This window comes from Anas platyrhynchos, chromosome 1 (assembly GCF_047663525.1).
Source record: "Anas platyrhynchos isolate ZD024472 breed Pekin duck chromosome 1, IASCAAS_PekinDuck_T2T, whole genome shotgun sequence".
NCBI lineage: Eukaryota > Metazoa > Chordata > Aves > Anseriformes > Anatidae > Anas > Anas platyrhynchos.
In genome coordinates, this window is record NC_092587.1 from 55,951 (window position 1) to 124,785 (window position 68,835).

Below are 68,835 nucleotides of genomic sequence, written 5' to 3' on the forward strand. Positions count from 1 at the left end.
GAGGGGCGCCCTCGGGCGTCACCAGGCATGAGCTCCCCCCGGCCGCTTGCAGTAACCCTTTTCCACCAGCAGGTGGCGGCAGAGGGGCGCCCTCGGGCGTCAACGGGCATGAGCTCCCCTCGGCCGCCTGCAGTACCCCTTTTCCACCAGCAGGTGGCGGCAGAGGGGCGCCCTCGGGCGTCACTGGGCATGAGCTCCCCTCGGCCGCCTGCAGTACCCCTTTTCCACCAGGAGGTGGCGGCAGAGGGGCGCCTTCGGGCGTCACCGGGCATGAGCTCACCTCGGCCGCCTGCAGTACCCCTTTTCCACCAGCAGGGGGCGGCCTAACCCTAACCCTAACCTAACCCGAACCCCAACTCCAACCCCAACCCTAACCCTAATGGCGTCCCCCCGGCAACCGCACCCCGCACACTTGGTTCCCCCCTCATTTTATTTCCCCCCGGTGCGCCCCACAAAAGTGTTCCCCCCAGAACCCGCACCACGCACACTTGGTTCCCCCTTCCTTTTGGTTCCCCCTGGTGCGCCCCGCAAATGTGTCCCCCCGGACCCCGAACCCCGCACACTTGGTTCCCCCCTCACTTTGGTTCCCCCCCCCGGTGCGCCCCGCAAATGTGTCCCCCTGGAACCCGAACCCCGCACACTTGGTTCCCCCCTCACTTTGGTTCCCCCCCCCCGGTGCGCCTGGCAAGTGTGTCCCCCCGGAACCCGCACCCCGCACACTTGGTTCCCCCCTCATTTTGGTTCCCCCCCCCCTTGGGGTCCCCCCAAGTCCCATGGACCCCCCCCCCTTGGTGCCCGTCCCCCGTCCTACCCATGCCCGCAGCAGCCGCTCGCGCTCCGCCAGCGCCTCCCGCACCCGACGCTGCATCTCGGCTAGGTGGAGGCAGGCGGTGGGGGGGGGGAATAAATTGGGGGGGGGCTGGGGGCGCATTTAGGGGGCGGAGGGGACTGGTTCTCACCTGTAGAACTCGGCGTCGAGCCCCCCCGGGGGCAGCTGCAAGGCCAGGATGCCTGGGGGGGTGCGGGGGGGACATGTCAGCACCGGGCATGAGCTCCCCTCGGCCGCCTGCAGTACCCCTTTTCCACCAGCAGGTGGCGGCAGAGGGGCGCCCTCGGGCGGCACCGGGCATGAGCTCCCCTCGGCCGCCTGCAGTACCCCTTTTCCACCAGCAGGTGGCGGCAGAGGGGCGCCCTCGGGCGGCACCGGGCATGAGCTCCCCTCGGCCGCCTGCAGTACCCCTTTTCCACCAGCAGGTGGCGGCAGAGGGGCGCCCTCGGGCGTCACCGGGCATGAGCTCCCCTCGGCCGCCTGCAGTACTCGTTTTCCACCAGCAGGTGGCGGCAGAGGGGCGCCCACGGGTGTCACCGGGCATGAGCTCCCCCCGGCCGCCTGCAGTACCCCTTTTCCACCAGCAGGGGGCGGCCTAACCCTAACCCTAACCTAACCCGAACCCCAACTCCAACCCCAACCCTAACCCTAATGGCGTCCCCCCGGCAACCGCACCCCGCACACTTGGTTCCCCCCTCATTTTAGTTCCCCCCGGTGCGCCCCACAAAAGTGTCCGAGCTCCCCTCAGCTGCAAGGCCAGGATGCCTGGGGGGGTGCGGGGGGGACATGTCAGCACCGGGCATGAGCTCCCCTCTGCCGCCTGCAGTACCCCTTTTCCACCAGCAGGTGGCGGCAGAGGGGCGCCGTCGGGCGTCACCGGGCATGAGCTCCCCTCGGCCGCCTGCAGTACCCCTTTTCCACCAGCAGGTGGCGGCAGAGGGGCGCCCTCGGGCGTCACCGGGCATGAGCTCCCCTCGGCCGCCTGCAGTACCCCTTTTCCACCAGCAGGGGGCGGCCTAACCCTAACCCTAACCTAACCCGAACCCCAACTCCAACCCCAACCCTAACCCTAATGGCGTCCCCCCGGCAACCGCACCCCGCACACTTGGTTCCCCCCTCATTTTAGTTCCCCCCGGTGCGCCCCACAAAAGTGTCCCCCCAGAACCCGCTCCACGCACACTTGGTTCCCCCTTCCTTTTGGTTCCCCCTGGTGCGCCCCGCAAATGTGTCCCCCCGGACCCCGAACCCCGCACACTTGGTTCCCCCCTCACTTTGGTTCCCCCCCCCCCGGTGCGCCCCGCAAATGTTTCCCCCGGGAACCCGAACCCCGCACACTTGGTTCCCCCCTCACTTTGGTTCCCCCCCCCCGGTGCGCCTGGCAAGTGTGTCCCCCCGGAACCCGCACCCCGCACACTTGGTTCCCCCCTCATTTTGGTTCCCCCCCCCCTTGGGGTCCCCCCAAGTCCCATGGACCCCCCCCCTTGGTGCCCGTCCCCCGTCCTACCCGTGCCCGCAGCAGCCGCTCGCGCTCCGCCAGCGCCTCCCGCACCCGACGCTGCATCTCGGCTAGGTGGAGGCAGGCGGTGGGGGGGGGGAATAAATTGGGGGGGGGCTGGGGGCGCATTTAGGGGGCGGAGGGGACTGGTTCTCACCTGTAGAACTCGGCGTCGAGCCCCCCCGGGGGCAGCTGCAAGGCCAGGATGCCTGGGGGGGTGCGGGGGGGACATGTCAGCACCGGGCATGAGCTCCCCTCGGCCGCCTGCAGTACCCCTTTTCCACCAGCAGGTGGCGGCAGAGGGGCGCCCTCGGGCGTCACCGGGCATGAGCTCCCCTCGGCCGCCTGCAGTACCCCTTTTCCACCAGCAGGTGGCGACAGAGGGGCGCCCTCGGGCGTCACCGGGCATGAGCTCCCCTCGGCCGCCTGCAGTACTCGTTTTCCACCAGCAGGTGGCGGCAGAGGGGCGCCGTCGGGCATCACCGGGCATGAGCTCCCCTCGGCCGCCTGCAGTACCCCTTTTCCACCAGCAGGTGGCGGCAGAGGGGCGCCCCCGGGCGTCACCGGGCATGAGCTCCCCCCGGCCGCCTGCAGTACCCCTTTTCCACCAGCAGGGGGCGGCCTAACCCTAACCCTAACCTAACCCGAACCCCAACTCCAACCCCAACCCTAACCCTAATGGCGTCCCCCCGGCAACCGCACCCCGCACACTTGGTTCCCCCCTCATTTTAGTTCCCCCCGGTGCGCCCCACAAAAGTGTCCGAGATCCCCTCAGCTGCAAGGCCAGGATGCCTCGGGGGGGTGCGGGGGCGACATGTCAGCACCTTCACGAGCTCCCCTCGGCCGCCTGCAGTACCCCTTTTCCACCAGCAGGTGGCGGCAGAGGGGCGCCCTCGGGCGTCACCGGGCATGAGCTCCCCTCGGCCGCCTGCAGTACCCCTTTTCCACCAGCAGGTGGCGGCAGAGGGGCGCCCTCGGGCGTCACCGGGCGTGAGCTCCCCTCGGCCGCCTGCAGTACCCCTTTTCCACCAGCAGGTGGCGGCAGAGGGGCGCCCTCGGGTGTCACCGGGCATGAGCTCCTCTCGGCCGCCTGCAGTACCCCTTTTCCACCAGCAGGTGGCGGCAGAGGGGCGCCCTCGGGCGTCACCGGGCATGAGCTCCCCTCGGCCGCCTGCAGTACCCCTTTTCCACCAGCAGGTGGCGGCAGAGGGGCGCCCTCGGGCGTCACCGGGCATGAGCTCCCCTCGGCCGCCTGCAGTACTCGTTTTCCACCAGCAGGTGGCGGCAGAGGGGCGCCATCGGGCGTCACCGGGCATGAGCTCCCCTCGGCCGCCTGCAGTACCCCTTTTCCACCAGCAGGTGACGGCAGAGGGGCGCCCTCGGGCGTCACCGGGCATGAGCTCCCCTCGGCCGCCTGCAGTACCCCTTTTCCACCAGCAGGTGGCGGCAGAGGGGCGCCCTCGGGCGTCACCGGGCATGAGCTCCCCTCGGCCACCTGCAGTACCCCTTTTCCACCAGCAGGTGGCGGCAGAGGGGCGCCCTCGGGCGTCACCGGGCATGAGCTCCCCTCGGCCGCCTGCAGTACTCGTTTTCCACCAGCAGGTGGCGGCAGAGGGGCGCCATCGGGCGTCACCGGGCATGAGCTCCCCTCGGCCGCCTGCAGTACCCCTTTTCCACCAGCAGGTGACGGCAGAGGGGCGCCCTCGGGCGTCACCGGGCATGAGCTCCCCTCGGCCGCCTGCAGTACCCCTTTTCCACCAGCAGGTGGCGGCAGAGGGGCGCCCTCGGGCGTCACCGGGCATGAGCTCCCCTCGGCCACCTGCAGTACCCCTTTTCCACCAGCAGGTGGCGGCAGAGGGGCGCCCCCGGGCGTCACCGGGCATGAGCTCCCCTCGGCCGCCTGCAGTACCCCTTTTCCACCAGCAGGGGGCGGCCTAACCCTAACCCTAACCTAACCCGAACCCCAACTCCAACCCCAACCCTAACCCTAATGGCGTCCCCCCGGCAACCGCACCCCGCACACTTGGTTCCCCCCTCATTTTATTTCCCCCCGGTGCGCCCCACAAAAGTGTCCCCCCAGAACCCGCACCACGCACACTTGGTTCCCCCTTCCTTTTGGTTCCCCCTGGTGCGCCCCGCAAATGTGTCCCCCCGGACCCCGAACCCCGCACACTTGGTTCCCCCCTCACTTTGGTTCCCCCCCCCCGGTGCGCCTGGCAAGTGTGTCCCCCCGGAACCCGCACCCCGCACACTTGGTTCCCCCCTCATTTTGGTTCCCCCCCCCCTTGGGGTCCCCCCAAGTCCCATGGACCCCCCCCCCTTGGTGCCCGTCCCCCGTCCTACCCGTGCCCGCAGCAGCCGCTCGCGCTCCGCCAGCGCCTCCCGCACCCGACGCTGCATCTCGGCTAGGTGGAGGCAGGCGGTGGGGGGGGGGAATAAATTGGGGGGGGGCTGGGGGCGCATTTAGGGGGCGGAGGGGACTGGTTCTCACATGTAGAACTCGGCGTCGAGCCCCCCCGGGGGCAGCTGCAAGGCCAGGATGCCTGGGGGGGTGCGGGGGGGACATGTCAGCACCGGGCATGAGCTCCCCTCGGCCGCCTGCAGTACCCCTTTTCCACCAGCAGGTGGCGGCAGAGGGGCGCCCTCGGGCGGCACCGGGCATGAGCTCCCCTCGGCCGCCTGCAGTACCCCTTTTCCACCAGCAGGTGGCGGCAGAGGGGCGCCCTCGGGCGTCACCGGGCATGAGCTCCCCTCGGCCGCCTGCAGTACTCGTTTTCCACCAGCAGGTGGCGGCAGAGGGGCGCCGTCGGGCATCACCGGGCATGAGCTCCCCTCGGCCGCCTGCAGTACCCCTTTTCCACCAGCAGGTGGCGGCAGAGGGGCGCCCTCGGGCGTCACCGGGCATGAGCTCCCCCCGGCCGCCTGCAGTACCCCTTTTCCACCAGCAGGGGGCGGCCTAACCCTAACCCTAACCTAACCCGAACCCCAACTCCAACCCCAACCCTAACCCTAATGGCGTCCCCCCGGCAACCGCACCCCGCACACTTGGTTCCCCCCTCATTTTATTTCCCCCCGGTGCGCCCCACAAAAGTGTCCGAGATCCCCTCAGCTGCAAGGCCAGGATGCCTCGGGGGGGTGCGGGGGCGACATGTCAGCACCGGGCATGAGCTCACCTCGGCCGCCTGCAGTACCCCTTTTCCACCAGCAGGTGGCGGCAGAGGGGCGCCCTCGGGCGTCACCGGGCATGAGCTCCCCTCGGCCGCCTGCAGTACCCCTTTTCCACCAGCAGGTGGCGGCAGAGGGGCGCCCTCGGGCGTCACCGGGCGTGAGCTCCCCTCGGCCGCCTGCAGTACCCCTTTTCCACCAGCAGGTGGCGGCAGAGGGGCGCCCTCGGGTGTCACCGGGCATGAGCTCCTCTCGGCCGCCTGCAGTACCCCTTTTCCACCAGCAGGTGGCGGCAGAGGGGCGCCCTCGGGCGGCACCGGGCATGAGCTCCCCTCGGCCGCCTGCAGTACCCCTTTTCCACCAGCAGGTGGCGGCAGAGGGGCGCCCTCGGGCGTCACCGGGCATGAGCTCCCCTCGGCCGCCTGCAGTACTCGTTTTCCACCAGCAGGTGGCGGCAGAGGGGCGCCATCGGGCGTCACCGGGCATGAGCTCCCCTCGGCCGCCTGCAGTACCCCTTTTCCACCAGCAGGTGACGGCAGAGGGGCGCCCTCGGGCGTCACCGGGCATGAGCTCCCCTCGGCCGCCTGCAGTACCCCTTTTCCACCAGCAGGTGGCGGCAGAGGGGCGCCCTCGGGCGTCACCGGGCATGAGCTCCCCTCGGCCACCTGCAGTACCCCTTTTCCACCAGCAGGTGGCGGCAGAGGGGCGCCCTCGGGCGTCACCGGGCATGAGCTCCCCTCGGCCGCCTGCAGTACTCGTTTTCCACCAGCAGGTGGCGGCAGAGGGGCGCCATCGGGCGTCACCGGGCATGAGCTCCCCTCGGCCGCCTGCAGTACCCCTTTTCCACCAGCAGGTGGCGGCAGAGGGGCGCCCTCGGGCGTCACCGGGCATGAGCTCCCCTCGGCCGCCTGCAGTACCCCTTTTCCACCAGCAGGTGGCGGCAGAGGGGCGCCCTCGGGCGTCACCGGGCATGAGCTCCCCTCGGCCACCTGCAGTACCCCTTTTCCACCAGCAGGTGGCGGCAGAGGGGCGCCCCCGGGCGTCACCGGGCATGAGCTCACCTCGGCCGCCTGCAGTACCCCTTTTCCACCAGCAGGGGGCGGCCTAACCCTAACCCTAACCTAACCCGAACCCCAACTCCAACCCCAACCCTAACCCTAATGGCGTCCCCCCGGCAACCGCACCCCGCACACTTGGTTCCCCCCTCATTTTATTTCCCCCCGGTGCGCCCCACAAAAGTGTCCCCCCAGAACCCGCACCACGCACACTTGGTTCCCCCTTCCTTTTGGTTCCCCCTGGTGCGCCCCGCAAATGTGTCCCCCCGGACCCCGAACCCCGCACACTTGGTTCCCCCCTCACTTTGGTTCCCCCCCGGTGCGCCCCGCAAATGTGTCCCCCTGGAACCCGAACCCCGCACACTTGGTTCCCCCCTCACTTTGGTTCCCCCCCCCGGTGCGCCTGGCAAGTGTGTCCCCCCGGAACCCGCACCCCGCACACTTGGTTCCCCCCTCATTTTGGTTCCCCCCCCCCTTGGGGTCCCCCCAAGTCCCATGGACCCCCCCCCCTTGGTGCCCGTCCCCCGTCCTACCCGTGCCCGCAGCAGCCGCTCGCGCTCCGCCAGCGCCTACCGCACCCGACGCTGCATCTCGGCTAGGTGGAGGCAGGCGGTGGGGGGGGGGAATAAATTGCGGGGGGGCTGGGGGCGCATTTAGGGGGCGGAGGGGACTGGTTCTCACCTGTAGAACTCGGCGTCGAGCCCCCCCGGGGGCAGCTGCAAGGCCAGGATGCCTGGGGGGGTGCGGGGGGGACATGTCAGCACCGGGCATGAGCTCCCCTCGGCCGCCTGCAGTACCCCTTTTCCACCAGCAGGTGGCGGCAGAGGGGCGCCGTCGGGCGTCACCGGGCATGAGCTCCCCTCGGCCGCCTGCAGTACCCCTTTTCCACCAGCAGGTGGCGGCAGAGGGGCGCCCTCGGGCGGCACCGGGCATGAGCTCCCCTCGGCCGCCTGCAGTACCCCTTTTCCACCAGCAGGTGGCGGCAGAGGGGCGCCATCGGGCGTCACCGGGCATGAGCTCCCCTCGGCCGCCTGCAGTACCCCTTTTCCACCAGCAGGTGACGGCAGAGGGGCGCCCTCGGGCGTCACCGGGCATGAGCTCCCCTCGGCCGCCTGCAGTACCCCTTTTCCACCAGCAGGTGGCGGCAGAGGGGCGCCCTCGGGCGTCACCGGGCATGAGCTCCCCCCGGCCGCCTGCAGTACCCCTTTTCCACCAGCAGGGGGCGGCCTAACCCTAACCCTAACCTAACCCGAACCCCAACTCCAACCCCAACCCTAACCCTAATGGCGTCCCCCCGGCAACCGCACCCCGCACACTTGGTTCCCCCCTCATTTTAGTTCCCCCCGGTGCGCCCCACAAAAGTGCCCGAGCTCCCCTCAGCTGCAAGGCCAGGATGCCTGGGGGGGTGCGGGGGGGACATGTCAGCACCGGGCATGAGCTCCCCTCGGCCGCCTGCAGTACCCCTTTTCCACCAGCAGGTGGCGGCAGAGGGGCGCCCTCGGGCGTCACCGGGCATGAGCTCCCCTCGGCCGCCTGCAGTACCCCTTTTCCACCAGCAGGTGGCGGCAGAGGGGCGCCCTCGGGCGTCACCGGGCATGAGCTCCCCTCGGCCGCCTGCAGTACTCGTTTTCCACCAGCAGGTGGCCGCAGAGGGGCGCCCTCGGGCGTCACCGGGCATGAGCTCCCCTCGGCCGCCTGCAGTACCCCTTTTCCATCAGCAGGTGGCGGCAGAGGGGCGCCCTCGGGCGTCACCGGGCATGAGCTCCCCTCGGCCGCCTGCAGTACCCCTTTTCCACCAGCAGGTGGCGGCAGAGGGGCGCCCTCGGGCGTCACCGGGCATGAGCTCCACTCGGCCGCCTGCAGTACCCCTTTTCCACCAGCAGGTGGCGGCAGAGGGGCGCCCTCGGGCGTCACCGGGCATGAGCTCCCCTCGGCCGCCTGCAGTAACCCTTTTCCACCAGCAGGTGGCGGCTGAGTGGCGCCCTCGGGCGTCACCGGGCATGAGCTCCCCTCGGCCGCCTGCAGTACCCCTTTTCCACCAGCAGGTGGCGACAGAGGGGCGCCCTCGGGCGTCACCGGGCATGAGCTCCCCTCGGCCGCCTGCAGTACCCCTTTTCCACCAGCAGGTGGCGGCAGAGTGGCGCCCTCGGGCGTCACCGGGCATGAGCTCCCCTCGGCCGCCTGCAGTACCCCTTTTCCACCAGCAGGTGGCGACAGAGGGGCGCCCTCGGGCGTCACCGGGCATGAGCTCCCCTCGGCCGCCTGCAGTACCCCTTTTCCACCAGCAGGTGGCGGCAGAGGGGCGCCCTCGGGCGTCACCGGGCATGAGCTCCCCTCGGCCGCCTGCAGTACTCGTTTTCCACCAGCAGGTGGCGGCAGAGGGGCGCCCACGGGTGTCACCGGGCATGAGCTCCCCTCGGCCGCCTGCAGTACTCGTTTTCCACCAGCAGGTGGCGGCAGAGGGGCGCCCTGGGGCGTCACCGGGCATGAGCTCCCCTCGGCCGCCTGCAGTACCCCTTTTCCACCAGCAGGTGGCGGCAGAGGGGCGCCCTCGGGCGTCACCGGGCATGAGCTCCCCTCGGCCGCCTGCAGTACCCCTTTTCCACCAGGAGGTGGCGGCAGAGGGGCGCCCTCGGGCGTCACCGGGCATGAGCTCACCTCGGCCGCCTGCAGTACTCGTTTTCCACCAGCAGGTGGCGGCAGAGAGGCGCCCTCGGGCGTCACCGGGCATGAGCTCCCCTCGGCCGCCTGCAGTACCCCTTTTCCACCAGCAGGTGGCGGCAGAGGGGCGCCCTCGGGCGTCACCGGGCATGAGCTCCCCTCGGCCGCCTGCAGTACTCGTTTTCCACCAGCAGGTGGCGGCAGAGGGGCGCCGTCGGGCATCACCGGGCATGAGCTCCCCTCGGCCGCCTGCAGTACCCCTTTTCCACCAGCAGGTGGCGGCAGAGGGGCGCCCTCGGGCGTCACCGGGCATGAGCTCCCCTCGGCCGCCTGCAGTACCCCTTTTCCACCAGCAGGTGGCGGCAGAGGGGCGCCCTCGGGCGTCACCGGGCGTGAGCTCCCCTCGGACGCCTGCAGTACCCCTTTTCCACCAGCAGGTGGCGGCAGAGGGGCGCCCTCGGGTGTCACCGGGCATGAGCTCCTCTCGGCCGCCTGCAGTACCCCTTTTCCACCAGCAGGTGGAGGCAGAGGGGCGCCCTCGGGCGTCACCGGGCATGAGCTCCCCTCGGCCGCCTGCAGTACCCCTTTTCCACCAGCAGGTGGCGGCAGAGGGGCGCCCTCGGGCGTCACCGGGCATGAGCTCCCCTCGGCCGCCTGCAGTACCCCTTTTCCACCAGCAGGTGACGGCAGAGGGGCGCCCTCGGGCGTCACCGGGCATGAGCTCCCCTCGGCCGCCTGCAGTACCCCTTTTCCACCAGCAGGTGGCGGCAGAGGGGCGCCCTCGGGCGTCACCGGGCATGAGCTCCCCTCGGCCACCTGCAGTACCCCTTTTCCACCAGCAGGTGGCGGCAGAGGGGCGCCCCCGGGCGTCACCGGGCATGAGCTCACCTCGGCCGCCTGCAGTACCCCTTTTCCACCAGCAGGGGGCGGCCTAACCCTAACCCTAACCTAACCCGAACCCCAACTCCAACCCCAACCCTAACCCTAATGGCGTCCCCCCGGCAACCGCACCCCGCACACTTGGTTCCCCCCTCATTTTATTTCCCCCCGGTGCGCCCCACAAAAGTGTTCCCCCCAGAACCCGCACCACGCACACTTGGTTCCCCCTTCCTTTTGGTTCCCCCTGGTGCGCCCCGCAAATGTGTCCCCCTGGAACCCGAACCCCGCACACTTGGTTCCCCCCTCACTTTGGTTCCCCCCCCCCGGTGCGCCTGGCAAGTGTGTCCCCCCGGAACCCGCACCCCGCACACTTGGTTCCCCCCTCATTTTGGTTCCCCCCCCCCTTGGGGTCCCCCCAAGTCCCATGGACCCCCCCCCCTTGGTGCCCGTCCCCCGTCCTACCCGTGCCCGCAGCAGCCGCTCGCGCTCCGCCAGCGCCTCCCGCACCCGACGCTGCATCTCGGCTAGGTGGAGGCAGGCGGTGGGGGGGGGGAATAAATTGGGGGGGGGCTGGGGGCGCATTTAGGGGGCGGAGGGGACTGGTTCTCACCTGTAGAACTCGGCGTCGAGCCCCCCCGGGGGCAGCTGCAAGGCCAGGATGCCTGGGGGGGTGCGGGGGGGACATGTCAGCACCGGGCATGAGCTCCCCTCGGCCGCCTGCAGTACCCCTTTTCCACCAGCAGGTGGCGGCAGAGGGGCGCCCTCGGGCGGCACCGGGCATGAGCTCCCCTCGGCCGCCTGCAGTACCCCTTTTCCACCAGCAGGTGGCGGCAGAGGGGCGCCCTCGGGCGTCACCGGGCATGAGCTCCCCTCGGCCGCCTGCAGTACTCGTTTTCCACCAGCAGGTGGCGGCAGAGGGGCGCCGTCGGGCATCACCGGGCATGAGCTCCCCCCGGCCGCCTGCAGTACCCCTTTTCCACCAGCAGGGGGCGGCCTAACCCTAACCCTAACCTAACCCGAACCCCAACTCCAACCCCAACCCTAACCCTAATGGCGTCCCCCCGGCAACCGCACCCCGCACACTTGGTTCCCCCCTCATTTTAGTTCCCCCCGGTGCGCCCCACAAAAGTGTCCGAGCTCCCCTCAGCTGCAAGGCCAGGATGCCTGGGGGGGTGCGGGGGGGACATGTCAGCACCGGGCATGAGCTCCCCTCTGCCGCCTGCAGTACCCCTTTTCCACCAGCAGGTGGCGGCAGAGGGGCGCCGTCGGGCGTCACCGGGCATGAGCTCCCCTCGGCCGCCTGCAGTACCCCTTTTCCACCAGCAGGTGGCGGCAGAGGGGCGCCCTCGGGCGTCACCGGGCATGAGCTCCCCTCGGCCGCCTGCAGTACCCCTTTTCCACCAGCAGGGGGCGGCCTAACCCTAACCCTAACCTAACCCGAACCCCAACTCCAACCCCAACCCTAACCCTAATGGCGTCCCCCCGGCAACCGCACCCCGCACACTTGGTTCCCCCCTCATTTTAGTTCCCCCCGGTGCGCCCCACAAAAGTGTCCCCCCAGAACCCGCTCCACGCACACTTGGTTCCCCCTTCCTTTTGGTTCCCCCTGGTGCGCCCCGCAAATGTGTCCCCCCGGACCCCGAACCCCGCACACTTGGTTCCCCCCTCACTTTGGTTCCCCCCCCCCGGTGCGCCCCGCAAATGTTTCCCCCGGGAACCCGAACCCCGCACACTTGGTTCCCCCCTCACTTTGGTTCCCCCCCCCCGGTGCGCCTGGCAAGTGTGTCCCCCCGGAACCCGCACCCCGCACACTTGGTTCCCCCCTCATTTTGGTTCCCCCCCCCCTTGGGGTCCCCCCAAGTCCCATGGACCCCCCCCCCTTGGTGCCCGTCCCCCGTCCTACCCGTGCCCGCAGCAGCCGCTCGCGCTCCGCCAGCGCCTCCCGCACCCGACGCTGCATCTCGGCTAGGTGGAGGCAGGCGGTGGGGGGGGGGAATAAATTGGGGGGGGGCTGGGGGCGCATTTAGGGGGCGGAGGGGACTGGTTCTCACCTGTAGAACTCGGCGTCGAGCCCCCCCGGGGGCAGCTGCAAGGCCAGGATGCCTGGGGGGGTGCGGGGGGGACATGTCAGCACCGGGCATGAGCTCCCCTCGGCCGCCTGCAGTACCCCTTTTCCACCAGCAGGTGGCGGCAGAGGGGCGCCCTCGGGCGTCACCGGGCATGAGCTCCCCTCGGCCGCCTGCAGTACCCCTTTTCCACCAGCAGGTGGCGACAGAGGGGCGCCCTCGGGCGTCACCGGGCATGAGCTCCCCTCGGCCGCCTGCAGTACTCGTTTTCCACCAGCAGGTGGCGGCAGAGGGGCGCCGTCGGGCATCACCGGGCATGAGCTCCCCTCGGCCGCCTGCAGTACCCCTTTTCCACCAGCAGGTGGCGGCAGAGGGGCGCCCTCGGGCGTCACCGGGCATGAGCTCCCCCCGGCCGCCTGCAGTACCCCTTTTCCACCAGCAGGGGGCGGCCTAACCCTAACCCTAACCTAACCCGAACCCCAACTCCAACCCCAACCCTAACCCTAATGGCGTCCCCCCGGCAACCGCACCCCGCACACTTGGTTCCCCCCTCATTTTAGTTCCCCCCGGTGCGCCCCACAAAAGTGTCCGAGATCCCCTCAGCTGCAAGGCCAGGATGCCTCGGGGGGGTGCGGGGGCGACATGTCAGCACCTTCACGAGCTCCCCTCGGCCGCCTGCAGTACCCCTTTTCCACCAGCAGGTGGCGGCAGAGGGGCGCCCTCGGGCGTCACCGGGCATGAGCTCCCCTCGGCCGCCTGCAGTACCCCTTTTCCACCAGCAGGTGGCGGCAGAGGGGCGCCCTCGGGCGTCACCGGGCGTGAGCTCCCCTCGGCCGCCTGCAGTACCCCTTTTCCACCAGCAGGTGGCGGCAGAGGGGCGCCCTCGGGTGTCACCGGGCATGAGCTCCTCTCGGCCGCCTGCAGTACCCCTTTTCCACCAGCAGGTGGCGGCAGAGGGGCGCCCTCGGGCGTCACCGGGCATGAGCTCCCCTCGGCCGCCTGCAGTACCCCTTTTCCACCAGCAGGTGGCGGCAGAGGGGCGCCCTCGGGCGTCACCGGGCATGAGCTCCCCTCGGCCGCCTGCAGTACTCGTTTTCCACCAGCAGGTGGCGGCAGAGGGGCGCCATCGGGCGTCACCGGGCATGAGCTCCCCTCGGCCGCCTGCAGTACCCCTTTTCCACCAGCAGGTGACGGCAGAGGGGCGCCCTCGGGCGTCACCGGGCATGAGCTCCCCTCGGCCGCCTGCAGTACCCCTTTTCCACCAGCAGGTGGCGGCAGAGGGGCGCCCTCGGGCGGCACCGGGCATGAGCTCCCCTCGGCCACCTGCAGTACCCCTTTTCCACCAGCAGGTGGCGGCAGAGGGGCGCCCTCGGGCGTCACCGGGCATGAGCTCCCCCCGGCCGCCTGCAGTACTCGTTTTCCACCAGCAGGTGGCGGCAGAGGGGCGCCATCGGGCGTCACCGGGCATGAGCTCCCCTCGGCCGCCTGCAGTACCCCTTTTCCACCAGCAGGTGACGGCAGAGGTGCGCCCTCGGGCGTCACCGGGCATGAGCTCCCCTCGGCCGCCTGCAGTACCCCTTTTCCACCAGCAGGTGGCGGCAGAGGGGCGCCCTCGGGCGTCACCGGGCATGAGCTCCCCTCGGCCACCTGCAGTACCCCTTTTCCACCAGCAGGTGGCGGCAGAGGGGCGCCCCCGGGCGTCACCGGGCATGAGCTCCCCTCGGCCGCCTGCAGTACCCCTTTTCCACCAGCAGGGGGCGGCCTAACCCTAACCCTAACCTAACCCGAACCCCAACTCCAACCCCAACCCTAACCCTAATGGCGTCCCCCCGGCAACCGCACCCCGCACACTTGGTTCCCCCCTCATTTTATTTCCCCCCGGTGCGCCCCACAAAAGTGTCCCCCCAGAACCCGCACCACGCACACTTGGTTCCCCCTTCCTTTTGGTTCCCCCTGGTGCGCCCCGCAAATGTGTCCCCCCGGACCCCGAACCCCGCACACTTGGTTCCCCCCTCACTTTGGTTCCCCCCCCCCGGTGCGCCTGGCAAGTGTGTCCCCCCGGAACCCGCACCCCGCACACTTGGTTCCCCCCTCATTTTGGTTCCCCCCCCCCTTGGGGTCCCCCCAAGTCCCATGGACCCCCCCCCCTTGGTGCCCGTCCCCCGTCCTACCCGTGCCCGCAGCAGCCGCTCGCGCTCCGCCAGCGCCTCCCGCACCCGACGCTGCATCTCGGCTAGGTGGAGGCAGGCGGTGGGGGGGGGGAATAAATTGGGGGGGGGCTGGGGGCGCATTTAGGGGGCGGAGGGGACTGGTTCTCACATGTAGAACTCGGCGTCGAGCCCCCCCGGGGGCAGCTGCAAGGCCAGGATGCCTGGGGGGGTGCGGGGGGGACATGTCAGCACCGGGCATGAGCTCCCCTCGGCCGCCTGCAGTACCCCTTTTCCACCAGCAGGTGGCGGCAGAGGGGCGCCCTCGGGCGGCACCGGGCATGAGCTCTCCTCGGCCGCCTGCAGTACCCCTTTTCCACCAGCAGGTGGCGGCAGAGGGGCGCCCTCGGGCGTCACCGGGCATGAGCTCCCCTCGGCCGCCTGCAGTACTCGTTTTCCACCAGCAGGTGGCGGCAGAGGGGCGCCGTCGGGCATCACCGGGCATGAGCTCCCCTCGGCCGCCTGCAGTACCCCTTTTCCACCAGCAGGTGGCGGCAGAGGGGCGCCCTCGGGCGTCACCGGGCATGAGCTCCCCCCGGCCGCCTGCAGTACCCCTTTTCCACCAGCAGGGGGCGGCCTAACCCTAACCCTAACCTAACCCGAACCCCAACTCCAACCCCAACCCTAACCCTAATGGCGTCCCCCCGGCAACCGCACCCCGCACACTTGGTTCCCCCCTCATTTTAGTTCCCCCCGGTGCGCCCCACAAAAGTGTCCGAGATCCCCTCAGCTGCAAGGCCAGGATGCCTCGGGGGGGTGCGGGGGCGACATGTCAGCACCGGGCATGAGCTCACCTCGGCCGCCTGCAGTACCCCTTTTCCACCAGCAGGTGGCGGCAGAGGGGCGCCCTCGGGCGTCACCGGGCATGAGCTCCCCTCGGCCACCTGCAGTACCCCTTTTCCACCAGCAGGTGGCGGCAGAGGGGCGCCCTCGGGCGTCACCGGGCGTGAGCTCCCCTCGGCCGCCTGCAGTACCCCTTTTCCACCAGCAGGTGGCGGCAGAGGGGCGCCCTCGGGTGTCACCGGGCATGAGCTCCTCTCGGCCGCCTGCAGTACCCCTTTTCCACCAGCAGGTGGCGGCAGAGGGGCGCCCTCGGGCGGCACCGGGCATGAGCTCCCCTCGGCCGCCTGCAGTACCCCTTTTCCACCAGCAGGTGGCGGCAGAGGGGCGCCCTCGGGCGTCACCGGGCATGAGCTCCCCTCGGCCGCCTGCAGTACTCGTTTTCCACCAGCAGGTGGCGGCAGAGGGGCGCCATCGGGCGTCACCGGGCATGAGCTCCCCTCGGCCGCCTGCAGTACCCCTTTTCCACCAGCAGGTGACGGCAGAGGGGCGCCCTCGGGCGTCACCGGGCATGAGCTCCCCTCGGCCGCCTGCAGTACCCCTTTTCCACCAGCAGGTGGCGGCAGAGGGGCGCCCTCGGGCGTCACCGGGCATGAGCTCCCCTCGGCCACCTGCAGTACCCCTTTTCCACCAGCAGGTGGCGGCAGAGGGGCGCCCTCGGGCGTCACCGGGCATGAGCTCCCCTCGGCCGCCTGCAGTACTCGTTTTCCACCAGCAGGTGGCGGCAGAGGGGCGCCATCGGGCGTCACCGGGCATGAGCTCCCCTCGGCCGCCTGCAGTACCCCTTTTCCACCAGCAGGTGGCGGCAGAGGGGCGCCCTCGGGCGTCACCGGGCATGAGCTCCCCTCGGCCGCCTGCAGTACCCCTTTTCCACCAGCAGGTGGCGGCAGAGGGGCGCCCTCGGGCGTCACCGGGCATGAGCTCCCCTCGGCCACCTGCAGTACCCCTTTTCCACCAGCAGGTGGCGGCAGAGGGGCGCCCCCGGGCGTCACCGGGCATGAGCTCACCTCGGCCGCCTGCAGTACCCCTTTTCCACCAGCAGGGGGCGGCCTAACCCTAACCCTAACCTAACCCGAACCCCAACTCCAACCCCAACCCTAACCCTAATGGCGTCCCCCCGGCAACCGCACCCCGCACACTTGGTTCCCCCCTCATTTTATTTCCCCCCGGTGCGCCCCACAAAAGTGTCCCCCCAGAACCCGCACCACGCACACTTGGTTCCCCCTTCCTTTTGGTTCCCCCTGGTGCGCCCCGCAAATGTGTCCCCCCGGACCCCGAACCCCGCACACTTGGTTCCCCCCTCACTTTGGTTCCCCCCGGTGCGCCCCGCAAATGTGTCCCCCTGGAACCCGAACCCCGCACACTTGGTTCCCCCCTCACTTTGGTTCCCCCCCCCGGTGCGCCTGGCAAGTGTGTCCCCCCGGAACCCGCACCCCGCACACTTGGTTCCCCCCTCATTTTGGTTCCCCCCCCCCTTGGGGTCCCCCCAAGTCCCATGGACCCCCCCCCCTTGGTGCCCGTCCCCCGTCCTACCCGTGCCCGCAGCAGCCGCTCGCGCTCCGCCAGCGCCTACCGCACCCGACGCTGCATCTCGGCTAGGTGGAGGCAGGCGGTGGGGGGGGGGAATAAATTGCGGGGGGGCTGGGGGCGCATTTAGGGGGCGGAGGGGACTGGTTCTCACCTGTAGAACTCGGCGTCGAGCCCCCCCGGGGGCAGCTGCAAGGCCAGGATGCCTGGGGGGGTGCGGGGGGGACATGTCAGCACCGGGCATGAGCTCCCCTCGGCCGCCTGCAGTACCCCTTTTCCACCAGCAGGTGGCGGCAGAGGGGCGCCGTCGGGCGTCACCGGGCATGAGCTCCCCTCGGCCGCCTGCAGTACCCCTTTTCCACCAGCAGGTGGCGGCAGAGGGGCGCCCTCGGGCGGCACCGGGCATGAGCTCCCCTCGGCCGCCTGCAGTACCCCTTTTCCACCAGCAGGTGGCGGCAGAGGGGCGCCATCGGGCGTCACCGGGCATGAGCTCCCCTCGGCCGCCTGCAGTACCCCTTTTCCACCAGCAGGTGACGGCAGAGGGGCGCCCTCGGGCGTCACCGGGCATGAGCTCCCCTCGGCCGCCTGCAGTACCCCTTTTCCACCAGCAGGTGGCGGCAGAGGGGCGCCCTCGGGCGTCACCGGGCATGAGCTCCCCCCGGCCGCCTGCAGTACCCCTTTTCCACCAGCAGGGGGCGGCCTAACCCTAACCCTAACCTAACCCGAACCCCAACTCCAACCCCAACCCTAACCCTAATGGCGTCCCCCCGGCAACCGCACCCCGCACACTTGGTTCCCCCCTCATTTTAGTTCCCCCCGGTGCGCCCCACAAAAGTGCCCGAGCTCCCCTCAGCTGCAAGGCCAGGATGCCTGGGGGGGTGCGGGGGGGACATGTCAGCACCGGGCATGAGCTCCCCTCGGCCGCCTGCAGTACCCCTTTTCCACCAGCAGGTGGCGGCAGAGGGGCGCCCTCGGGCGTCACCGGGCATGAGCTCCCCTCGGCCGCCTGCAGTACCCCTTTTCCACCAGGAGGTGGCGGCAGAGGGGCGCCCTCGGGCGTCACCGGGCATGAGCTCACCTCGGCCGCCTGCAGTACTCGTTTTCCACCAGCAGGTGGCGGCAGAGAGGCGCCCTCGGGCGTCACCGGGCATGAGCTCCCCTCGGCCGCCTGCAGTACCCCTTTTCCACCAGCAGGTGGCGGCAGAGGGGCGCCCTCGGGCGTCACCGGGCATGAGCTCCCCTCGGCCGCCTGCAGTACTCGTTTTCCACCAGCAGGTGGCGGCAGAGGGGCGCCGTCGGGCATCACCGGGCATGAGCTCCCCTCGGCCGCCTGCAGTACCCCTTTTCCACCAGCAGGTGGCGGCAGAGGGGCGCCCTAGGGCGTCACCGGGCATGAGCTCCCCTCGGCCGCCTGCAGTACCCCTTTTCCACCAGCAGGTGGCGGCAGAGGGGCGCCCTCGGGCGTCACCGGGCGTGAGCTCCCCTCGGACGCCTGCAGTACCCCTTTTCCACCAGCAGGTGGCGGCAGAGGGGCGCCCTCGGGTGTCACCGGGCATGAGCTCCTCTCGGCCGCCTGCAGTACCCCTTTTCCACCAGCAGGTGGCGGCAGAGGGGCGCCCTCGGGCGTCACCGGGCATGAGCTCCCCTCGGCCGCCTGCAGTACCCCTTTTCCACCAGCAGGTGGCGGCAGAGGGGCGCCCTCGGGCGTCACCGGGCATGAGCTCCCCTCGGCCGCCTGCAGTACCCCTTTTCCACCAGCAGGTGACGGCAGAGGGGCGCCCTCGGGCGTCACCGGGCATGAGCTCCCCTCGGCCGCCTGCAGTACCCCTTTTCCACCAGCAGGTGGCGGCAGAGGGGCGCCCTCGGGCGTCACGGGGCATGAGCTCCCCTCGGCCACCTGCAGTACCCCTTTTCCACCAGCAGGTGGCGGCAGAGGGGCGCCCCCGGGCGTCACCGGGCATGAGCTCACCTCGGCCGCCTGCAGTACCCCTTTTCCACCAGCAGGGGGCGGCCTAACCCTAACCCTAACCTAACCCGAACCCCAACTCCAACCCCAACCCTAACCCTAATGGCGTCCCCCCGGCAACCGCACCCCGCACACTTGGTTCCCCCCTCATTTTATTTCCCCCCGGTGCGCCCCACAAAAGTGTCCCCCCAGAACCCGCACCACGCACACTTGGTTCCCCCTTCCTTTTGGTTCCCCCTGGTGCGCCCCGCAAATGTGTCCCCCCGGACCCCGAACCCCGCACACTTGGTTCCCCCCTCACTTTGGTTCCCCCCCCCCGGTGCGCCCCGCAAATGTGTCCCCCTGGAACCCGAACCCCGCACACTTGGTTCCCCCCTCACTTTGGTTCCCCCCCCCCGGTGCGCCTGGCAAGTGTGTCCCCCCGGAACCCGCACCCCGCACACTTGGTTCCCCCCTCATTTTGGTTCCCCCCCCCCTTGGGGTCCCCCCAAGTCCCATGGACCCCCCCCCCTTGGTGCCCGTCCCCCGTCCTACCCGTGCCCGCAGCAGCCGCTCGCGCTCCGCCAGCGCCTCCCGCACCCGACGCTGCATCTCGGCTAGGTGGAGGCAGGCGGTGGGGGGGGGGAATAAATTGGGGGGGGGCTGGGGGCGCATTTAGGGGGCGGAGGGGACTGGTTCTCACCTGTAGAACTCGGCGTCGAGCCCCCCCGGGGGCAGCTGCAAGGCCAGGATGCCTGGGGGGGTGCGGGGGGGACATGTCAGCACCGGGCATGAGCTCCCCTCGGCCGCCTGCAGTACCCCTTTTCCACCAGCAGGTGGCGGCAGAGGGGCGCCGTCGGGCGTCACCGGGCATGAGCTCCCCTCGGCCGCCTGCAGTACCCCTTTTCCACCAGCAGGTGGCGGCAGAGGGGCGCCCTCGGGCGGCACCGGGCATGAGCTCCCCTCGGCCGCCTGCAGTACCCCTTTTCCACCAGCAGGTGGCGGCAGAGGGGCGCCATCGGGCGTCACCGGGCATGAGCTCCCCTCGGCCGCCTGCAGTACCCCTTTTCCACCAGCAGGTGACGGCAGAGGGGCGCCCTCGGGCGTCACCGGGCATGAGCTCCCCTCGGCCGCCTGCAGTACCCCTTTTCCACCAGCAGGTGGCGGCAGAGGGGCGCCCTCGGGCGTCACCGGGCATGAGCTCCCCCCGGCCGCCTGCAGTACCCCTTTTCCACCAGCAGGGGGCGGCCTAACCCTAACCCTAACCTAACCCGAACCCCAACTCCAACCCCAACCCTAACCCTAATGGCGTCCCCCCGGCAACCGCACCCCGCACACTTGGTTCCCCCCTCATTTTAGTTCCCCCCGGTGCGCCCCACAAAAGTGCCCGAGCTCCCCTCAGCTGCAAGGCCAGGATGCCTGGGGGGGTGCGGGGGGGACATGTCAGCACCGGGCATGAGCTCCCCTCGGCCGCCTGCAGTACCCCTTTTCCACCAGCAGGTGGCGGCAGAGGGGCGCCCTCGGGCGTCACCGGGCATGAGCTCCCCTCGGCCGCCTGCAGTACCCCTTTTCCACCAGCAGGTGGCGGCAGAGGGGCGCCATCGGGCGTCACCGGGCATGAGCTCCCCTCGGCCGCCTGCAGTACTCGTTTTCCACCAGCAGGTGGCCGCAGAGGGGCGCCCTCGGGCGTCACCGGGCATGAGCTCCCCTCGGCCGCCTGCAGTACCCCTTTTCCATCAGCAGGTGGCGGCAGAGGGGCGCCCTCGGGCGTCACCGGGCATGAGCTCCCCTCGGCCGCCTGCAGTACCCCTTTTCCACCAGCAGGTGGCGGCAGAGGGGCGCCCTCGGGCGTCACCGGGCATGAGCTCCACTCGGCCGCCTGCAGTACCCCTTTTCCACCAGCAGGTGGCGGCAGAGGGGCGCCCTCGGGCGTCACCGGGCATGAGCTCCCCTCGGCCGCCTGCAGTAACCCTTTTCCACCAGCAGGTGGCGGCTGAGTGGCGCCCTCGGGCGTCACCGGGCATGAGCTCCCCTCGGCCGCCTGCAGTACCCCTTTTCCACCAGCAGGTGGCGACAGAGGGGCGCCCTCGGGCGTCACCGGGCATGAGCTCCCCTCGGCCGCCTGCAGTACCCCTTTTCCACCAGCAGGTGGCGGCAGAGTGGCGCCCTCGGGCGTCACCGGGCATGAGCTCCCCTCGGCCGCCTGCAGTACCCCTTTTCCACCAGCAGGTGGCGACAGAGGGGCGCCCTCGGGCGTCACCGGGCATGAGCTCCCCTCGGCCGCCTGCAGTACCCCTTTTCCACCAGCAGGTGGCGACAGAGGGGCGCCCTCGGGCGTCACCGGGCATGAGCTCCCCTCGGCCGCCTGCAGTACCCCTTTTCCACCAGCAGGTGGCGGCAGAGGGGCGCCCTCGGGCGTCACCGGGCATGAGCTCCCCTCGGCCGCCTGCAGTACTCGTTTTCCACCAGCAGGTGGCGGCAGAGGGGCGCCCACGGGTGTCACCGGGCATGAGCTCCCCTCGGCCGCCTGCAGTACTCGTTTTCCACCAGCAGGTGGCGGCAGAGGGGCGCCCTGGGGCGTCACCGGGCATGAGCTCCCCTCGGCCGCCTGCAGTACCCCTTTTCCACCAGCAGGTGGCGGCAGAGGGGCGCCCTCGGGCGTCACCGGGCATGAGCTCCCCTCGGCCGCCTGCAGTACCCCTTTTCCACCAGGAGGTGGCGGCAGAGGGGCGCCCTCGGGCGTCACCGGGCATGAGCTCACCTCGGCCGCCTGCAGTACTCGTTTTCCACCAGCAGGTGGCGGCAGAGAGGCGCCCTCGGGCGTCACCGGGCATGAGCTCCCCTCGGCCGCCTGCAGTACCCCTTTTCCACCAGCAGGTGGCGGCAGAGGGGCGCCCTCGGGCGTCACCGGGCATGAGCTCCCCTCGGCCGCCTGCAGTACTCGTTTTCCACCAGCAGGTGGCGGCAGAGGGGCGCCGTCGGGCATCACCGGGCATGAGCTCCCCTCGGCCGCCTGCAGTACCCCTTTTCCACCAGCAGGTGGCGGCAGAGGGGCGCCCTCGGGCGTCACCGGGCATGAGCTCCCCTCGGCCGCCTGCAGTACCCCTTTTCCACCAGCAGGTGGCGGCAGAGGGGCGCCCTCGGGCGTCACCGGGCGTGAGCTCCCCTCGGACGCCTGCAGTACCCCTTTTCCACCAGCAGGTGGCGGCAGAGGGGCGCCCTCGGGTGTCACCGGGCATGAGCTCCTCTCGGCCGCCTGCAGTACCCCTTTTCCACCAGCAGGTGGCGGCAGAGGGGCGCCCTCGGGCGTCACCGGGCATGAGCTCCCCTCGGCCGCCTGCAGTACCCCTTTTCCACCAGCAGGTGGCGGCAGAGGGGCGCCCTCGGGCGTCACCGGGCATGAGCTCCCCTCGGCCGCCTGCAGTACCCCTTTTCCACCAGCAGGTGACGGCAGAGGGGCGCCCTCGGGCGTCACCGGGCATGAGCTCCCCTCGGCCGCCTGCAGTACCCCTTTTCCACCAGCAGGTGGCGGCAGAGGGGCGCCCTCGGGCGTAACCGGGCATGAGCTCCCCTCGGCCACCTGCAGTAACCCTTTTCCACCAGCAGGTGGCGGCAGAGGGGCGCCCCCGGGCGTCACCGGGCATGAGCTCACCTCGGCCGCCTGCAGTACCCCTTTTCCACCAGCAGGGGGCGGCCTAACCCTAACCCTAACCTAACCCGAACCCCAACTCCAACCCCAACCCTAACCCTAATGGCGTCCCCCCGGCAACCGCACCCCGCACACTTGGTTCCCCCCTCATTTTATTTCCCCCCGGTGCGCCCCACAAAAGTGTTCCCCCCAGAACCCGCACCACGCACACTTGGTTCCCCCTTCCTTTTGGTTCCCCCTGGTGCGCCCCGCAAATGTGTCCCCCCGGACCCCGAACCCCGCACACTTGGTTCCCCCCTCACTTTGGTTCCCCCCCCCGGTGCGCCCCGCAAATGTGTCCCCCTGGAACCCGAACCCCGCACACTTGGTTCCCCCCTCACTTTGGTTCCCCCCCCCCCCGGTGCGCCTGGCAAGTGTGTCCCCCCGGAACCCGCACCCCGCACACTTGGTTCCCCCCTCATTTTGGTTCCCCCCCCCCTTGGGGTCCCCCCAAGTCCCATGGACCCCCCCCCCTTGGTGCCCGTCCCCCGTCCTACCCGTGCCCGCAGCAGCCGCTCGCGCTCCGCCAGCGCCTCCCGCACCCGACGCTGCATCTCGGCTAGGTGGAGGCAGGCGGTGGGGGGGGGGAATAAATTGGGGGGGGGCTGGGGGCGCATTTAGGGGGCGGAGGGGACTGGTTCTCACCTGTAGAACTCGGCGTCGAGCCCCCCCGGGGGCAGCTGCAAGGCCAGGATGCCTGGGGGGGTGCGGGGGGGACATGTCAGCACCGGACATGAGCTCCCCTCGGCCGCCTGCAGTACCCCTTTTCCACCAGCAGGTGGCGGCAGAGGGGCGCCCTCGGGCGTCACCGGGCATGAGCTCCCCTCGGCCGCCTGCAGTACCCCTTTTCCACCAGCAGGTGGCGGCAGAGGGGCGCCCTCGGGCGTCACCGGGCATGAGCTCCCCTCGGCCGCCTGCAGTACCCCTTTTCCACCAGCAGGTGGCGGCAGAGGGGCGCCCTCGGGCGTCACCGGGCATGAGCTCCCCTCGGCCGCCTGCAGTACTCGTTTTCCACCAGCAGGTGGCGGCAGAGGGGCGCCCACGGGTGTCACCGGGCATGAGCTCCCCCCGGCCGCCTGCAGTACCCCTTTTCCACCAGCAGGGGGCGGCCTAACCCTAACCCTAACCTAACCCGAACCCCAACTCCAACCCCAACCCTAACCCTAATGGCGTCCCCCCGGCAACCGCACCCCGCACACTTGGTTCCCCCCTCATTTTAGTTCCCCCCGGTGCGCCCCACAAAAGTGTCCGAGCTCCCCTCAGCTGCAAGGCCAGGATGCCTGGGGGGGTGCGGGGGGGACATGTCAGCACCGGGCATGAGCTCCCCTCTGCCGCCTGCAGTACCCCTTTTCCACCAGCAGGTGGCGGCAGAGGGGCGCCCTCGGGCGTCACCGGGCATGAGCTCCCCTCGGCCGCCTGCAGTACCCCTTTTCCACCAGCAGGTGGCGGCAGAGGGGCGCCCTCGGGCGGCACCGGGCATGAGCTCCCCTCGGCCGCCTGCAGTACCCCTTTTCCACCAGCAGGGGGCGGCCTAACCCTAACCCTAACCTAACCCGAACCCCAACTCCAACCCCAACCCTAACCCTAATGGCGTCCCCCCGGCAACCGCACCCCGCACACTTGGTTCCCCCCTCATTTTAGTTCCCCCCGGTGCGCCCCACAAAAGTGTCCCCCCAGAACCCGCTCCACGCACACTTGGTTCCCCCTTCCTTTTGGTTCCCCCTGGTGCGCCCCGCAAATGTGTCCCCCCGGACCCCGAACCCCGCACACTTGGTTCCCCCCTCACTTTGGTTCCCCCCCCCGGTGCGCCTGGCAAGTGTGTCCCCCCGGAACCCGCACCCCGCACACTTGGTTCCCCCCTCATTTTGGTTCCCCCCCCCCTTGGGGTCCCCCCAAGTCCCATGGACCCCCCCCCCTTGGTGCCCGTCCCCCGTCCTACCCGTGCCCGCAGCAGCCGCTCGCGCTCCGCCAGCGCCTCCCGCACCCGACGCTGCATCTCGGCTAGGTGGAGGCAGGCGGTGGGGGGGGGGAATAAATTGGGGGGGGGCTGGGGGCGCATTTAGGGGGCGGAGGGGACTGGTTCTCACCTGTAGAACTCGGCGTCGAGCCCCCCCGGGGGCAGCTGCAAGGCCAGGATGCCTAGGGGGGTGCGGGGGGGACATGTCAGCACCGGGCATGAGCTCCCCTCGGCCGCCTGCAGTACCCCTTTTCCACCAGCAGGTGGCGGCAGAGGGGCGCCCTCGGGCGTCACCGGGCATGAGCTCCCCTCGGCCGCCTGCAGTACCCCTTTTCCACCAGCAGGTGGCGGCAGAGGGGCGCCCTCGGGCGTCACCGGGCATGAGCTCCCCTCGGCCGCCTGCAGTACTCGTTTTCCACCAGCAGGTGGCGGCAGAGGGGCGCCGTCGGGCATCACCGGGCATGAGCTCCCCTCGGCCGCCTGCAGTACCCCTTTTCCACCAGCAGGTGGCGGCAGAGGGGCGCCCTCGGGCGTCACCGGGCATGAGCTCCCCCCGGCCGCCTGCAGTACCCCTTTTCCACCAGCAGGGGGCGGCCTAACCCTAACCCTAACCTAACCCGAACCCCAACTCCAACCCCAACCCTAACCCTAATGGCGTCCCCCCGGCAACCGCACCCCGCACACTTGGTTCCCCCCTCATTTTAGTTCCCCCCGGTGCGCCCCACAAAAGTGTCCGAGATCCCCTCAGCTGCAAGGCCAGGATGCCTCGGGGGGGTGCGGGGGCGACATGTCAGCACCGGGCATGAGCTCCCCTCGGCCGCCTGCAGTACCCCTTTTCCACCAGCAGGTGGCGGCAGAGGGGCGCCCTCGGGCGTCACCGGGCATGAGCTCCCCTCGGCCGCCTGCAGTACCCCTTTTCCACCAGCAGGTGGCGGCAGAGGGGCGCCCTCGGGCGTCACCGGGCGTGAGCTCCCCTCGGCCGCCTGCAGTACCCCTTTTCCACCAGCAGGTGGCGGCAGAGGGGCGCCCTCGGGTGTCACCGGGCATGAGCTCCTCTCGGCCGCCTGCAGTACCCCTTTTCCACCAGCAGGTGGCGGCAGAGGGGCGCCCTCGGGCGTCACCGGGCATGAGCTCCCCTCGGCCGCCTGCAGTACCCCTTTTCCACCAGCAGGTGGCGGCAGAGGGGCGCCCTCGGGCGTCACCGGGCATGAGCTCCCCTCGGCCGCCTGCAGTACTCGTTTTCCACCAGCAGGTGGCGGCAGAGGGGCGCCATCGGGCGTCACCGGGCATGAGCTCCCCTCGGCCGCCTGCAGTACCCCTTTTCCACCAGCAGGTGACGGCAGAGGGGCGCCCTCGGGCGTCACCGGGCATGAGCTCCCCTCCGCCGCCTGCAGTACCCCTTTTCCACCAGCAGGTGGCGGCAGAGGGGCGCCCTCGGGCGTCACCGGGCATGAGCTCCCCTCGGCCACCTGCAGTACCCCTTTTCCACCAGCAGGTGGCGGCAGAGGGGCGCCCTCGGGCGTCACCGGGCATGAGCTCCCCTCGGCCGCCTGCAGTACTCGTTTTCCACCAGCAGGTGGCGGCAGAGGGGCGCCATCGGGCGTCACCGGGCATGAGCTCCCCTCGGCCGCCTGCAGTACCCCTTTTCCACCAGCAGGGGGCGGCCTAACCCTAACCCTAACCTAACCCGAACCCCAACTCCAACCCCAACCCTAACCCTAATGGCGTCCCCCCGGCAACCGCACCCCGCACACTTGGTTCCCCCCTCATTTTATTTCCCCCCGGTGCGCCCCACAAAAGTGTCCCCCCAGAACCCGCACCACGCACACTTGGTTCCCCCTTCCTTTTGGTTCCCCCTGGTGCGCCCCGCAAATGTGTCCCCCCGGACCCCGAACCCCGCACACTTGGTTCCCCCCTCACTTTGGTTCCCCCCCCCGGTGCGCCCCGCAAATGTGTCCCCCTGGAACCCGAACCCCGCACACTTGGTTCCCCCCTCACTTTGGTTCCCCCCCCCCGGTGCGCCTGGCAAGTGTGTCCCCCCGGAACCCGCACCCCGCACACTTGGTTCCCCCCTCATTTTGGTTCCCCCCCCCCTTGGGGTCCCCCCAAGTCCCATGGACCCCCCCCCCTTGGTGCCCGTCCCCCGTCCTACCCGTGCCCGCAGCAGCCGCTCGCGCTCCGCCAGCGCCTCCCGCACCCGACGCTGCATCTCGGCTAGGTGGAGGCAGGCGGTGGGGGGGGGGAATAAATTGGGGGGGGGCTGGGGGCGCATTTAGGGGGCGGAGGGGACTGGTTCTCACCTGTAGAACTCGGCGTCGAGCCCCCCCGGGGGCAGCTGCAAGGCCAGGATGCCTGGGGGGGTGCGGGGGGGACATGTCAGCACCGGGCATGAGCTCCCCTCGGCCGCCTGCAGTACCCCTTTTCCATCAGCAGGTGGCGGCAGAGGGGCGCCCTCGGGCGTCACCGGGCATGAGCTCCCCTCGGCCGCCTGCAGTACCCCTTTTCCACCAGCAGGTGGCGACAGAGGGGCGCCCTCGGGCGTCACCGGGCATGAGCTCCCCTCGGCCGCCTGCAGTACCGCTTTTCCACCAGCAGGTGGCGGCAGAGGGGCGCCCTCGGGCGTCACCGGGCATGAGCTCCCCTCGGCCGCCTGCAGTACTCGTTTTCCACCAGCAGGTGGCGGCAGAGGGGCGCCCACGGGTGTCACCGGGCATGAGCTCCCCCCGGCCGCCTGCAGTACCCCTTTTCCACCAGCAGGGGGCGGCCTAACCCTAACCCTAACCTAACCCGAACCCCAACTCCAACCCCAACCCTAACCCTAATGGCGTCCCCCCGGCAACCGCACCCCGCACACTTGGTTCCCCCCTCATTTTAGTTCCCCCCGGTGCGCCCCACAAAAGTGTCCGAGCTCCCCTCAGCTGCAAGGCCAGGATGCCTGGGGGGGTGCGGGGGGGACATGTCAGCACCGGGCATGAGCTCCCCTCTGCCGCCTGCAGTACCCCTTTTCCACCAGCAGGTGGCGGCAGAGGGGCGCCCTCGGGCGTCACCGGGCATGAGCTCCCCTCGGCCGCCTGCAGTACCCCTTTTCCACCAGCAGGTGGCGGCAGAGGGGCGCCCTCGGGCGTCACCGGGCATGAGCTCCCCTCGGCCGCCTGCAGTACCCCTTTTCCACCAGCAGGTGGCGACAGAGGGGCGCCCTCGGGCGTCACCGGGCATGAGCTCCCCTCGGCCGCCTGCAGTACCCCTTTTCCACCAGCAGGTGGCGGCAGAGGGGCGCCCTCGGGCGTCACCGGGCATGAGCTCCCCTCGGCCGCCTGCAGTACTCGTTTTCCACCAGCAGGTGGCGGCAGAGGGGCGCCCACGGGTGTCACCGGGCATGAGCTCCCCCCGGCCGCCTGCAGTACCCCTTTTCCACCAGCAGGGGGCGGCCTAACCCTAACCCTAACCTAACCCGAACCCCAACTCCAACCCCAACCCTAACCCTAATGGCGTCCCCCCGGCAACCGCACCCCGCACACTTGGTTCCCCCCTCATTTTAGTTCCCCCCGGTGCGCCCCACAAAAGTGTCCCCCAGGAACCCGCTCCACGCACACTTGGTTCCCCCTTCCTTTTGGTTCCCCCTGGTGCGCCCCGCAAATGTGTCCCCCCGGACCCCGAACCCCGCACACTTGGTTCCCCCCTCACTTTGGTTCCCCCCCCCGGTGCGCCTGGCAAGTGTGTCCCCCCGGAACCCGCACCCCGCACACTTGGTTCCCCCCTCATTTTGGTTCCCCCCCCCCTTGGGGTCCCCCCAAGTCCCATGGACCCCCCCCCCTTGGTGCCCGTCCCCCGTCCTACCCGTGCCCGCAGCAGCCGCTCGCGCTCCGCCAGCGCCTCCCGCACCCGACGCTGCATCTCGGCTAGGTGGAGGCAGGCGGTGGGGGGGGGGAATAAATTGGGGGGGGGCTGGGGGCGCATTTAGGGGGCGGAGGGGACTGGTTCTCACCTGTAGAACTCGGCGTCGAGCCCCCCCGGGGGCAGCTGCAAGGCCAGGATGCCTGGGGGGGTGCGGGGGGGACATGTCAGCACCGGGCATGAGCTCCCCTCGGCCGCCTGCAGTACCCCTTTTCCACCAGCAGGTGGCGGCAGAGGGGCGCCCTCGGGCGTCACCGGGCATGAGCTCCCCTCGGCCGCCTGCAGTACCCCTTTTCCACCAGCAGGTGGCGGCAGAGGGGCGCCCTCGGGCGTCACCGGGCATGAGCTCCCCTCGGCCGCCTGCAGTACTCGTTTTCCACCAGCAGGTGGCGGCAGAGGGGCGCCGTCGGGCATCACCGGGCATGAGCTCCCCTCGGCCGCCTGCAGTACCCCTTTTCCACCAGCAGGTGGCGGCAGAGGGGCGCCCTCGGGCGTCACCGGGCATGAGCTCCCCCCGGCCGCCTGCAGTACCCCTTTTCCACCAGCAGGGGGCGGCCTAACCCTAACCCTAACCTAACCCGAACCCCAACTCCAACCCCAACCCTAACCCTAATGGCGTCCCCCCGGCAACCGCACCCCGCACACTTGGTTCCCCCCTCATTTTAGTTCCCCCCGGTGCGCCCCACAAAAGTGTCCGAGATCCCCTCAGCTGCAAGGCCAGGATGCCTCGGGGGGGTGCGGGGGCGACATGTCAGCACCGGGCATGAGCTCCCCTCGGCCGCCTGCAGTACCCCTTTTCCACCAGCAGGTGGCGGCAGAGGGGCGCCCTCGGGCGTCACCGGGCATGAGCTCCCCTCGGCCGCCTGCAGTACCCCTTTTCCACCAGCAGGTGGCGGCAGAGGGGCGCCCTCGGGCGTCACCGGGCGTGAGCTCCCCTCGGCCGCCTGCAGTACCCCTTTTCCACCAGCAGGTGGCGGCAGAGGGGCGCCCTCGGGTGTCACCGGGCATGAGCTCCTCTCGGCCGCCTGCAGTACCCCTTTTCCACCAGCAGGTGGCGGCAGAGGGGCGCCCTCGGGCGTCACCGGGCATGAGCTCCCCTCGGCCGCCTGCAGTACCCCTTTTCCACCAGCAGGTGGCGGCAGAGGGGCGCCCTCGGGCGTCACCGGGCATGAGCTCCCCTCGGCCGCCTGCAGTACCCCTTTTCCACCAGCAGGTGGCGGCAGAGGGGCGCCCTCGGGCGTCACCGGGCATGAGCTCCCCTCGGCCGCCTGCAGTACCCCTTTTCCACCAGCAGGGGGCGGCCTAACCCTAACCCTAACCTAACCCGAACCCCAACTCCAACCCCAACCCTAACCCTAATGGCGTCCCCCCGGCAACCGCACCCCGCACACTTGGTTCCCCCCTCATTTTAGTTCCCCCCGGTGCGCCCCACAAAAGTGTCCCCCCAGAACCCGCTCCACGCACACTTGGTTCCCCCTTCCTTTTGGTTCCCCCTGGTGCGCCCCGCAAATGTGTCCCCCCGGACCCCGAACCCCGCACACTTGGTTCCCCCCTCACTTTGGTTCCCCCCCCCGGTGCGCCTGGCAAGTGTGTCCCCCCGGAACCCGCACCCCGCACACTTGGTTCCCCCCTCATTTTGGTTCCCCCCCCCCTTGGGGTCCCCCCAAGTCCCATGGACCCCCCCCCCTTGGTGCCCGTCCCCCGTCCTACCCGTGCCCGCAGCAGCCGCTCGCGCTCCGCCAGCGCCTCCCGCACCCGACGCTGCATCTCGGCTAGGTGGAGGCAGGCGGTGGGGGGGGGGAATAAATTGGGGGGGGGCTGGGGGCGCATTTAGGGGGCGGAGGGGACTGGTTCTCACCTGTAGAACTCGGCGTCGAGCCCCCCCGGGGGCAGCTGCAAGGCCAGGATGCCTGGGGGGGTGCGGGGGGGACATGTCAGCACCGGGCATGAGCTCCCCTCGGCCGCCTGCAGTACCCCTTTTCCACCAGCAGGTGGCGGCAGAGGGGCGCCCTCGGGCATCACCGGGCATGAGCTCCCCTCGGCCGCCTGCAGTACCCCTTTTCCACCAGCAGGTGGCGGCAGAGGGGCGCCCTCGGGTGTCACCGGGCATGAGCTCCCCTCGGCCGCCTGCAGTACCCCTTTTCCACCAGCAGGTGGCGGCAGAGGGGCGCCCTCGGGCGTCACCGGGCATGAGCTCCCCTCGGCCGCCTGCAGTACTCGTTTTCCACCAGCAGGTGGCGGCAGAGGGGCACCATCGGGCGTCACCGGGCATGAGCTCCCCTCGGCCGCCTGCAGTACCCCTTTTCCACCAGCAGGTGACGGCAGAGGGGCGCCCTCGGGCGTCACCGGGCATGAGCTCCCCTCAGCCGCCTGCAGTACCCCTTTTCCACCAGTAGGTGGCGGCAGAGGGGCGCCCTCGGGCGTCACCGGGCATGAGCTCCCCTCGGCCACCTGCAGTACCCCTTTTCCACCAGCAGGTGGCGGCAGAGGGGCGCCCCCGGGCGTCACCGGGCATGAGCTCCCCCCGGCCGCCTGCAGTACCCCTTTTCCACCAGCAGGTGGCGGCAGAGGGGCGCCCTCGGGCGTCACCAGGCATGAGCTCCCCCCGGCCGCTTGTAGTAACCCTTTTCCACCAGCAGGTGGCGGCAGAGGGGCGCCCTCGGGCGTCAACGGGCATGAGCTCCCCTCGGCCGCCTGCAGTACCCCTTTTCCACCAGCAGGTGGCGGCAGAGGGGCGCCCTCGGGCGTCACCGGGCATGAGCTCCCCTCGGCCGCCTGCAGTACCCCTTTTCCACCAGGAGGTGGCGGCAGAGGGGCGCCTTCGGGCGTCACCGGGCATGAGCTCACCTCGGCCGCCTGCAGTACCCCTTTTCCACCAGCAGGGGGCGGCCTAACCCTAACCCTAACCTAACCCGAACCCCAACTCCAACCCCAACCCTAACCCTAATGGCGTCCCCCCGGCAACCGCACCCCGCACACTTGGTTCCCCCCTCATTTTATTTCCCCCCGGTGCGCCCCACAAAAGTGTTCCCCCCAGAACCCGCACCACGCACACTTGGTTCCCCCTTCCTTTTGGTTCCCCCTGGTGCGCCCCACAAATGTGTCCCCCCGGACCCCGAACCCCGCACACTTGGTTCCCCCCTCACTTTGGTTCCCCCCCCCCCGGTGCGCCCCGCAAATGTGTCCCCCTGGAACCCGAACCCCGCACACTTGGTTCCCCCCTCACTTTGGTTCCCCCCCCCCGGTGCGCCTGGCAAGTGTGTCCCCCCGGAATCCGCACCCCGCACACTTGGTTCCCCCCTCATTTTGGTTCCCCCCCCCCTTGGGGTCCCCCCAAGTCCCATGGACCCCCCCCCCTTGGTGCCCGTCCCCCGTCCTACCCGTGCCCGCAGCAGCCGCTCGCGCTCCGCCAGCGCCTCCCGCACCCGACGCTGCATCTCGGCTAGGTGGAGGCAGGCGGTGGGGGGGGGGAATAAATTGGGGGGGGGCTGGGGGCGCATTTAGGGGGCGGAGGGGACTGGTTCTCACCTGTAGAACTCGGCGTCGAGCCCCCCCGGGGGCAGCTGCAAGGCCAGGATGCCTGGGGGGGTGCGGGGGGGACATGTCAGCACCGGGCATGAGCTCCCCTCGGCCGCCTGCAGTACCCCTTTTCCACCAGCAGGTGGCGGCAGAGGGGCGCCCTCGGGCGGCACCGGGCATGAGCTCCCCTCGGCCGCCTGCAGTACCCCTTTTCCACCAGCAGGTGGCGGCAGAGGGGCGCCCTCGGGCGTCACCGGGCATGAGCTCCCCTCGGCCGCCTGCAGTACTCGTTTTCCACCAGCAGGTGGCGGCAGAGGGGCGCCCACGGGTGTCACCAGGCATGAGCTCCCCTCGGCCGCCTGCAGTACCCCTTTTCCACCAGCAGGTGGCGGCAGAGGGGCGCCCTCGGGCGTCACCGGGCATGAGCTCCCCCCGGCCGCCTGCAGTACCCCTTTTCCACCAGCAGGGGGCGGCCTAACCCTAACCCTAACCTAACCCGAACCCCAACTCCAACCCCAACCCTAACCCTAATGGCGTCCCCCCGGCAACCGCACCCCGCACACTTGGTTCCCCCCTCATTTTAGTTCCCCCCGGTGCGCCCCACAAAAGTGCCCGAGCTCCCCTCAGCTGCAAGGCCAGGATGCCTGGGGGGGTGCGGGGGGGACATGTCAGCACCGGGCATGAGCTCCCCTCGGCCGCCTGCAGTACCCCTTTTCCACCAGCAGGTGGCGGCAGAGGGGCGCCGTCGGGCGTCACCGGGCATGAGCTCCCCTCGGCCGCCTGCAGTACCCCTTTTCCACCAGCAGGTGGCGGCAGAGGGGCGCCCTCGGGCGTCACCGGGCATGAGCTCCCCTCGGCCGCCTGCAGTACTCGTTTTCCACCAGCAGGTGGCCGCAGAGGGGCGCCCTCGGGCGTCACCGGGCATGAGCTCCCCTCGGCCGCCTGCAGTACCCCTTTTCCATCAGCAGGTGGCGGCAGAGGGGCGCCCTCGGGCGTCACCGGGCATGAGCTCCCCTCGGCCGCCTGCAGTACCCCTTTTCCACCAGCAGGTGGCGGCAGAGGGGCGCCCTCGGGCGTCACCGGGCATGAGCTCCCCTCGGCCGCCTGCAGTACCCCTTTTCCACCAGCAGGTGGCGGCAGAGGGGCGCCCTCGGGCGTCACCGGGCATGAGCTCCCCTCGGCCGCCTGCAGTACCCCTTTTCCACCAGCAGGTGGCGGCAGAGGGGCGCCCTCGGGCGGCACCGGGCATGAGCTCCCCTCGGCCGCCTGCAGTACCCCTTTTCCACCAGCAGGTGGCGGCAGAGGGGCGCCCTCGGGCGTCACCGGGCATGAGCTCCCCTCGGCCGCCTGCAGTACCCCTTTTCCACCAGCAGGTGGCGGCAGAGGGGCGCCCTCGGGCGTCACCGGGCATGAGCTCCCCCCGGCCGCCTGCAGTACCCCTTTTCCACCAGCAGGGGGCGGCCTAACCCTAACCCTAACCTAACCCGAACCCCAACTCCAACCCCAACCCTAACCCTAATGGCGTCCCCCCGGCAACCGCACCCCGCACACTTGGTTCCCCCCTCATTTTAGTTCCCCCGGTGCGCCCCACAAAAGTGTCCCCCCAGAACCCGCAGGCCGCACACTTGGTTCCCCCCTCCTTTTGGTTCCCCCTGGTGCGCCCCGCAAATTTTTCCCCCCGGAACCCGAACCCCGCACACTTGGTTCCCCCCTCATTTTGGTTCCCCCCCCCGGTGCGCCCCGCAACTGTGTCCCCCTGGAACCCGAACCCCGCACACTTGGTTCCCCCCTCACTTTGGTTCCCCCCCCCCGGTGCGCCTGGCAAGTGTGTCCCCCCGGAACCCGCACCCCGCACACTTGGTTCCCCCCTCATTTTGGTTCCCCCCCCCCTTGGGGTCCCCCCAAGCCCCATGGACCCCCCCTCCTTGGTGCCCCACCCCCTGTCCTACCCGTGCCCGCAGCAGCCGCTCGCGCTCCGCCAGCGCCTCCCGCACCCGACGCTGCATCTCGGCCAGGTGGAGGCAGGCGATGGGGGGGGGGAATAAATTGGGGGGGGTCTGGGGGCGCATTTAGGGGGCGGAGGGGACTGGTTCTCACCTGTAGAACTCGGCGTCGAGCCCCCCCGGGGGCAGCTGCAGGGCCAGGATGCCTGGGGGGGTGCGGGGGGGACATGTCAGCACCGGGCATGAGCTCCCCTCGGCCGCCTGCAGTACCCCTTTTCCACCAGCAGGTGGCGGCAGAGGGGCGCCCTCGGGCGTCACCGGGCATGAGCTCCCCTCGGCCGCCTGCAGTACCCCTTTTCCACCAGCAGGTGACGGCAGAGGGGCGCCCTCGGGCGTCACCGGGCATGAGCTCCCCTCGGCCGCCTGCAGTACCCCTTTTCCACCAGCAGGTGGCGGCAGAGGGGCGCCCTCGGGCGTCACCGGGCATGAGCTCCCCTCGGCCACCTGCAGTACCCCTTTTCCACCAGCAGGTGGCGGCAGAGGGGCGCCCTCGGGCGTCACCGGGCATGAGCTCCCCTCGGCCGCCTGCAGTACCCCTTTTCCACCAGCAGGTGGCGGCAGAGGGGCGCCCTCGGGCGTCACCGGGCATGAGCTCCCCTCGGCCACCTGCAGTACCCCTTTTCCACCAGCAGGTGGCGGCAGAGGGGCGCCCCCGGGCGTCACCGGGCATGAGCTCCCCTCGGCCGCCTGCAGTACCCCTTTTCCACCAGCAGGGGGCGGCCTAACCCTAACCCTAACCTAACCCGAACCCCAACTCCAACCCCAACCCTAACCCTAATGGCGTCCCCCCGGCAACCGCACCCCGCACACTTGGTTCCCCCCTCATTTTATTTCCCCCCGGTGCGCCCCACAAAAGTGTCCCCCCAGAACCCGCACCACGCACACTTGGTTCCCCCTTCCTTTTGGTTCCCCCTGGTGCGCCCCGCAAATGTGTCCCCCCGGACCCCGAACCCCGCACACTTGGTTCCCCCCTCACTTTGGTTCCCCCCCCCGGTGCGCCCCGCAAATGTGTCCCCCTGGAACCCGAACCCCGCACACTTGGTTCCCCCCTCACTTTGGTTCCCCCCCCCCGGTGCGCCTGGCAAGTGTGTCCCCCCGGAACCCGCACCCCGCACACTTGGTTCCCCCCTCATTTTGGTTCCCCCCCCCCTTGGGGTCCCCCCAAGTCCCATGGACCCCCCCCCCTTGGTGCCCGTCCCCCGTCCTACCCGTGCCCGCAGCAGCCGCTCGCGCTCCGCCAGCGCCTCCCGCACCCGACGCTGCATCTCGGCTAGGTGGAGGCAGGCGGTGGGGGGGGGGAATAAATTGGGGGGGGGCTGGGGGCGCATTTAGGGGGCGGAGGGGACTGGTTCTCACCTGTAGAACTCGGCGTCGAGCCCCCCCGGGGGCAGCTGCAAGGCCAGGATGCCTGGGGGGGTGCGGGGGGGACATGTCAGCACCGGGCATGAGCTCCCCTCGGCCGCCTGCAGTACCCCTTTTCCATCAGCAGGTGGCGGCAGAGGGGCGCCCTCGGGCGTCACCGGGCATGAGCTCCCCTCGGCCGCCTGCAGTACCCCTTTTCCACCAGCAGGTGGCGACAGAGGGGCGCCCTCGGGCGTCACCGGGCATGAGCTCCCCTCGGCCGCCTGCAGTACCCCTTTTCCACCAGCAGGTGGCGGCAGAGTGGCGCCCTCGGGCGTCACCGGGCATGAGCTCCCCTCGGCCGCCTGCAGTACCCCTTTTCCACCAGCAGGTGGCGACAGAGGGGCGCCCTCGGGCGTCACCGGGCATGAGCTCCCCTCGGCCGCCTGCAGTACCCCTTTTCCACCAGCAGGTGGCGACAGAGGGGCGCCCTCGGGCGTCACCGGGCATGAGCTCCCCTCGGCCGCCTGCAGTACCCCTTTTCCACCAGCAGGTGGCGGCAGAGGGGCGCCCTCGGGCGTCACCGGGCATGAGCTCCCCTCGGCCGCCTGCAGTACTCGTTTTCCACCAGCAGGTGGCGGCAGAGGGGCGCCCACGGGTGTCACCGGGCATGAGCTCCCCTCGGCCGCCTGCAGTACTCGTTTTCCATCAGCAGGTGGCGGCAGAGGGGCGCCCTCGGGCGTCACCGGGCATGAGCTCCCCTCGGCCGCCTGCAGTACCCCTTTTCCACCAGCAGGTGGCGGCAGAGGGGCGCCCTCGGGCGTCACCGGGCATGAGCTCCCCTCGGCCGCCTGCAGTACCCCTTTTCCACCAGCAGGTGGCGGCAGAGGGGCGCCCTCGGGCGTCACCGGGCATGAGCTCACCTCGGCCGCCTGCAGTACTCGTTTTCCACCAGCAGGTGGCGGCAGAGAGGCGCCCTCGGGCGTCACCGGGCATGAGCTCCTCTCGGCCGCCTGCAGTACCCCTTTTCCACCAGCAGGTGGCGGCAGAGGGGCGCCCTCGGGCGTCACCGGGCATGAGCTCCCCTCGGCCGCCTGCAGTACTCGTTTTCCACCAGCAGGTGGCGGCAGAGGGGCGCCATCGGGCGTCACCGGGCATGAGCTCCCCTCGGCCGCCTGCAGTACCCCTTTTCCACCAGCAGGTGACGGCAGAGGGGCGCCCTCGGGCGTCACCGGGCATGAGCTCCCCTCGGCCGCCTGCAGTACCCCTTTTCCACCAGCAGGTGGCGGCAGAGGGGCGCCCTCGGGCGTCACCGGGCATGAGCTCCCCTCGGCCACCTGCAGTACCCCTTTTCCACCAGCAGGTGGCGGCAGAGGGGCGCCCTCGGGCGTCACCGGGCATGAGCTCCCCTCGGCCGCCTGCAGTACCCCTTTTCCACCAGCAGGTGGCGGCAGAGGGGCGCCCTCGGGCGTCACCGGGCATGAGCTCCCCTCGGCCGCCTGCAGTACCCCTTTTCCACCAGCAGGGGGCGGCCTAACCCTAACCCTAACCTAACCCGAACCCCAACTCCAACCCCAACCCTAACCCTAATGGCGTCCCCCCGGCAACCGCACCCCGCACACTTGGTTCCCCCCTCATTTTATTTCCCCCCGGTGCGCCCCACAAAAGTGTCCCCCCAGAACCCGCACCACGCACACTTGGTTCCCCCTTCCTTTTGGTTCCCCCTGGTGCGCCCCGCAAATGTGTCCCCCCGGACCCCGAACCCCGCACACTTGGTTCCCCCCTCACTTTGGTTCCCCCCCCCGGTGCGCCCCGCAAATGTGTCCCCCTGGAACCCGAACCCCGCACACTTGGTTCCCCCCTCACTTTGGTTCCCCCCCCCCGGTGCGCCTGGCAAGTGTGTCCCCCCGGAACCCGCACCCCGCACACTTGGTTCCCCCCTCATTTTGGTTCCCCCCCCCCTTGGGGTCCCCCCAAGTCCCATGGACCCCCCCCCCTTGGTGCCCGTCCCCCGTCCTACCCGTGCCCGCAGCAGCCGCTCGCGCTCCGCCAGCGCCTCCCGCACCCGACGCTGCATCTCGGCTAGGTGGAGGCAGGCGGTGGGGGGGGGGAATAAATTGGGGGGGGTCTGGGGGCGCATTTAGGGGGCGGAGGGGACTGGTTCTCACCTGTAGAACTCGGCGTCGAGCCCCCCCGGGGGCAGCTGCAAGGCCAGGATGCCTGGGGGGGTGCGGGGGGGACATGTCAGCACCGGGCATGAGCTCCCCTCGGCCGCCTGCAGTACCCCTTTTCCATCAGCAGGTGGCGGCAGAGGGGCGCCCTCGGGCGTCACCGGGCATGAGCTCCCCTCGGCCGCCTGCAGTACCCCTTTTCCACCAGCAGGTGGCGACAGAGGGGCGCCCTCGGGCGTCACCGGGCATGAGCTCCCCTCGGCCGCCTGCAGTACCCCTTTTCCACCAGCAGGTGGCGGCAGAGTGGCGCCCTCGGGCGTCACCGGGCATGAGCTCCCCTCGGCCGCCTGCAGTACCCCTTTTCCACCAGCAGGTGGCGACAGAGGGGCGCCCTCGGGCGTCACCGGGCATGAGCTCCCCTCGGCCGCCTGCAGTACCCCTTTTCCACCAGCAGGTGGCGACAGAGGGGCGCCCTCGGGCGTCACCGGGCATGAGCTCCCCTCGGCCGCCTGCAGTACCCCTTTTCCACCAGCAGGTGGCGGCAGAGGGGCGCCCTCGGGCGTCACCGGGCATGAGCTCCCCTCGGCCGCCTGCAGTACTCGTTTTCCACCAGCAGGTGGCGGCAGAGGGGCGCCCACGGGTGTCACCGGGCATGAGCTCCCCTCGGCCGCCTGCAGTACTCGTTTTCCATCAGCAGGTGGCGGCAGAGGGGCGCCCTCGGGCGTCACCGGGCATGAGCTCCCCTCGGCCGCCTGCAGTACCCCTTTTCCACCAGCAGGTGGCGGCAGAGGGGCGCCCTCGGGCGTCACCGGGCATGAGCTCCCCTCGGCCGCCTGCAGTACCCCTTTTCCACCAGCAGGTGGCGGCAGAGGGGCGCCCTCGGGCGTCACCGGGCATGAGCTCACCTCGGCCGCCTGCAGTACTCGTTTTCCACCAGCAGGTGGCGGCAGAGAGGCGCCCTCGGGCGTCACCGGGCATGAGCTCCTCTCGGCCGCCTGCAGTACCCCTTTTCCACCAGCAGGTGGCGGCAGAGGGGCGCCCTCGGGCGTCACCGGGCATGAGCTCCCCTCGGCCGCCTGCAGTACTCGTTTTCCACCAGCAGGTGGCGGCAGAGGGGCGCCATCGGGCGTCACCGGGCATGAGCTCCCCTCGGCCGCCTGCAGTACCCCTTTTCCACCAGCAGGTGACGGCAGAGGGGCGCCCTCGGGCGTCACCGGGCATGAGCTCCCCTCGGCCGCCTGCAGTACCCCTTTTCCACCAGCAGGTGGCGGCAGAGGGGCGCCCTCGGGCGTCACCGGGCATGAGCTCCCCTCGGCCACCTGCAGTACCCCTTTTCCACCAGCAGGTGGCGGCAGAGGGGCGCCCTCGGGCGTCACCGGGCATGAGCTCCCCTCGGCCGCCTGCAGTACCCCTTTTCCACCAGCAGGTGGCGGCAGAGGGGCGCCCTCGGGCGTCACCGGGCATGAGCTCCCCTCGGCCGCCTGCAGTACCCCTTTTCCACCAGCAGGGGGCGGCCTAACCCTAACCCTAACCTAACCCGAACCCCAACTCCAACCCCAACCCTAACCCTAATGGCGTCCCCCCGGCAACCGCACCCCGCACACTTGGTTCCCCCCTCATTTTAGTTCCCCCCGGTGCGCCCCACAAAAGTGTCCCCCCAGAACCCGCACCACGCACACTTGGTTCCCCCTTCCTTTTGGTTCCCCCTGGTGCGCCCCGCAAATGTGTCCCCCCGGACCCCGAACCCCGCACACTTGGTTCCCCCCTCACTTTGGTTCCCCCCCCCGGTGCGCCCCGCAAATGTGTCCCCCTGGAACCCGAACCCCGCACACTTGGTTCCCCCCTCACTTTGGTTCCCCCCCCCCGGTGCGCCTGGCAAGTGTGTCCCCCCGGAACCCGCACCCCGCACACTTGGTTCCCCCCTCATTTTGGTTCCCCCCCCCCTTGGGGTCCCCCCAAGTCCCATGGACCCCCCCCCCTTGGTGCCCGTCCCCCGTCCTACCCGTGCCCGCAGCAGCCGCTCGCGCTCCGCCAGCGCCTCCCGCACCCGACGCTGCATCTCGGCTAGGTGGAGGCAGGCGGTGGGGAGGGGGAATAAATTGGGGGGGGGCTGGGGGCGCATTTAGGGGGCGGAGGGGACTGGTTCTCACCTGTAGAACTCGGCGTCGAGCCCCCCCGGGGGCAGCTGCAAGGCCAGGATGCCTGGGGGGGTGCGGGGGGGACATGTCAGCACCGGGCATGAGCTCCCCTCGGCCGCCTGCAGTACCCCTTTTCCATCAGCAGGTGGCGGCAGAGGGGCGCCCTCGGGCGTCACCGGGCATGAGCTCCCCTCGGCCGCCTGCAGTACCCCTTTTCCACCAGCAGGTGGCGACAGAGGGGCGCCCTCGGGCGTCACCGGGCATGAGCTCCCCTCGGCCGCCTGCAGTACCCCTTTTCCACCAGCAGGTGGCGGCAGAGTGGCGCCCTCGGGCGTCACCGGGCATGAGCTCCCCTCGGCCGCCTGCAGTACCCCTTTTCCACCAGCAGGTGGCGACAGAGGGGCGCCCTCGGGCGTCACCGGGCATGAGCTCCCCTCGGCCGCCTGCAGTACCCCTTTTCCACCAGCAGGTGGCGACAGAGGGGCGCCCTCGGGCGTCACCGGGCATGAGCTCCCCTCGGCCGCCTGCAGTACCCCTTTTCCACCAGCAGGTGGCGGCAGAGGGGCGCCCTCGGGCGTCACCGGGCATGAGCTCCCCTCGGCCGCCTGCAGTACTCGTTTTCCACCAGCAGGTGGCGGCAGAGGGGCGCCCACGGGTGTCACCGGGCATGAGCTCCCCTCGGCCGCCTGCAGTACTCGTTTTCCATCAGCAGGTGGCGGCAGAGGGGCGCCCTCGGGCGTCACCGGGCATGAGCTCCCCTCGGCCGCCTGCAGTACCCCTTTTCCACCAGCAGGTGGCGGCAGAGGGGCGCCCTCGGGCGTCACCGGGCATGAGCTCCCCTCGGCCGCCTGCAGTACCCCTTTTCCACCAGCAGGTGGCGGCAGAGGGGCGCCCTCGGGCGTCACCGGGCATGAGCTCACCTCGGCCGCCTGCAGTACTCGTTTTCCACCAGCAGGTGGCGGCAGAGAGGCGCCCTCGGGCGTCACCGGGCATGAGCTCCTCTCGGCCGCCTGCAGTACCCCTTTTCCACCAGCAGGTGGCGGCAGAGGGGCGCCCTCGGGCGTCACCGGGCATGAGCTCCCCTCGGCCGCCTGCAGTACTCGTTTTCCACCAGCAGGTGGCGGCAGAGGGGCGCCATCGGGCGTCACCGGGCATGAGCTCCCCTCGGCCGCCTGCAGTACCCCTTTTCCACCAGCAGGTGACGGCAGAGGGGCGCCCTCGGGCGTCACCGGGCATGAGCTCCCCTCGGCCGCCTGCAGTACCCCTTTTCCACCAGCAGGTGGCGGCAGAGGGGCGCCCTCGGGCGTCACCGGGCATGAGCTCCCCTCGGCCACCTGCAGTACCCCTTTTCCACCAGCAGGTGGCGGCAGAGGGGCGCCCCCGGGCGTCACCGGGCATGAGCTCCCCTCGGCCGCCTGCAGTACCCCTTTTCCACCAGCAGGGGGCGGCCTAACCCTAACCCTAACCTAACCCGAACCCCAACTCCAACCCCAACCCTAACCCTAATGGCGTCCCCCCGGCAACCGCACCCCGCACACTTGGTTCCCCCCTCATTTTATTTCCCCCCGGTGCGCCCCACAAAAGTGTCCCCCCAGAACCCGCACCACGCACACTTGGTTCCCCCTTCCTTTTGGTTCCCCCTGGTGCGCCCCGCAAATGTGTCCCCCCGGACCCCGAACCCCGCACACTTGGTTCCCCCCTCACTTTGGTTCCCCCCCCCGGTGCGCCCCGCAAATGTGTCCCCCTGGAACCCGAACCCCGCACACTTGGTTCCCCTCTTTACTTTGGTTCCCCCCCCCCGGTGCGCCTGGCAAGTGTGTCCCCCCGGAACCCGCACCCCGCACACTTGGTTCCCCCCTCATTTTGGTTCCCCCCCCCTTGGGGTCCCCCCAAGTCCCATGGACCCCCCCCCCTTGGTGCCCGTCCCCCGTCCTACCCGTGCCCGCAGCAGCCGCTCGCGCTCCGCCAGCGCCTCCCGCACCCGACGCTGCATCTCGGCTAGGTGGAGGCAGGCGGTGGGGGGGGGGAATAAATTGGGGGGGGTCTGGGGGCGCATTTAGGGGGCGGAGGGGACTGGTTCTCACCTGTAGAACTCGGCGTCGAGCCCCCCCGGGGGCAGCTGCAAGGCCAGGATGCCTGGGGGGGTGCGGGGGGGACATGTCAGCACCGGGCATGAGCTCCCCTCGGCCGCCTGCAGTACCCCTTTTCCACCAGCAGGTGGCGGCAGAGGGGCGCCCTCGGGCGGCACCGGGCATGAGCTCCCCTCGGCCGCCTGCAGTACCCCTTTTCCACCAGCAGGTGGCGGCAGAGGGGCGCCCTCGGGCGTCACCGGGCATGAGCTCCCCTCGGCCGCCTGCAGTACCCCTTTTCCACCAGCAGGTGGCGGCAGAGGGGCGCCCTCGGGCGTCACCGGGCATGAGCTCCCCCCGGCCGCCTGCAGTACCCCTTTTCCACCAGCAGGGGGCGGCCTAACCCTAACCCTAACCTAACCCGAACCCCAACTCCAACCCCAACCCTAACCCTAATGGCGTCCCCCCGGCAACCGCACCCCGCACACTTGGTTCCCCCCTCATTTTAGTTCCCCCCGGTGCGCCCCACAAAAGTGTCCGAGCTCCCCTCAGCTGCAAGGCCAGGATGCCTGGGGGGGTGCGGGGGGGACATGTCAGCACCGGGCATGAGCTCCCCTCTGCCGCCTGCAGTACCCCTTTTCCACCAGCAGGTGGCGGCAGAGGGGCGCCCTCGGGCGTCACCGGGCATGAGCTCCCCTCGGCCGCCTGCAGTACCCCTTTTCCACCAGGAGGTGGCGGCAGAGGGGCGCCTTCGGGCGTCACCGGGCATGAGCTCACCTCGGCCGCCTGCAGTACCCCTTTTCCACCAGCAGGGGGCGGCCTAACCCTAACCCTAACCTAACCCGAACCCCAACTCCAACCCCAACCCTAACCCTAATGGCGTCCCCCCGGCAACCGCACCCCGCACACTTGGTTCCCCCCTCATTTTATTTCCCCCCGGTGCGCCCCACAAAAGTGTTCCCCCCAGAACCCGCACCACGCACACTTGGTTCCCCCTTCCTTTTGGTTCCCCCTGGTGCGCCCCACAAATGTGTCCCCCCGGACCCCGAACCCCGCACACTTGGTTCCCCCCTCACTTTGGTTCCCCCCCCCCCCGGTGCGCCCCGCAAATGTGTCCCCCTGGAACCCGAACCCCGCACACTTGGTTCCCCCCTCACTTTGGTTCCCCCCCCCCGGTGCGCCTGGCAAGTGTGTCCCCCCGGAATCCGCACCCCGCACACTTGGTTCCCCCCTCATTTTGGTTCCCCCCCCCCTTGGGGTCCCCCCAAGTCCCATGGACCCCCCCCCCTTGGTGCCCGTCCCCCGTCCTACCCGTGCCCGCAGCAGCCGCTCGCGCTCCGCCAGCGCCTCCCGCACCCGACGCTGCATCTCGGCTAGGTGGAGGCAGGCGGTGGGGGGGGGGAATAAATTGGGGGGGGTCTGGGGGCGCATTTAGGGGGCGGAGGGGACTGGTTCTCACCTGTAGAACTCGGCGTCGAGCCCCCCCGGGGGCAGCTGCAAGGCCAGGATGCCTGGGGGGGTGCGGGGGGGACATGTCAGCACCGGGCATGAGCTCCCCTCGGCCGCCTGCAGTACCCCTTTTCCACCAGCAGGTGGCGGCAGAGGGGCGCCCTCGGGCGTCACCGGGCATGAGCTCCCCTCGGCCGCCTGCAGTACCCCTTTTCCACCAGCAGGTGGCGGCAGAGGGGCGCCCTCGGGCGTCACCGGGCATGAGCTCCCCTCGGCCGCCTGCAGTACTCGTTTTCCACCAGCAGGTGGCGGCAGAGGGGCGCCCACGGGTGTCACCAGGCATGAGCTCCCCTCGGCCGCCTGCAGTACCCCTTTTCCACCAGCAGGTGGCGGCAGAGGGGCGCCCTCGGGCGTCACCGGGCATGAGCTCCCCCCGGCCGCCTGCAGTACCCCTTTTCCACCAGCAGGGGGCGGCCTAACCCTAACCCTAACCTAACCCGAACCCCAACTCCAACCCCAACCCTAACCCTAATGGCGTCCCCCCGGCAACCGCACCCCGCACACTTGGTTCCCCCCTCATTTTAGTTCCCCCCGGTGCGCCCCACAAAAGTGCCCGAGCTCCCCTCAGCTGCAAGGCCAGGATGCCTGGGGGGGTGCGGGGGGGACATGTCAGCACCGGGCATGAGCTCCCCTCGGCCGCCTGCAGTACCCCTTTTCCACCAGCAGGTGGCGGCAGAGGGGCGCCGTCGGGCGTCACCGGGCATGAGCTCCCCTCGGCCGCCTGCAGTACCCCTTTTCCACCAGCAGGTGGCGGCAGAGGGGCGCCCTCGGGCGTCACCGGGCATGAGCTCCCCTCGGCCACCTGCAGTACTCGTTTTCCACCAGCAGGTGGCCGCAGAGGGGCGCCCTCGGGCGTCACCGGGCATGAGCTCCCCTCGGCCGCCTGCAGTACCCCTTTTCCATCAGCAGGTGGCGGCAGAGGGGCGCCCTCGGGCGTCACCGGGCATGAGCTCCCCTCGGCCGCCTGCAGTACCCCTTTTCCACCAGCAGGTGGCGGCAGAGGGGCGCCCTCGGGCGTCACCGGGCATGAGCTCCCCTCGGCCGCCTGCAGTACCCCTTTTCCACCAGCAGGTGGCGGCAGAGGGGCGCCCTCGGGCGTCACCGGGCATGAGCTCCCCTCGGCCGCCTGCAGTACCCCTTTTCCACCAGCAGGTGGCGGCAGAGGGGCGCCCTCGGGCGGCACCGGGCATGAGCTCCCCTCGGCCGCCTGCAGTACCCCTTTTCCACCAGCAGGTGGCGGCAGAGGGGCGCCCTCGGGCGTCACCGGGCATGAGCTCCCCTCGGCCGCCTGCAGTACCCCTTTTCCACCAGCAGGTGGCGGCAGAGGGGCGCCCTCGGGCGTCACCGGGCATGAGCTCCCCTCGGCCGCCTGCAGTACCCCTTTTCCACCAGCAGGGGGCGGCCTAACCCTAACCCTAACCTAACCCGAACCCCAACTCCAACCCCAACCCTAACCCTAATGGCGTCCCCCCGGCAACCGCACCCCGCACACTTGGTTCCCCCCTCATTTTAGTTCCCCCCGGTGCGCCCCACAAAAGTGTCCCCCCAGAACCCGCTCCACGCACACTTGGTTCCCCCTTCCTTTTGGTTCCCCCTGGTGCGCCCCGCAAATGTGTCCCCCCGGACCCCGAACCCCGCACACTTGGTTCCCCCCTCACTTTGGTTCCCCCCCCCCCGGTGCGCCCCGCAAATGTTTCCCCCGGGAACCCGAACCCCGCACACTTGGTTCCCCCCTCACTTTGGTTCCCCCCCCCCGGTGCGCCTGGCAAGTGTGTCCCCCCGGAACCCGCACCCCGCACACTTGGTTCCCCCCTCATTTTGGTTCCCCCCCCCTTGGGGTCCCCCCAAGTCCCATGGACCCCCCCCCCTTGGTGCCCGTCCCCCGTCCTACCCGTGCCCGCAGCAGCCGCTCGCGCTCCGCCAGCGCCTCCCGCACCCGACGCTGCATCTCGGCTAGGTGGAGGCAGGCGGTGGGGGGGGGGAATAAATTGGGGGGGGGCTGGGGGCGCATTTAGGGGGCGGAGGGGACTGGTTCTCACCTGTAGAACTCGGCGTCGAGCCCCCCCGGGGGCAGCTGCAAGGCCAGGATGCCTGGGGGGGTGCGGGGGGGACATGTCAGCACCGGGCATGAGCTCCCCTCGGCCGCCTGCAGTACCCCTTTTCCACCAGCAGGTGGCGGCAGAGGGGCGCCCTCGGGCGGCACCGGGCATGAGCTCCCCTCGGCCGCCTGCAGTACCCCTTTTCCACCAGCAGGTGGCGGCAGAGGGGCGCCCTCGGGCGTCACCGGGCATGAGCTCCCCTCGGCCGCCTGCAGTACTCGTTTTCCACCAGCAGGTGGCGGCAGAGGGGCGCCGTCGGGCATCACCGGGCATGAGCTCCCCTCGGCCGCCTGCAGTACCCCTTTTCCACCAGCAGGTGGCGGCAGAGGGGCGCCCTCGGGCGTCACCGGGCATGAGCTCCCCCCGGCCGCCTGCAGTACCCCTTTTCCACCAGCAGGGGGCGGCCTAACCCTAACCCTAACCTAACCCGAACCCCAACTCCAACCCCAACCCTAACCCTAATGGCGTCCCCCCGGCAACCGCACCCCGCACACTTGGTTCCCCCCTCATTTTAGTTCCCCCCGGTGCGCCCCACAAAAGTGTCCGAGATCCCCTCAGCTGCAAGGCCAGGATGCCTCGGGGGGGTGCGGGGGCGACATGTCAGCACCGGGCATGAGCTCCCCTCGGCCGCCTGCAGTACCCCTTTTCCACCAGCAGGTGGCGGCAGAGGGGCGCCCTCGGGCGTCACCGGGCATGAGCTCCCCTCGGCCGCCTGCAGTACCCCTTTTCCACCAGCAGGTGGCGGCAGAGGGGCGCCCTCGGGCGTCACCGGGCGTGAGCTCCCCTCGGCCGCCTGCAGTACCCCTTTTCCACCAGCAGGTGGCGGCAGAGGGGCGCCCTCGGGTGTCACCGGGCATGAGCTCCTCTCGGCCGCCTGCAGTACCCCTTTTCCACCAGCAGGTGGCGGCAGAGGGGCGCCCTCGGGCGGCACCGGGCATGAGCTCCCCTCGGCCGCCTGCAGTACCCCTTTTCCACCAGCAGGTGGCGGCAGAGGGGCGCCCTCGGGCGTCACCGGGCATGAGCTCCCCTCGGCCGCCTGCAGTACTCGTTTTCCACCAGCAGGTGGCGGCAGAGGGGCGCCATCGGGCGTCACCGGGCATGAGCTCCCCTCGGCCGCCTGCAGTACCCCTTTTCCACCAGCAGGTGACGGCAGAGGGGCGCCCACGGGCGTCACCGGGCATGAGCTCCCCTCGGCCGCCTGCAGTACCCCTTTTCCACCAGCAGGTGGCGGCAGAGGGGCGCCCTCGGGCGTCACCGGGCATGAGCTCCCCTCGGCCACCTGCAGTACCCCTTTTCCACCAGCAGGTGGCGGCAGAGGGGCGCCCTCGGGCGTCACCGGGCATGAGCTCCCCTCGGCCGCCTGCAGTACTCGTTTTCCACCAGCAGGTGGCGGCAGAGGGGCGCCATCGGGCGTCACCGGGCATGAGCTCCCCTCGGCCGCCTGCAGTACCCCTTTTCCACCAGCAGGTGGCGGCAGAGGGGCGCCCTCGGGCGTCACCGGGCATGAGCTCCCCTCGGCCGCCTGCAGTACCCCTTTTCCACCAGCAGGTGGCGGCAGAGGGGCGCCCTCGGGCGTCACCGGGCATGAGCTCCCCTCGGCCACCTGCAGTACCCCTTTTCCACCAGCAGGTGGCGGCAGAGGGGCGCCCCCGGGCGTCACCGGGCATGAGCTCACCTCGGCCGCCTGCAGTACCCCTTTTCCACCAGCAGGGGGCGGCCTAACCCTAACCCTAACCTAACCCGAACCCCAACTCCAACCCCAACCCTAACCCTAATGGCGTCCCCCCGGCAACCGCACCCCGCACACTTGGTTCCCCCCTCATTTTATTTCCCCCCGGTGCGCCCCACAAAAGTGTCCCCCCAGAACCCGCACCACGCACACTTGGTTCCCCCTTCCTTTTGGTTCCCCCTGGTGCGCCCCGCAAATGTGTCCCCCCGGACCCCGAACCCCGCACACTTGGTTCCCCCCTCACTTTGGTTCCCCCCCGGTGCGCCCCGCAAATGTGTCCCCCTGGAACCCGAACCCCGCACACTTGGTTCCCCCCTCACTTTGGTTCCCCCCCCCGGTGCGCCTGGCAAGTGTGTCCCCCCGGAACCCGCACCCCGCACACTTGGTTCCCCCCTCATTTTGGTTCCCCCCCCCCTTGGGGTCCCCCCAAGTCCCATGGACCCCCCCCCCTTGGTGCCCGTCCCCCGTCCTACCCGTGCCCGCAGCAGCCGCTCGCGCTCCGCCAGCGCCTACCGCACCCGACGCTGCATCTCGGCTAGGTGGAGGCAGGCGGTGGGGGGGGGGAATAAATTGCGGGGGGGCTGGGGGCGCATTTAGGGGGCGGAGGGGACTGGTTCTCACCTGTAGAACTCGGCGTCGAGCCCCCCCGGGGGCAGCTGCAAGGCCAGGATGCCTGGGGGGGTGCGGGGGGGACATGTCAGCACCGGGCATGAGCTCCCCTCGGCCGCCTGCAGTACCCCTTTTCCACCAGCAGGTGGCGGCAGAGGGGCGCCGTCGGGCGTCACCGGGCATGAGCTCCCCTCGGCCGCCTGCAGTACCCCTTTTCCACCAGCAGGTGGCGGCAGAGGGGCGCCCTCGGGCGGCACCGGGCATGAGCTCCCCTCGGCCGCCTGCAGTACCCCTTTTCCACCAGCAGGTGGCGGCAGAGGGGCGCCATCGGGCGTCACCGGGCATGAGCTCCCCTCGGCCGCCTGCAGTACCCCTTTTCCACCAGCAGGTGACGGCAGAGGGGCGCCCTCGGGCGTCACCGGGCATGAGCTCCCCTCGGCCGCCTGCAGTACCCCTTTTCCACCAGCAGGTGGCGGCAGAGGGGCGCCCTCGGGCGTCACCGGGCATGAGCTCCCCCCGGCCGCCTGCAGTACCCCTTTTCCACCAGCAGGGGGCGGCCTAACCCTAACCCTAACCTAACCCGAACCCCAACTCCAACCCCAACCCTAACCCTAATGGCGTCCCCCCGGCAACCGCACCCCGCACACTTGGTTCCCCCCTCATTTTAGTTCCCCCCGGTGCGCCCCACAAAAGTGCCCGAGCTCCCCTCAGCTGCAAGGCCAGGATGCCTGGGGGGGTGCGGGGGGGACATGTCAGCACCGGGCATGAGCTCCCCTCGGCCGCCTGCAGTACCCCTTTTCCACCAGCAGGTGGCGGCAGAGGGGCGCCCTCGGGCGTCACCGGGCATGAGCTCCCCTCGGCCGCCTGCAGTACCCCTTTTCCACCAGCAGGTGGCGGCAGAGGGGCGCCCTCGGGCGTCACCGGGCATGAGCTCCCCTCGGCCGCCTGCAGTACTCGTTTTCCACCAGCAGGTGGCCGCAGAGGGGCGCCCTCGGGCGTCACCGGGCATGAGCTCCCCTCGGCCGCCTGCAGTACCCCTTTTCCATCAGCAGGTGGCGGCAGAGGGGCGCCCTCGGGCGTCACCGGGCATGAGCTCCCCTCGGCCGCCTGCAGTACCCCTTTTCCACCAGCAGGTGGCGGCAGAGGGGCGCCCTCGGGCGTCACCGGGCATGAGCTCCACTCGGCCGCCTGCAGTACCCCTTTTCCACCAGCAGGTGGCGGCAGAGGGGCGCCCTCGGGCGTCACCGGGCATGAGCTCCCCTCGGCCGCCTGCAGTAACCCTTTTCCACCAGCAGGTGGCGGCTGAGTGGCGCCCTCGGGCGTCACCGGGCATGAGCTCCCCTCGGCCGCCTGCAGTACCCCTTTTCCACCAGCAGGTGGCGACAGAGGGGCGCCCTCGGGCGTCACCGGGCATGAGCTCCCCTCGGCCGCCTGCAGTACCCCTTTTCCACCAGCAGGTGGCGGCAGAGTGGCGCCCTCGGGCGTCACCGGGCATGAGCTCCCCTCGGCCGCCTGCAGTACCCCTTTTCCACCAGCAGGTGGCGACAGAGGGGCGCCCTCGGGCGTCACCGGGCATGAGCTCCCCTCGGCCACCTGCAGTACCCCTTTTCCACCAGCAGGTGGCGACAGAGGGGCGCCCTCGGGCGTCACCGGGCATGAGCTCCCCTCGGCCGCCTGCAGTACCCCTTTTCCACCAGCAGGTGGCGGCAGAGGGGCGCCCTCGGGCGTCACCGGGCATGAGCTCCCCTCGGCCGCCTGCAGTACTCGTTTTCCACCAGCAGGTGGCGGCAGAGGGGCGCCCACGGGTGTCACCGGGCATGAGCTCCCCTCGGCCGCCTGCAGTACTCGTTTTCCACCAGCAGGTGGCGGCAGAGGGGCGCCCTGGGGCGTCACCGGGCATGAGCTCCCCTCGGCCGCCTGCAGTACCCCTTTTCCACCAGCAGGTGGCGGCAGAGGGGCGCCCTCGGGCGTCACCGGGCATGAGCTCCCCTCGGCCGCCTGCAGTACCCCTTTTCCACCAGGAGGTGGCGGCAGAGGGGCGCCCTCGGGCGTCACCGGGCATGAGCTCACCTCGGCCGCCTGCAGTACTCGTTTTCCACCAGCAGGTGGCGGCAGAGAGGCGCCCTCGGGCGTCACCGGGCATGAGCTCCCCTCGGCCGCCTGCAGTACCCCTTTTCCACCAGCAGGTGGCGGCAGAGGGGCGCCCTCGGGCGTCACCGGGCATGAGCTCCCCTCGGCCGCCTGCAGTACTCGTTTTCCACCAGCAGGTGGCGGCAGAGGGGCGCCGTCGGGCATCACCGGGCATGAGCTCCCCTCGGCCGCCTGCAGTACCCCTTTTCCACCAGCAGGTGGCGGCAGAGGGGCGCCCTCGGGCGTCACCGGGCATGAGCTCCCCTCGGCCGCCTGCAGTACCCCTTTTCCACCAGCAGGTGGCGGCAGAGGGGCGCCCTCGGGCGTCACCGGGCGTGAGCTCCCCTCGGACGCCTGCAGTACCCCTTTTCCACCAGCAGGTGGCGGCAGAGGGGCGCCCTCGGGTGTCACCGGGCATGAGCTCCTCTCGGCCGCCTGCAGTACCCCTTTTCCACCAGCAGGTGGCGGCAGAGGGGCGCCCTCGGGCGTCACCGGGCATGAGCTCCCCTCGGCCGCCTGCAGTACCCCTTTTCCACCAGCAGGTGGCGGCAGAGGGGCGCCCTCGGGCGTCACCGGGCATGAGCTCACCTCGGCCGCCTGCAGTACCCCTTTTCCACCAGCAGGGGGCGGCCTAACCCTAACCCTAACCTAACCCGAACCCCAACTCCAACCCCAACCCTAACCCTAATGGCGTCCCCCCGGCAACCGCACCCCGCACACTTGGTTCCCCCCTCATTTTATTTCCCCCCGGTGCGCCCCACAAAAGTGTTCCCCCCAGAACCCGCACCACGCACACTTGGTTCCCCCTTCCTTTTGGTTCCCCCTGGTGCGCCCCGCAAATGTGTTCCCCCGGACCCCGAACCCCGCACACTTGGTTCCCCCCTCACTTTGGTTCCCCCCCCCCGGTGCGCCCCGCAAATGTGTCCCCCTGGAACCCGAACCCCGCACACTTGGTTCCCCCATCACTTTGGTTCCCCCCCCCCGGTGCGCCTGGCAAGTGTGTCCCCCCGGAACCCGCACCCCGCACACTTGGTTCCCCCCTCATTTTGGTTCCCCCCCCCCTTGGGGTCCCCCGAAGTCCCATGGACCCCCCCCCCTTGGTGCCCGTCCCCCGTCCTACCCGTGCCCGCAGCAGCCGCTCGCGCTCCGCCAGCGCCTCCCGCACCCGACGCTGCATCTCGGCTAGGTGGAGGCAGGCGGTGGGGGGGGGGAATAAATTGGGGGGGGGCTGGGTGCGCATTTAGGGGGCGGAGGGGACTGGTTCTCACCTGTAGAACTCGGCGTCGAGCCCCCCCGGGGGCAGCTGCAAGGCCAGGATGCCTGGGGGGGTGCGGGGGGGACATGTCAGCACCGGGCATGAGCTCCCCTCGGCCGCCTGCAGTACCCCTTTTCCACCAGCAGGTGGCGGCAGAGGGGCGCCCTCGGGCGTCACCGGGCATGAGCTCCCCTCGGCCGCCTGCAGTACCCCTTTTCCACCAGCAGGTGGCGGCAGAGGGGCGCCCTCGGGCGTCACCGGGCATGAGCTCCCCTCGGCCGCCTGCAGTACCCCTTTTCCACCAGCAGGTGGCGGCAGAGGGGCGCCCTCGGGCGTCACCGGGCATGAGCTCCCCTCGGCCGCCTGCAGTACTCGTTTTCCACCAGCAGGTGGCGGCAGAGGGGCGCCCACGGGTGTCACCGAGCATGAGCTCCCCCCGGCCGCCTGCAGTACCCCTTTTCCACCAGCAGGGGGCGGCCTAACCCTAACCCTAACCTAACCCGAACCCCAACTCCAACCCCAACCCTAACCCTAATGGCGTCCCCCCGGCAACCGCACCCCGCACACTTGGTTCCCTCCTCATTTTAGTTCCCCCCGGTGCGCCCCACAAAAGTGTCCGAGCTCCCCTCAGCTGCAAGGCCAGGATGCCTGGGGGGGTGCGGGGGGGACATGTCAGCACCGGGCATGAGCTCCCCTCGGCCGCCTGCAGTACCCCTTTTCCACCAGCAGGTGGCGGCAGAGGGGCGCCCTCGGGCGTCACCGGGCATGAGCTCCCCTCGGCCGCCTGCAGTACCCCTTTTCCACCAGCAGGTGGCGGCAGAGGGGCGCCCTCGGGCGGCACCGGGCATGAGCTCCCCTCGGCCGCCTGCAGTACCCCTTTTCCACCAGCAGGGGGCGGCCTAACCCTAACCCTAACCTAACCCGAACCCCAACTCCAACCCCAACCCTAACCCTAATGGCGTCCCCCCGGCAACCGCACCCCGCACACTTGGTTCCCCCCTCATTTTAGTTCCCCCCGGTGCGCCCCACAAAAGTGTCCCCCCAGAACCCGCTCCACGCACACTTGGTTCCCCCTTCCTTTTGGTTCCCCCTGGTGCGCCCCGCAAATGTGTCCCCCCGGACCCCGAACCCCGCACACTTGGTTCCCCCCTCACTTTGGTTCCCCCCCCCGGTGCGCCTGGCAAGTGTGTCCCCCCGGAACCCGCACCCCGCACACTTGGTTCCCCCCTCATTTTGGTTCCCCCCCCCCTTGGGGTCCCCCCAAGTCCCATGGACCCCCCCCCCTTGGTGCCCGTCCCCCGTCCTACCCGTGCCCGCAGCAGCCGCTCGCGCTCCGCCAGCGCCTCCCGCACCCGACGCTGCATCTCGGCTAGGTGGAGGCAGGCGGTGGGGGGGGGGAATAAATTGGGGGGGGGCTGGGGGCGCATTTAGGGGGCGGAGGGGACTGGTTCTCACCTGTAGAACTCGGCGTCGAGCCCCCCCGGGGGCAGCTGCAAGGCCAGGATGCCTGGGGGGGTGCGGGGGGGACATGTCAGCACCGGGCATGAGCTCCCCTCGGCCGCCTGCAGTACCCCTTTTCCACCAGCAGGTGGCGGCAGAGGGGCGCCCTCGGGCGGCACCGGGCATGAGCTCCCCTCGGCCGCCTGCAGTACCCCTTTTCCACCAGCAGGTGGCGGCAGAGGGGCGCCCTCGGGCGTCACCGGGCATGAGCTCCCCTCGGCCGCCTGCAGTACTCGTTTTCCACCAGCAGGTGGCGGCAGAGGGGCGCCGTCGGGCATCACCGGGCATGAGCTCCCCTCGGCCGCCTGCAGTACCCCTTTTCCACCAGCAGGTGGCGGCAGAGGGGCGCCCTCGGGCGTCACCGGGCATGAGCTCCCCCCGGCCGCCTGCAGTACCCCTTTTCCACCAGCAGGGGGCGGCCTAACCCTAACCCTAACCTAACCCGAACCCCAACTCCAACCCCAACCCTAACCCTAATGGCGTCCCCCCGGCAACCGCACCCCGCACACTTGGTTCCCCCCTCATTTTAGTTCCCCCCGGTGCGCCCCACAAAAGTGTCCGAGATCCCCTCAGCTGCAAGGCCAGGATGCCTCGGGGGGGTGCGGGGGCGACATGTCAGCACCGGGCATGAGCTCCCCTCGGCCGCCTGCAGTACCCCTTTTCCACCAGCAGGTGGCGGCAGAGGGGCGCCCTCGGGCGTCACCGGGCATGAGCTCCCCTCGGCCGCCTGCAGTACCCCTTTTCCACCAGCAGGTGGCGGCAGAGGGGCGCCCTCGGGCGTCACCGGGCGTGAGCTCCCCTCGGCCGCCTGCAGTACCCCTTTTCCACCAGCAGGTGGCGGCAGAGGGGCGCCCTCGGGTGTCACCGGGCATGAGCTCCTCTCGGCCGCCTGCAGTACCCCTTTTCCACCAGCAGGTGGCGGCAGAGGGGCGCCCTCGGGCGTCACCGGGCATGAGCTCCCCTCGGCCGCCTGCAGTACCCCTTTTCCACCAGCAGGTGGCGGCAGAGGGGCGCCCTCGGGCGTCACCGGGCATGAGCTCCCCTCGGCCGCCTGCAGTACTCGTTTTCCACCAGCAGGTGGCGGCAGAGGGGCGCCATCGGGCGTCACCGGGCATGAGCTCCCCTCGGCCGCCTGCAGTACCCCTTTTCCACCAGCAGGTGACGGCAGAGGGGCGCCCTCGGGCGTCACCGGGCATGAGCTCCCCTCCGCCGCCTGCAGTACTCGTTTTCCACCAGCAGGTGGCGGCAGAGGGGCGCCCTCGGGCGTCACCGGGCATGAGCTCCCCTCGGCCACCTGCAGTACCCCTTTTCCACCAGCAGGTGGCGGCAGAGGGGCGCCCTCGGGCGTCACCGGGCATGAGCTCCCCTCGGCCGCCTGCAGTACTCGTTTTCCACCAGCAGGTGGCGGCAGAGGGGCGCCATCGGGCGTCACCGGGCATGAGCTCCCCTCGGCCGCCTGCAGTACCCCTTTTCCACCAGCAGGTGACGGCAGAGGGGCGCCCTCGGGCGTCACCGGGCATGAGCTCCCCTCGGCCGCCTGCAGTACCCCTTTTCCACCAGCAGGTGGCGGCAGAGGGGCGCCCTCGGGCGTCACCGGGCATGAGCTCCCCTCGGCCACCTGCAGTACCCCTTTTCCACCAGCAGGTGGCGGCAGAGGGGCGCCCCCGGGCGTCACCGGGCATGAGCTCCCCTCGGCCGCCTGCAGTACCCCTTTTCCACCAGCAGGGGGCGGCCTAACCCTAACCCTAACCTAACCCGAACCCCAACTCCAACCCCAACCCTAACCCTAATGGCGTCCCCCCGGCAACCGCACCCCGCACACTTGGTTCCCCCCTCATTTTATTTCCCCCCGGTGCGCCCCACAAAAGTGTCCCCCCAGAACCCGCACCACGCACACTTGGTTCCCCCTTCCTTTTGGTTCCCCCTGGTGCGCCCCGCAAATGTGTCCCCCCGGACCCCGAACCCCGCACACTTGGTTCCCCCCTCACTTTGGTTCCCCCCCCCGGTGCGCCCCGCAAATGTGTCCCCCTGGAACCCGAACCCCGCACACTTGGTTCCCCCCTCACTTTGGTTCCCCCCCCCCGGTGCGCCTGGCAAGTGTGTCCCCCCGGAACCCGCACCCCGCACACTTGGTTCCCCCCTCATTTTGGTTCCCCCCCCCCTTGGGGTCCCCCCAAGTCCCATGGACCCCCCCCCCTTGGTGCCCGTCCCCCGTCCTACCCGTGCCCGCAGCAGCCGCTCGCGCTCCGCCAGCGCCTCCCGCACCCGACGCTGCATCTCGGCTAGGTGGAGGCAGGCGGTGGGGGGGGGGAATAAATTGGGGGGGGGCTGGGGGCGCATTTAGGGGGCGGAGGGGACTGGTTCTCACCTGTAGAACTCGGCGTCGAGCCCCCCCGGGGGCAGCTGCAAGGCCAGGATGCCTGGGGGGGTGCGGGGGGGACATGTCAGCACCGGGCATGAGCTCCCCTCGGCCGCCTGCAGTACCCCTTTTCCACCAGCAGGTGGCGGCAGAGGGGCGCCCTCGGGCGTCACCGGGCATGAGCTCCCCCCGGCCGCCTGCAGTACCCCTTTTCCACCAGCAGGGGGCGGCCTAACCCTAACCCTAACCTAACCCGAACCCCAACTCCAACCCCAACCCTAACCCTAATGGCGTCCCCCCGGCAACCGCACCCCGCACACTTGGTTCCCCCCTCATTTTAGTTCCCCCCGGTGCGCCCCACAAAAGTGTCCGAGATCCCCTCAGCTGCAAGGCCAGGATGCCTCGGGGGGGTGCGGGGGCGACATGTCAGCACCGGGCATGAGCTCCCCTCGGCCGCCTGCAGTACCCCTTTTCCACCAGCAGGTGGCGGCAGAGGGGCGCCCTCGGGCGTCACCGGGCATGAGCTCCCCTCGGCCGCCTGCAGTACCCCTTTTCCACCAGCAGGTGGCGGCAGAGGGGCGCCCTCGGGCGTCACCGGGCGTGAGCTCCCCTCGGCCGCCTGCAGTACCCCTTTTCCACCAGCAGGTGGCGGCAGAGGGGCGCCCTCGGGTGTCACCGGGCATGAGCTCCTCTCGGCCGCCTGCAGTACCCCTTTTCCACCAGCAGGTGGCGGCAGAGGGGCGCCCTCGGGCGTCACCGGGCATGAGCTCCCCTCGGCCGCCTGCAGTACCCCTTTTCCACCAGCAGGTGGCGGCAGAGGGGCGCCCTCGGGCGTCACCGGGCATGAGCTCCCCTCGGCCGCCTGCAGTACTCGTTTTCCACCAGCAGGTGGCGGCAGAGGGGCGCCATCGGGCGTCACCGGGCATGAGCTCCCCTCGGCCGCCTGCAGTACCCCTTTTCCACCAGCAGGTGACGGCAGAGGGGCGCCCTCGGGCGTCACCGGGCATGAGCTCCCCTCCGCCGCCTGCAGTACCCCTTTTCCACCAGCAGGTGGCGGCAGAGGGGCGCCCTCGGGCGTCACCGGGCATGAGCTCCCCTCGGCCACCTGCAGTACCCCTTTTCCACCAGCAGGTGGCGGCAGAGGGGCGCCCTCGGGCGTCACCGGGCATGAGCTCCCCTCGGCCGCCTGCAGTACTCGTTTTCCACCAGCAGGTGGCGGCAGAGGGGCGCCATCGGGCGTCACCGGGCATGAGCTCCCCTCGGCCGCCTGCAGTACCCCTTTTCCACCAGCAGGTGACGGCAGAGGGGCGCCCTCGGGCGTCACCGGGCATGAGCTCCCCTCGGCCGCCTGCAGTACCCCTTTTCCACCAGCAGGTGGCGGCAGAGGGGCGCCCTCGGGCGTCACCGGGCATGAGCTCCCCTCGGCCGCCTGCAGTACCCCTTTTCCACCAGCAGGTGGCGGCAGAGGGGCGCCCCCGGGCGTCACCGGGCATGAGCTCCCCTCGGCCGCCTGCAGTACCCCTTTTCCACCAGCAGGGGGCGGCCTAACCCTAACCCTAACCTAACCCGAACCCCAACTCCAACCCCAACCCTAACCCTAATGGCGTCCCCCCGGCAACCGCACCCCGCACACTTGGTTCCCCCCTCATTTTATTTCCCCCCGGTGCGCCCCACAAAAGTGTCCCCCCAGAACCCGCACCACGCACACTTGGTTCCCCCTTCCTTTTGGTTCCCCCTGGTGCGCCCCGCAAATGTGTCCCCCCGGACCCCGAACCCCGCACACTTGGTTCCCCCCTCACTTTGGTTCCCCCCCCCGGTGCGCCCCGCAAATGTGTCCCCCTGGAACCCAAACCCCGCACACTTGGTTCCCCCCTCACTTTGGTTCCCCCCCCCCGGTGCGCCTGGCAAGTGTGTCCCCCCGGAACCCGCACCCCGCACACTTGGTTCCCCCCTCATTTTGGTTCCCCCCCCCCTTGGGGTCCCCCCAAGTCCCATGGACCCCCCCCCCTTGGTGCCCGTCCCCCGTCCTACCCGTGCCCGCAGCAGCCGCTCGCGCTCCGCCAGCGCCTCCCGCACCCGACGCTGCATCTCGGCTAGGTGGAGGCAGGCGGTGGGGGGGGGGAATAAATTGGGGGGGGGCTGGGGGCGCATTTAGGGGGCGGAGGGGACTGGTTCTCACCTGTAGAACTCGGCGTCGAGCCCCCCCGGGGGCAGCTGCAAGGCCAGGATGCCTGGGGGGGTGCGGGGGGGACATGTCAGCACCGGGCATGAGCTCCCCTCGGCCGCCTGCAGTACCCCTTTTCCATCAGCAGGTGGCGGCAGAGGGGCGCCCTCGGGCGTCACCGGGCATGAGCTCCCCTCGGCCGCCTGCAGTACCCCTTTTCCACCAGCAGGTGGCGACAGAGGGGCGCCCTCGGGCGTCACCGGGCATGAGCTCCCCTCGGCCGCCTGCAGTACCCCTTTTCCACCAGCAGGTGGCGGCAGAGGGGCGCCCTCGGGCGTCACCGGGCATGAGCTCCCCTCGGCCGCCTGCAGTACTCGTTTTCCACCAGCAGGTGGCGGCAGAGGGGCGCCCACGGGTGTCACCGGGCATGAGCTCCCCCCGGCCGCCTGCAGTACTCGTTTTCCACCAGCAGGGGGCGGCCTAACCCTAACCCTAACCTAACCCGAACCCCAACTCCAACCCCAACCCTAACCCTAATGGCGTCCCCCCGGCAACCGCACCCCGCACACTTGGTTCCCCCCTCATTTTAGTTCCCCCCGGTGCGCCCCACAAAAGTGTCCGAGCTCCCCTCAGCTGCAAGGCCAGGATGCCTGGGGGGGTGCGGGGGGGACATGTCAGCACCGGGCATGAGCTCCCCTCTGCCGCCTGCAGTACCCCTTTTCCACCAGCAGGTGGCGGCAGAGGGGCGCCCTCGGGCGTCACCGGGCATGAGCTCCCCTCGGCCGCCTGCAGTACCCCTTTTCCACCAGCAGGTGGCGGCAGAGGGGCGCCCTCGGGCGTCACCGGGCATGAGCTCCCCTCGGCCGCCTGCAGTACCCCTTTTCCACCAGCAGGGGGCGGCCTAACCCTAACCCTAACCTAACCCGAACCCCAACTCCAACCCCAACCCTAACCCTAATGGCGTCCCCCCGGCAACCGCACCCCGCACACTTGGTTCCCCCCTCATTTTAGTTCCCCCCGGTGCGCCCCACAAAAGTGTCCCCCCAGAACCCGCACCACGCACACTTGGTTCCCCCTTCCTTTTGGTTCCCCCTGGTGCGCCCCGCAAATGTGTCCCCCCGGACCCCGAACCCCGCACACTTGGTTCCCCCCTCACTTTGGTTCCCCCCCCCTGTGCGCCCCGCAAATGTGTCCCCCTGGAACCCGAACCCCGCACACTTGGTTCCCCCCTCACTTTGGTTCCCCCCCCCCGGTGCGCCTGGCAAGTGTGTCCCCCCGGAACCCGCACCCCGCACACTTGGTTCCCCCCTCATTTTGGTTCCCCCCCCCCTTGGGGTCCCCCCAAGTCCCATGGACCCCCCCCCCTTGGTGCCCGTCCCCCGTCCTACCCGTGCCCGCAGCAGCCGCTCGCGCTCCGCCAGCGCCTCCCGCACCCGACGCTGCATCTCGGCTAGGTGGAGGCAGGCGGTGGGGGGGGGGAATAAATTGGGGGGGGGCTGGGGGCGCATTTAGGGGGCGGAGGGGACTGGTTCTCACCTGTAGAACTCGGCGTCGAGCCCCCCCGGGGGCAGCTGCAAGGCCAGGATGCCTGGGGGGGTGCGGGGGGGACATGTCAGCACCGGGCATGAGCTCCCCTCGGCCGCCTGCAGTACCCCTTTTCCACCAGCAGGTGGCGGCAGAGGGGCGCCCTCGGGCGTCACCGGGCATGAGCTCCCCTCGGCCGCCTGCAGTACCCCTTTTCCACCAGCAGGTGGCGGCAGAGGGGCGCCCTCGGGCGTCACCGGGCATGAGCTCCCCTCGGCCGCCTGCAGTACTCGTTTTCCACCAGCAGGTGGCGGCAGAGGGGCGCCGTCGGGCATCACCGGGCATGAGCTCCCCTCGGCCGCCTGCAGTACCCCTTTTCCACCAGCAGGTGGCGGCAGAGGGGCGCCCTCGGGCGTCACCGGGCATGAGCTCCCCCCGGCCGCCTGCAGTACCCCTTTTCCACCAGCAGGGGGCGGCCTAACCCTAACCCTAACCTAACCCGAACCCCAACTCCAACCCCAACCCTAACCCTAATGGCGTCCCCCCGGCAACCGCACCCCGCACACTTGGTTCCCCCCTCATTTTAGTTCCCCCCGGTGCGCCCCACAAAAGTGTCCGAGATCCCCTCAGCTGCAAGGCCAGGATGCCTCGGGGGGGTGCGGGGGCGACATGTCAGCACCGGGCATGAGCTCCCCTCGGCCGCCTGCAGTAACCCTTTTCCACCAGCAGGTGGCGGCAGAGGGGCGCCCTCGGGCGTCACCGGGCATGAGCTCCCCTCGGCCGCCTGCAGTACCCCTTTTCCACCAGCAGGTGGCGGCAGAGGGGCGCCCTCGGGCGTCACCGGGCATGAGCTCCCCTCGGCCGCCTGCAGTACTCGTTTTCCACCAGCAGGTGGCGGCAGAGGGGCGCCATCGGGCGTCACGGGGCATGAGCTCCCCTCGGCCGCCTGCAGTACCCCTTTTCCACCAGCAGGTGACGGCAGAGGGGCGCCCTCGGGCGTCACCGGGCATGAGCTCCCCTCCGCCGCCTGCAGTACCCCTTTTCCACCAGCAGGTGGCGGCAGAGGGGCGCCCTCGGGCGTCACCGGGCATGAGCTCCCCTCGGCCACCTGCAGTACCCCTTTTCCACCAGCAGGTGGCGGCAGAGGGGCGCCCTCGGGCGTCACCGGGCATGAGCTCCCCTCGGCCGCCTGCAGTACTCGTTTTCCACCAGCAGGTGGCGGCAGAGGGGCGCCCTCGGGCGTCACCGGGCATGAGCTCCCCTCGGCCGCCTGCAGTACCCCTTTTCCACCAGCAGGTGACGGCAGAGGGGCGCCCTCGGGCGTCACCGGGCATGAGCTCCCCTCGGCCGCCTGCAGTACCCCTTTTCCACCAGCAGGTGGCGGCAGAGGGGCGCCCTCGGGCGTCACCGGGCATGAGCTCCCCTCGGCCACCTGCAGTACCCCTTTTCCACCAGCAGGTGGCGGCAGAGGGGCGCCCCCGGGCGTCACCGGGCATGAGCTCCCCTCGGCCGCCTGCAGTACCCCTTTTCCACCAGCAGGGGGCGGCCTAACCCTAACCCTAACCTAACCCGAACCCCAACTCCAACCCCAACCCTAACCCTAATGGCGTCCCCCCGGCAACCGCACCCCGCACACTTGGTTCCCCCCTCATTTTATTTCCCCCCGGTGCGCCCCACAAAAGTGTCCCCCCAGAACCCGCACCACGCACACTTGGTTCCCCCTTCCTTTTGGTTCCCCCTGGTGCGCCCCGCAAATGTGTCCCTTCGGACCCCGAACCCCGCACACTTGGTTCCCCCCTCACTTTGGTTCCCCCCCCCGGTGCGCCCCGCAAATGTGTCCCCCTGGAACCCGAACCCCGCACACTTGGTTCCCCCCTCACTTTGGTTCCCCCCCCCCGGTGCGCCTGGCAAGTGTGTCCCCCCGGAACCCGCACCCCGCACACTTGGTTCCCCCCTCATTTTGGTTCCCCCCCCCCTTGGGGTCCCCCCAAGTCCCATGGACCCCCCCCCCTTGGTGCCCGTCCCCCGTCCTACCCGTGCCCGCAGCAGCCGCTCGCGCTCCGCCAGCGCCTCCCGCACCCGACGCTGCATCTCGGCTAGGTGGAGGCAGGCGGTGGGGGGGGGGAATAAATTGGGGGGGGGCTGGGGGCGCATTTAGGGGGCGGAGGGGACTGGTTCTCACCTGTAGAACTCGGCGTCGAGCCCCCCCGGGGGCAGCTGCAAGGCCAGGATGCCTGGGGGGGTGCGGGGGGGACATGTCAGCACCGGGCATGAGCTCCCCTCGGCCGCCTGCAGTACCCCTTTTCCATCAGCAGGTGGCGGCAGAGGGGCGCCCTCGGGCGTCACCGGGCATGAGCTCCCCTCGGCCGCCTGCAGTACCCCTTTTCCACCAGCAGGTGGCGACAGAGGGGCGCCCTCGGGCGTCACCGGGCATGAGCTCCCCTCGGCCGCCTGCAGTACCCCTTTTCCACCAGCAGGTGGCGGCAGAGTGGCGCCCTCGGGCGTCACCGGGCATGAGCTCCCCTCGGCCGCCTGCAGTACCCCTTTTCCACCAGCAGGTGGCGACAGAGGGGCGCCCTCGGGCGTCACCGGGCATGAGCTCCCCTCGGCCGCCTGCAGTACCCCTTTTCCACCAGCAGGTGGCGACAGAGGGGCGCCCTCGGGCGTCACCGGGCATGAGCTCCCCTCGGCCGCCTGCAGTACCCCTTTTCCACCAGCAGGTGGCGGCAGAGGGGCGCCCTCGGGCGTCACCGGGCATGAGCTCCCCTCGGCCGCCTGCAGTACTCGTTTTCCACCAGCAGGTGGCGGCAGAGGGGCGCCCACGGGTGTCACCGGGCATGAGCTCCCCTCGGCCGCCTGCAGTACTCGTTTTCCATCAGCAGGTGGCGGCAGAGGGGCGCCCTCGGGCGTCACCGGGCATGAGCTCCCCTCGGCCGCCTGCAGTACCCCTTTTCCACCAGCAGGTGGCGGCAGAGGGGCGCCCTCGGGCGTCACCGGGCATGAGCTCCCCTCGGCCGCCTGCAGTACCCCTTTTCCACCAGCAGGGGGCGGCCTAACCCTAACCCTAACCTAACCCGAACCCCAACTCCAACCCCAACCCTAACCCTAATGGCGTCCCCCCGGCAACCGCACCCCGCACACTTGGTTCCCCCCTCATTTTATTTCCCCCCGGTGCGCCCCACAAAAGTGTCCCCCCAGAACCCGCACCACGCACACTTGGTTCCCCCTTCCTTTTGGTTCCCCCTGGTCCGCCCCGCAAATGTGTCCCCCCGGACCCCGAACCCCGCACACTTGGTTCCCCCCTCACTTTGGTTCCCCCCCCCGGTGCGCCCCGCAAATGTGTCCCCCTGGAACCCGAACCCCGCACACTTGGTTCCCCCCTCACTTTGGTTCCCCCCCCCCGGTGCGCCTGGCAAGTGTGTCCCCCCGGAACCCGCACCCCGCACACTTGGTTCCCCCCTCATTTTGGTTCCCCCCCCCCTTGGGGTCCCCCCAAGTCCCATGGACCCCCCCCCCTTGGTGCCCATCCCCCGTCCTACCCGTGCCCGCAGCAGCCGCTCGCGCTCCGCCAGCGCCTCCCGCACCCGACGCTGCATCTCGGCTAGGTGGAGGCAGGCGGTGGGGGGGGGGAATAAATTGGGGGGGGGCTGGGGGCGCATTTAGGGGGCGGAGGGGACTGGTTCTCACCTGTAGAACTCGGCGTCGAGCCCCCCCGGGGGCAGCTGCAAGGCCAGGATGCCTGGGGGGGTGCGGGGGGGACATGTCAGCACCGGGCATGAGCTCCCCTCGGCCGCCTGCAGTACCCCTTTTCCACCAGCAGGTGGCGGCAGAGGGGCGCCCTCGGGCGGCACCGGGCATGAGCTCCCCTCGGCCGCCTGCAGTACCCCTTTTCCACCAGCAGGTGGCGGCAGAGGGGCGCCCTCGGGCGTCACCGGGCATGAGCTCCCCTCGGCCGCCTGCAGTACTCGTTTTCCACCAGCAGGTGGCGGCAGAGGGGCGCCGTCGGGCATCACCGGGCATGAGCTCCCCTCGGCCGCCTGCAGTACCCCTTTTCCACCAGCAGGTGGCGGCAGAGGGGCGCCCTCGGGCGTCACCGGGCATGAGCTCCCCTCGGCCGCCTGCAGTACCCCTTTTCCACCAGCAGGGGGCGGCCTAACCCTAACCCTAACCTAACCCGAACCCCAAATCCAACCCCAACCCTAACCCTAATGGCGTCCCCCCGGCAACCGCACCCCGCACACTTGGTTCCCCCCTCATTTTAGTTCCCCCCGGTGCGCCCCACAAAAGTGTCCGAGCTCCCCTCAGCTGCAAGGCCAGGATGCCTGGGGGGGTGCGGGGGGGACATGTCAGCACCGGGCATGAGCTCCCCTCTGCCGCCTGCAGTACCCCTTTTCCACCAGCAGGTGGCGGCAGAGGGGCGCCCTCGGGCGTCACCGGGCATGAGCTCCCCTCGGCCGCCTGCAGTACCCCTTTTCCACCAGCAGGTGGCGGCAGAGGGGCGCCCTCGGGCGTCACCGGGCATGAGCTCCCCTCGGCCGCCTGCAGTACCCCTTTTCCACCAGCAGGGGGCGGCCTAACCCTAACCCTAACCTAACCCGAACCCCAACTCCAACCCCAACCCTAACCCTAATGGCGTCCCCCCGGCAACCGCACCCCGCACACTTGGTTCCCCCCTCATTTTAGTTCCCCCCGGTGCGCCCCACAAAAGTGTCCCCCCAGAACCCGCTCCACGCACACTTGGTTCCCCCTTCCTTTTGGTTCCCCCTGGTGCGCCCCGCAAATGTGTCCCCCCGGACCCCGAACCCCGCACACTTGGTTCCCCCCTCACTTTGGTTCCCCCCCCCGGTGCGCCTGGCAAGTGTGTCCCCCCGGAACCCGCACCCCGCACACTTGGTTCCCCCCTCATTTTGGTTCCCCCCCCCCTTGGGGTCCCCCCAAGTCCCATGGACCCCCCCCCCTTGGTGCCCGTCCCCCGTCCTACCCGTGCCCGCAGCAGCCGCTCGCGCTCCGCCAGCGCCTCCCGCACCCGACGCTGCATCTCGGCTAGGTGGAGGCAGGCGGTGGGGGGGGGGAATAAATTGGGGGGGGGCTGGGGGCGCATTTAGGGGGCGGAGGGGACTGGTTCTCACCTGTAGAACTCGGCGTCGAGCCCCCCCGGGGGCAGCTGCAAGGCCAGGATGCCTGGGGGGGTGCGGGGGGGACATGTCAGCACCGGGCATGAGCTCCCCTCGGCCGCCTGCAGTACCCCTTTTCCACCAGCAGGTGGCGGCAGAGGGGCGCCCTCGGGCGTCACCGGGCATGAGCTCCCCTCGGCCGCCTGCAGTACCCCTTTTCCACCAGCAGGTGGCGGCAGAGGGGCGCCCTCGGGCGTCACCGGGCATGAGCTCCCCTCGGCCGCCTGCAGTACCCCTTTTCCACCAGCAGGTGGCGGCAGAGGGGCGCCCTCGGGCGTCACCGGGCGTGAGCTCCCCTCGGCCGCCTGCAGTACCCCTTTTCCACCAGCAGGTGGCGGCAGAGGGGCGCCCTCGGGTGTCACCGGGCATGAGCTCCTCTCGGCCGCCTGCAGTACCCCTTTTCCACCAGCAGGTGGCGGCAGAGGGGCGCCCTCGGGCGTCACCGGGCATGAGCTCCCCTCGGCCGCCTGCAGTACCCCTTTTCCACCAGCAGGTGGCGGCAGAGGGGCGCCCTCGGGCGTCACCGGGCATGAGCTCCCCTCGGCCGCCTGCAGTACTCGTTTTCCACCAGCAGGTGGCGGCAGAGGGGCGCCATCGGGCGTCACCGGGCATGAGCTCCCCTCGGCCGCCTGCAGTACCCCTTTTCCACCAGCAGGTGACGGCAGAGGGGCGCCCTCGGGCGTCACCGGGCATGAGCTCCCCTCGGCCGCCTGCAGTACCCCTTTTCCACCAGCAGGTGGCGGCAGAGGGGCGCCCTCGGGCGTCACCGGGCATGAGCTCCCCTCGGCCACCTGCAGTACCCCTTTTCCACCAGCAGGTGGCGGCAGAGGGGCGCCCTCGGGCGTCACCGGGCATGAGCTCCCCTCGGCCGCCTGCAGTACTCGTTTTCCACCAGCAGGTGGCGGCAGAGGGGCGCCCCCGGGCGTCACCGGGCATGAGCTCCCCTCGGCCGCCTGCAGTACCCCTTTTCCACCAGCAGGGGGCGGCCTAACCCTAACCCTAACCTAACCCGAACCCCAACTCCAACCCCAACCCTAACCCTAATGGCGTCCCCCCGGCAACCGCACCCCGCACACTTGGTTCCCCCCTCATTTTATTTCCCCCCGGTGCGCCCCACAAAAGTGTCCCCCCAGAACCCGCACCACGCACACTTGGTTCCCCCTTCCTTTTGGTTCCCCCTGGTGCGCCCCGCAAATGTGTCCCCCCGGACCCCGAACCCCGCACACTTGGTTCCCCCCTCACTTTGGTTCCCCCCCCCGGTGCGCCCCGCAAATGTGTCCCCCTGGAACCCGAACCCCGCACACTTGGTTCCCCCCTCACTTTGGTTCCCCCCCCCCGGTGCGCCTGGCAAGTGTGTCCCCCCGGAACCCGCACCCCGCACACTTGGTTCCCCCCTCATTTTGGTTCCCCCCCCCCTTGGGGTCCCCCCAAGTCCCATGGACCCCCCCCCCTTGGTGCCCGTCCCCCGTCCTACCCGTGCCCGCAGCAGCCGCTCGCGCTCCGCCAGCGCCTCCCGCACCCGACGCTGCATCTCGGCTAGGTGGAGGCAGGCGGTGGGGGGGGGGAATAAATTGGGGGGGGGCTGGGGGCGCATTTAGGGGGCGGAGGGGACTGGTTCTCACCTGTAGAACTCGGCGTCGAGCCCCCCCGGGGGCAGCTGCAAGGCCAGGATGCCTGGGGGGGTGCGGGGGGGACATGTCAGCACCGGGCATGAGCTCCCCTCGGCCGCCTGCAGTACCCCTTTTCCACCAGCAGGTGGCGGCAGAGGGGCGCCCTCGGGCGTCACCGGGCATGAGCTCCCCTCGGCCGCCTGCAGTACTCGTTTTCCACCAGCAGGTGGCGGCAGAGGGGCGCCGTCGGGCATCACCGGGCATGAGCTCCCCTCGGCCGCCTGCAGTACCCCTTTTCCACCAGCAGGTGGCGGCAGAGGGGCGCCCTCGGGCGTCACCGGGCATGAGCTCCCCCCGGCCGCCTGCAGTACCCCTTTTCCACCAGCAGGGGGCGGCCTAACCCTAACCCTAACCTAACCCGAACCCCAACTCCAACCCCAACCCTAACCCTAATGGCGTCCCCCCGGCAACCGCACCCCGCACACTTGGTTCCCCCCTCATTTTAGTTCCCCCCGGTGCGCCCCACAAAAGTGTCCGAGCTCCCCTCAGCTGCAAGGCCAGGATGCCTGGGGGGGTGCGGGGGGGACATGTCAGCACCGGGCATGAGCTCCCCTCTGCCGCCTGCAGTACCCCTTTTCCACCAGCAGGTGGCGGCAGAGGGGCGCCCTCGGGCGTCACCGGGCATGAGCTCCCCTCGGCCGCCTGCAGTACCCCTTTTCCACCAGCAGGTGGCGGCAGAGGGGCGCCCTCGGGCGTCACCGGGCATGAGCTCCCCTCGGCCGCCTGCAGTACCCCTTTTCCACCAGCAGGGGGCGGCCTAACCCTAACCCTAACCTAACCCGAACCCCAACTCCAACCCCAACCCTAACCCTAATGGCGTCCCCCCGGCAACCGCACCCCGCACACTTGGTTCCCCCCTCATTTTAGTTCCCCCCGGTGCGCCCCACAAAAGTGTCCCCCCAGAACCCGCTCCACGCACACTTGGTTCCCCCTTCCTTTTGGTTCCCCCTGGTGCGCCCCGCAAATGTGTCCCCCCGGACCCCGAACCCCGCACACTTGGTTCCCCCCTCACTTTGGTTCCCCCCCCCGGTGCGCCTGGCAAGTGTGTCCCCCCGGAACCCGCACCCCGCACACTTGGTTCCCCCCTCATTTTGGTTCCCCCCCCCCTTGGGGTCCCCCCAAGTCCCATGGACCCCCCCCCCTTGGTGCCCGTCCCCCGTCCTACCCGTGCCCGCAGCAGCCGCTCGCGCTCCGCCAGCGCCTCCCGCACCCGACGCTGCATCTCGGCTAGGTGGAGGCAGGCGGTGGGGGGGGGGAATAAATTGGGGGGGGGCTGGGGGCGCATTTAGGGGGCGGAGGGGACTGGTTCTCACCTGTAGAACTCGGCGTCGAGCCCCCCCGGGGGCAGCTGCAAGGCCAGGATGCCTGGGGGGGTGCGGGGGGGACATGTCAGCACCGGGCATGAGCTCCCCTCGGCCGCCTGCAGTACCCCTTTTCCACCAGCAGGTGGCGGCAGAGGGGCGCCCTCGGGCCTCACCGGGCATGAGCTCCCCTCGGCCGCCTGCAGTACCCCTTTTCCACCAGCAGGTGGCGGCAGAGGGGCGCCCTCGGGCGTCACCGGGCATGAGCTCCCCTCGGCCGCCTGCAGTACTCGTTTTCCACCAGCAGGTGGCGGCAGAGGGGCGCCGTCGGGCATCACCGGGCATGAGCTCCCCTCGGCCGCCTGCAGTACCCCTTTTCCACCAGCAGGTGGCGGCAGAGGGGCGCCCTCGGGCGTCACCGGGCATGAGCTCCCCCCGGCCGCCTGCAGTACCCCTTTTCCACCAGCAGGGGGCGGCCTAACCCTAACCCTAACCTAACCCGAACCCCAACTCCAACCCCAACCCTAACCCTAATGGCGTCCCCCCGGCAACCGCACCCCGCACACTTGGTTCCCCCCTCATTTTAGTTCCCCCCGGTGCGCCCCACAAAAGTGTCCGAGATCCCCTCAGCTGCAAGGCCAGGATGCCTCGGGGGGGTGCGGGGGGGACATGTCAGCACCGGGCATGAGCTCCCCTCGGCCGCCTGCAGTACCCCTTTTCCACCAGCAGGTGGCGGCAGAGGGGCGCCCTCGGGCGTCACCGGGCATGAGCTCCCCTCGGCCGCCTGCAGTACCCCTTTTCCACCAGCAGGTGGCGGCAGAGGGGCGCCCTCGGGCGTCACCGGGCGTGAGCTCCCCTCGGCCGCCTGCAGTACCCCTTTTCCACCAGCAGGTGGCGGCAGAGGGGCGCCCTCGGGTGTCACCGGGCATGACCTCCTCTCGGCCGCCTGCAGTACCCCTTTTCCACCAGCAGGTGGCGGCAGAGGGGCGCCCTCGGGCGTCACCGGGCATGAGCTCCCCTCGGCCGCCTGCAGTACCCCTTTTCCACCAGCAGGTGGCGGCAGAGGGGCGCCCTCGGGCGTCACCGGGCATGAGCTCCCCTCGGCCGCCTGCAGTACTCGTTTTCCACCAGCAGGTGGCGGCAGAGGGGCGCCATCGGGCGTCACCGGGCATGAGCTCCCCTCGGCCGCCTGCAGTACCCCTTTTCCACCAGCAGGTGACGGCAGAGGGGCGCCCTCGGGCGTCACCGGGCATGAGCTCCCCTCCGCCGCCTGCAGTACCCCTTTTCCACCAGCAGGTGGCGGCAGAGGGGCGCCCTCGGGCGTCACCGGGCATGAGCTCCCCTCGGCCACCTGCAGTACCCCTTTTCCACCAGCAGGTGGCGGCAGAGGGGCGCCCTCGGGCGTCACCGGGCATGAGCTCCCCTCGGCCGCCTGCAGTACTCGTTTTCCACCAGCAGGTGGCGGCAGAGGGGCGCCATCGGGCGTCACCGGGCATGAGCTCCCCTCGGCCGCCTGCAGTACCCCTTTTCCACCAGCAGGTGACGGCAGAGGGGCGCCCTCGGGCGTCACCGGGCATGAGCTCCCCTCGGCCGCCTGCAGTACCCCTTTTCCACCAGCAGGTGGCGGCAGAGGGGCGCCCTCGGGCGTCACCGGGCATGAGCTCCCCTCGGCCACCTGCAGTACCCCTTTTCCACCAGCAGGTGGCGGCAGAGGGGCGCCCCCGGGCGTCACCGGGCATGAGCTCCCCTCGGCCGCCTGCAGTACCCCTTTTCCACCAGCAGGGGGCGGCCTAACCCTAACCCTAACCTAACCCGAACCCCAACTCCAACCCCAACCCTAACCCTAATGGCGTCCCCCCGGCAACCGCACCCCGCACACTTGGTTCCCCCCTCATTTTATTTCCCCCCGGTGCGCCCCACAAAAGTGTCCCCCCAGAACCCGCACCACGCACACTTGGTTCCCCCTTCCTTTTGGTTCCCCCTGGTGCGCCCCGCAAATGTGTCCCCCCGGACCCCGAACCCCGCACACTTGGTTCCCCCCTCACTTTGGTTCCCCCCCCCGGTGCGCCCCGCAAATGTGTCCCCCTGGAACCCGAACCCCGCACACTTGGTTCCCCCCTCACTTTGGTTCCCCCCCCCCGGTGCGCCTGGCAAGTGTGTCCCCCCGGAACCCGCACCCCGCACACTTGGTTCCCCCCTCATTTTGGTTCCCCCCCCCCTTGGGGTCCCCCCAAGTCCCATGGACCCCCCCCCCTTGGTGCCCGTCCCCCGTCCTACCCGTGCCCGCAGCAGCCGCTCGCGCTCCGCCAGCGCCTCCCGCACCCGACGCTGCATCTCGGCTAGGTGGAGGCAGGCGGTGGGGG